Genomic DNA, 72,089 nt, shown 5'->3' with positions numbered 1-72,089 from the left:
GGGTAGGGGTTGAATTGGAGCTGTAGGCACTGGCCTACACCACAGCCACAACAATGCCAAATCCAAGCCGTGTCTGTGACCTACACCACAGCTTACCTAGCAGCAATGCCAGATCCTTAACCCACTGAGCAAGGCAGGGGATCGAACCTGCGTTCTCATGGATCCTAGTCAGATTCATTTCTGTTGAGCCACAACGGAACTCCAAGACCAAGTATTAATTTTTTTATTGATGATTTTTTTTTCCATTATAGCTGGTTTACAGAGTTCTGTTAATTATCTACTATTCAGCAAGGTGACCCAGTCACACATACATATGTACATTCTTTTTCTCACAAGACCATGTATTTTAACTATCTAATATACAGTCAGTTCATGGTATTTCTGAAGGATTGGTTCCAGGAACCCTTCATTCCCCCATATCAAAATCCATGGATGCTCAAATCTCTTATGTGAAATGGCATAGTGCTGGTGTATAAACTACATAGAGCCTCATATACACCCTAAATCTAGATTACTTATAATACCAAATATAATAAAAATAGTATGTAAATAGTTGCTGATGCATAGCAAATTCAAGTTTCACATTTTTGGAACTTCCTAGAATGCTTTTTTTTGGGAGGGGGGAATTTAGGATGTGAAATCTGTGGATACAGAGATCTGATAGTACTTTATCCTCTGTTGTGTCACATGTTATGAGACAGAAAAAAAAGTTCTGAAGATAACTTTAGACTTTTTTTTGGCTTAAAGGATGATGCCTCTACCTTTTATTTATTTATTTATTTCATCTTCAAGGGTTTTACTAGCAATAATCCATGATTTCAGGAGGAAAACAAAATGTAAGGGCAGCAGCATTCCTTTGCAAAGCACAGTTGTCTTTTTTTTCGGTAATTGGACAGTGCCAACCAGCCATCTATTCAGAAGTAACCATGTTCTAAAACACTGGCATCTTGTGGTAGCCTGAAGCTATGGCATTCCTAAAATCTAGGAAATCACTTATTTTTATTTATTTTATTTGTGTTTTTCTTTTTTAAATTTTATTTTTACTTGTGATTTTGTCTCATCTAGCTAAATTGCATTGGAAACAGAAGGGCTGTTTAGTTTCTTTGTGTCAAGACTAAAGGTGCTGAACTGTTCATGGCTTATTATTGAGTTCTAAATTATATTTAGCTGAGGAAGGGGAAGGTAGCAAAGAAAATGCCCACTCCCCTTTTGGCTAATTTTCGCTGCAACATCAGGCATGAGGCAAACAATTTTAATCAAGTTCTTTATCACTTGCATACCAGTAATTCTTCTTTATAGGTAACAGAAATGGTGTGCTTTCAGAATCAGGTAGCTGTTCTTTCTGTCACAGACAAGCAATCTATACTATCTTATTGATTTTCCCAACCAATTAATCCATTGATTTTTTTTCCCATCTATAAAAACAACAGGAACAAAAAAAGTATGCATCTCCAATGGAAAAATATGACTGAAATTAAAAGTCAGCTATGAGTAAAAGTAATTAATAAAAAAATGATATCTACTGATATTTGCATTTGCTCAGAAAGTTTTTTCCCCATGTCTTTCCAACTGAACTGCTCACTGTGTTGCTGAAGCATAACAAAATCCATGAAAATGATATAAGAAACTTCTTAGTAAGGGATGAAACTACAGAAGAAATAAGAGAGTTTTTATTTGTGTCATCCAGCTTCTAGTTCAAAAGTTTATGGTTTTCTTTTCATATTCAGTTGACACACTACTATATCCTAGGTTGAAAGATCTGAACTACCACCACTCAAATTGTGAAGGCCAAGACATTTGGAACTTTTGCTGAATTTATGACCCAGAAAAGCAAAAATAGAGCAGGACAAAGAAATGAATGGAACTATAAAGATATTTGAATCTATCTTATAGAGAAAAGGAATGAACTAAAAAGTTAGAAGACTCTAGAAGTTAAAATTTTATACATAGCAACAGTGCCTGACCAAGTTGGTTAGGTGAGTGAATGCATTGATTCATTTTTGACTCACTAGCTGTTCTGTATATCTTACAGCTTTGCTTAAGGAAGATAAAACACCAAGAATTTCGAAAGGTCCTATTTAAATTTCAGTCTGACTCACACATATAAATTATAAGGCAAATATCACATTATAAGAGAAAAATATATCTCTAATTCTGGAAGCTGTTCCTTCATAATGATCCTTAACTACTAAATATCACACGAAGCAGTCTAAAGTTTTTAAGCTGAAATAACCCTGGAGACATACGTGTCAATTTTGTAGTGATTAATGTAGGAAACCCTGCATTATATGAAACACCAAAAACTAAAAAGAATTTTAATTGTCCAATCACAGAGACCTTCTGCTGAGTTATTGCGTCAAAATTATAAGATATTAGAAAATAACTAGCTCTAATAGAATGAAATGCCCAGAGATTATAAAGGCTAGTGTAAAACGGTTCATGGCTGATCTAAAGCTGTACCAAAAGAATGGACAGGCAAATCCAATAATAGAAATTAGGACTGGTGGCATCTTTGGATATCTGTGATTAAATGGACGTGTGGGAAGGAATGTGAACTAGGGAGGAATGTAGAATGACTCCCATAATAACAATTTAGATAACCTGGTAGATGACAATAAGATTTTCTGAATTAGATCATATCAATAGAAACAAACTGGGGATGGAACATAGCCATTCATTGTGGAACCTGTGTGACAAAAGAGTCTGGAGATGTGAGATGGGAAGCTATGTGTATTAGGCATGAGCTTATAAGGAAGTCTGAACTTAAGACACAGAGTTGAAATCATTAGCATTGATTGAATGCAGACTTGGTAAAATTGATCAGGGAGAACATATAGACTAAGAAAAAAAAAAAAAACGGAGTAAGGATACAACATCAACAGATACCTGGAGAATAGCAACTTTTAAAAATGGAACGTTAAGGAGTTCTCATTGCAGCTCAGCTGGTTAAGAACCCAAAGAATATCTATGAGGATGCAGGTTTGATACCTGGCCTTGCTCAGTGGGTTAAGGATATGGCATTGCCACAAGCTGTGGCATAGATCATAGATGCAGCTCAGAACTGGTATTTCTGTGGCTGTGACATGGATCTGCAGATGTAGCTCCAATTTGACCCCTGGCCGGGAAAATTTCATATGTCACAGGTACGGTCCCCCTACCCCAAAAAAAAGTTAACATAAGAAAAACAAGCCAAAGAAGAAAAAGGATAGTGAGGAGGGGGAAAGAAGAATAATTTCTAACCTAAAGAGAGGAAAAATCTGTAAAATAATTTAGTAATTGTCTTAATCTTTTAGAACTGCTGCAACAAAACATCACAGACTTAAACAACAGATATTTCTTTTCTCATAAATCTGGAGGCCCAATATAGGGTATTGACACATTTGGTTTCTCTGGAGGCCTCCCTTCTGGCTTTCAGATGACCGCCTTCTCATCACATGCTCACATGGTATTTTCCCTGTGCACAAACATCCTGATGTCTCCTTTTCTTATTAGAAACACAAGTTACAGCAGATTAAGGCTCCACCCTCTTTTTCAAAATTAATTTTTTATTAAAGTATAGTTGATTTGCAATGTTGTGCCAATTTCTGCTGTACAGCAAAGTGATTCATTCATCTATACATGTTCTTTCTTATACTCTTTTCCATCATGGTCTATCTTAGAAGAATGGATATAGTTCCCTATGCTATACAGTAGGATCTTATTTTTTTAATCCATTCTAAATGTAATAGTTTGCATCTACTAACCTAAAACTCCCAGTAAAATGTTGCAACCACTATGGAGAATAATATGGAGGTTCCTCAGAAAACTAAACATAAAATTACCATATGATCCAGCAATCCCATTCCTGGGCATATATCCAGACAAAACTGTAATTCTTTTTTTTTTTTTTTTTTTTTTGTCTTTTTAGGGCTGCACCTGTGGCATGTGGAGGTTCCCAGGCTAGGGAACTAATTGGAGCTACAGCTGCCAGCCTACACCACAGCCACAGCAACACCAGATCTGAGCTGTGTCTGCAAACTACACCACAGCTCATGGCAATGCCAGATCCTTAACCCACTGAGTGAGGCCAGGTATCAAACCCACAACCCCATGGTTCCTAGTCGCAATCATTTCCAGTGCGCCACAATGGGAACTCCCAAAGCTGTAATTCAAAAAGATATATGCACCCTTATGTTCATAGCAGCACTATTCACAATAGCCAAGACATGGAAGCAACCTATGATAGAGGAATGGATAAAGAAGATGTGCTACATATATACAGTGGAATGTTACTCAGCCATAAAAAAGAATGCAATAGAAGTTTCCATGGTGGCTCAATGGGTTAAGGACCCAGCATCTCTGTGAAGATACACGTTCGCTCCACTGGCCTTGCTCAGTGTGTTAAGGATCTGGCATTGCTGAAAACTGTGGCATGAGTCACAGATATGATTCAGATCTGGTGTTGCTGTGGCTATAGCATAGGCTGTAGCTGCAGCTCTGACTTGACCCCTGGCCCAGGAGCTTCTATGTGCTTCAGGTGAGGCTATAAAAAGAAAGAAAGAAAAAAAGAATGCAATAGTGCCATTTGCAGCAACATGGATACAACTAGAGATTCTCATGCCAAGTGAAGTAAGTCAGAGAAAAACCTCATTCTTATGACCTCAGTTAATTTTAATTACCTCTTAATTACCCATAGAGGCCCTAACTCCAAATGCAGACATATTGGAGGTTAGGGCTTCAACATATGAATTGAGGAGAGCAATATTCAGTCTGTAACAGTAGTCAAACATTTATTGAATGCTATTGAATGAATGTTTGTGTCCCATCAAAATTCATAAATTTTTTGGAGTTCCTGTCATGGCTCAGTGTTTAACAACTCCAACTAGGAACCATGAGGTTGCGGGTTCGAACCCTGGCCTTGCTCAGTGGGTTAAGGATCCGGCATTGCCATAAACTGTGGTGTAGTTTGCAGATGTGGCTCTGATCTGGCATTGCTGAGGCTGTGGCATAGGCTGGCAGCTGTAGCTCCGATTAGACCCCTAGCCTGGGAACCTCCATATGCTGTGGGTGTGGTCCTAGAAATTCATAAATTTTTTGAAACCTAATCCCAAATATGATAGTATTTGGAGGTGGGGTGGGGGGAGGTGATTAGGTCATGAGTCAGAGTCCTTATGAATGTTATTAGAGCCCTTATAAAAAAAGGCCCCAGAGATCCCCCTCCATCCCTTCCACCATGTGAGTTTATAAAAGCACCTTGAACCAGGAAGCAGGCTTTTTCCAGATATCTAAGCACCTTGATCTCAGACTTCCCAGCCTCCTGAATTGTGAGAAATAAATTTTTATTGTTTATAGGCCACCTAGACCACGGTACTTTGTTATAGCAGCCCAAATGTATTAGGATATTCACTAGACACTATTTACAAAGTAAAATCCAAATTCCCTAGAGTGGCATAAAGATCCTTTACAAAACGGCCCTAGTCAACCTTCCAGTCCCATCCTCCATTGCTTTTCCTACTTTATATCCCAGACCTCAATTCCACTGGAGAAGTATGCCTGCTCCTGATTATGCCTTATGTTTTTATGGCTCTGAACTCTTTAGGATCATCTTGATTCTCTACATAGGAAAATCCTACTTCCCTTTGAATATCTCCCTCAATGTCACTATGTCGCTTTTTTTTTTTTTTTAATTTTTTGGGCTACACCTGCAGGCATATGGAAGTTCCCAGGTTAGGGGTAGAATCAGAGCTACAGCTGCTGGCCTAGACCACAGCCACAGCAACGTGGGATCCAAGTCATGTCTGCTACCTATACCCCACCTCACAGCAATGCTGGACTCCTGACCCACTGAGAGAGTCCAGGGACGAAACCCACATCCTCATAGATATTAGTTGGATTCATTTCCACTGCACCACCATGGGAACTCCCTCAATGTCATTTTTTTTTAAAGACTTTTCTTATCCTTTCCAGCAAGAAATACTTCCATCATCTACACAACTTCAGCATTTTGCTCCTATGTCACAAGGCACTTCTTTAATTCTATTATAATTACCCCTACTAGAAGGTCAGCTCATGTAGTAAAAACTATATCTTACTCTTCTTTTGAGAGGTGGTCACACCTGGGGTAGGCAGAAGTTCCTGGGCCAGGGATTTACACTCACCAGAGCAGTGACCCAAGCTGCTGCAGTGACAACACTGAATCCTTAACCGACTGTGTCACAAGGAAACTCCCTATATTACTCTTCTTTTATAAATGTATCCTCTGGTATGGATCCAGATACATACCAGATTCTTATTAAGTATAAAACAGTAAATAAATAAATGAATGAATTAAAGAATAGGTAAATTAATGCAGTGCTACAATTTCCATAATGAGCCATATTTCTAATATTGACGTTATTAAACAGAAAAAAATACGCCCTCTGAATTTTCATAGAAAACAAGATTAGTGTTCAATTGCTCTTGCTAGTCACAATTTATTAAAAACACACAATGAAAAAACAAAACAAAAATAAATCAGTAAAGCAGAAAACACTGCGGTAGGGGTGGTAGAAAAATTCAGAGACTGAAAAACAAACCAAAATAAAACATGATATGAACCTTACTAGATTTATACAATAAAAGAGAAGTAGGCCAAATTGCATGCTGGAAAAATATCACAGGACCCAATTATATTCTTTTTGAACCTACTTTGTACATGCTTAGCTTATCCTGTTCTGTTATCCTGACAGCGTGCATTGAATTTGTTGAATTTGAGGTGCGGAGGATCTGCCTGGGTGAGCGATATATCACAGTTCTCCCTAAGTTCTTCAGAACAGGAGCCCAATAGCAGATCATCTTCACCCAGTTTAGAAGAAAACTTTCATTTCCATACTTTAAAGCAGTTATAAAGTTTCAACTATCTCTACAGTACTCTATTAATTAGCAGTGGGGGGAGTTCCTGTTGTGGCTTAGTGGGTCAAGAACCCAACTGGTAGCCATGAGGATGCAGGTTTGATTCAAGGCCCCACTCAGTGGGTTAAGGATCCTGCATGGCCTTAGGCTGCCACATATATCAAAGTGGTGGTTCAAATCCAATGTTGCTGTAGCTGTGGAATAGGCCAGCAGCTGCAGTTTGGATTTGACCCTAGTCCAGGAACTGCAGGCGTGACTGTTAAAAAAAAAAAAAAAAAAAAAAAAAGCAGTGGGGTTACTTATCCTTCTAAGAATGGACAACAACATTCATGTTTACATTCTGCTAAGGCAATAACTGAAATATTTAGCAGTGAAGGAGCTGTCCAAGGTAAAGGTCCAAAAAGCTTATCTCACTGGGTTAAAAACTGGGATTCAGAGGGCTCCTCATTTCTAGTTCCCAAGTCACCACCCCTCAGCATATATTTTTGGAGCTGTATTCATTCTCTCCAGACACAAGAGCACATTGCTTTGCATAACCAGCTGATTTCTAGTCTGGGCTATTAGCTCTTCTACTGTTACCTCAGAACAACTGAGATGAGACTAAAATCTTTAGTCATTTTCTCCAATAATCCTCTCTGCCTCTCTGATTATTGTAATGACAGAGCACTGAGGCTCAACCCATGGAATGGAATGCGTTTAGAAAAATCCCACAGAGGAAGAGCGAGACTTCTCCACTGTTATTTTAACACGGTATCTGCTAAAGTCACTCTGAACTCCAAGTAAAATGCTACATTCTGGTGTCTCGTTTTTCCAAAGTGGAACAAATTTGTCAATAGTGATTTTCTTCACAGCTGCCAGAGTCATCATTAACTCTCCTGTTCAGAACACTCCCACCATGTTCCATCTACCTCCATGTGGCCTGGAAGGCATCACAAGCTCTATTTCCCACCTGCTATTCCTACCACAGTTGTTTTGCCTCCCAGTCTCTGGTCCAGGTCCTTTGGAGCAGCTCCTCTAAGATTCTGTGCTAATTCTTTTTTTAAAATTTTATTTTATTTTTATTAAAGTATAGTTGATTTGCAGTATAGTGTCAATTTTTGCTATACAGCATAGCAATCCAATCATACATATATATATTTTTTTCTCATATTATCTTCATCATGGTCTGTCCCAAGAGATTGGGTATAGTTCCTTGTGCTGTACAGTAGGACTTCATTGCCTATCCATTCTAAATGTAATAGTTTGCATCTACCAACCCCAAACTCCCTGTTTATTCCACTCCCTCCCCCTCCCCCTTGGCAACCACACATCTGTTCTCTATGTCCATGAGTCTGTTTCTGTTTTGTAGATAGGTTCATTTGTGCTATATTTGAGATTCCACATATAAGTGATATAATAAGGTCTTTCTCTTTTTGGCTTAGTTCACATAGTATGGAATATCTAGTTGCATTCTTAGGGCTTTTTGCATTTGCTATTCCCACTGTGTAGAACCTTCTAGCCTTCAAGCTTTACAATGATCATTCCTTCACTTCAACTAAGTCTTTGTTTAAACCTCACTTTCCCAAATACCCTTTCTAAACAACCTTTCTGATGCATACACATACACACACATACACAGTCATGTCAATCCCAGTCATATAATCTGCTTTTATTTTCTTAAATACTAATCCTTTAGCGCAATCATATTACATATTTATTTGCTTAGGGTTTTATGTATTTAAAATTTTTTTGAAGTATAATTGATTTACAATGTTATATTAGTTTCTGGTGTATAACAAAAGGATTAAGTGTGTGTGTGTGTGTATGTGTGTTTAATAATTTACAACACAACAATTATATTCATATTCTTGTTTTTTAAATTCTGTCTCCTGTTCTAAAAAGTAGGGTCTCAGGAGGGTACAACTGAGAACATTGCCAAATACATAGTAAATACCCAGTATTTTTAAAATAATTAAAATGAAATAATAAAAGAATGATTTATGCTTCAAGACAAAGAACTTTGCCTAGAGGCCATGCTCCTTCAAAATAAATATCAGAAATATGTACACTGTTCTATGAAATTTGACATTTTCCAAAGTAAAAGATGGAGAACAAGGCAAAACTCACCTCCTCTGTGAGGTGGCTGTGAGCAGCCAGCATTCCCAGGGCTTCAGCAATGATTCCCCCTGGAGTCATCAAAATTATGGTCTTAATCAGAGTTTTTGAACTTCATTCTATGCTACATCCATGTAAATGTATGAAACTGCCACTTGGTCCTATAAATCAGCTTTAGGCAGCAAAAGAAAGGCAGCAGTGACCAACATCTTTCTATGAAAGAGTTATTTTCTGCTCAGTTCAGAGAATTAGACTTGTAAGGCTCCCTGAGGACCCTATTCATTATCCCCTGAGTGGTCTGAAATCCTGAATTCACCAGATAATGATTTAACTCTGATACTAGACTGGGGTTGTCACTTCAGCAGGAAAGAGCAGAAGAGCAGCATCTATAGTTTCTCAAAAGGAAAATACATTGAATTTTCCTTTGAAAACATATTAACCTGATAACTATCTAGAGCTTTCATTTTTAGTCTTCTATTTTCTTCTAGACTCATAACAGTCTGATCAGTGTTGGCCATTTAGCTAAGGCAGACATATCCGAGGCAGCAGATGGTTGCTATTCCCTTCTGCCTTCCAACATCACCAAAACAATACCCAAGTCTAGATGTTATCTCAGAACAATCCTACCACATAACTCATCATAACACTGGATTTTGAGGAAAGTACATGGGCCATGGCAACCTAAGCACCCACTTTAAGAAACAAGAGACAAAGAGGTGAAACAATCAGAAGAAAAGAAATGATATAAAATTAAAACAAACAAAAAAAATGAATGGAATTGAAAACTGCCAAACAACAGAAAAAAAAAATCAATAAATCCAAAAGCTGTTTTTTTTTTTTTTTTGAAAAGATCAATAAAATTGATGAACCTCTATATGGGCTAAATGAAAAAAAGAGAAAGAAAACATATGTTTCCAGTACCAACAACTAAAGGGGGTGCGGTATCACTACAGATTCCACACACATCCGAAGGTTAACAAGGAAATACTATCAATAACTCTATGCCCTGCAAGTGTGAGAATTTACATAAGGTGAATCAAAATTAAAAACTACTAAGATACACTCAAGAAAAGATAAATAAATATCCCCTTAAAGAAACTGAATTATTTTTTTAAATTCTCACAGAAAGAAATCACCAAGGCCAGATGGCTCAATTAACTCTACCACACATTTTATGAAAAAAAAAATACCAATTATCCACAATCTCTTCCAGGAAGTAAAAGAAGAAGAACCTCCTCACTCATGTTATGAGCCCCACATTACCCTAAGATCAAAACCAAGGTACTGCAAAGGACCAATAACCCTCATAAGCAGAGACAAAAAATCCTTAATGCAACATTGGCAAATAAAATCTAGCAATACATAAAAAAGGTCATACATCATTGCCAAGAATTCAAGACTGATTGGCATTGGTAACTCAACTCAACATCACATTACATACTGAATAAGAAAAATATACATGGTCATATCAATAATTATAGAAAACAATTTGTAAGAATTAATTAATTATAATAAAAACTTAAAAACTAAGGGTATCACCACTAAATAAAGGTTTATACATAGAATTTATAGCTACTATCATATTTTGTGTGGAGAGATCAACATTTCCACATAAGATTAGGAATAAAACAAGGATATCTTCTTGCCCCACTCCTATCCAACATTGAACTGGAAGTCCAGCTAAGATGACTTCGGAAGAGAAAAGAAAGACAAGGAAAAAAAGAAAAGAAAGAAAAAAAGAAAAGGAAGAGAAAAATAAAGATATATATAATTTAAAGGAAGGAATAAAACAGTCTTTACTCAAAGATGACATGATTGTCTGTGTAGATAACCCAAAAAATAACCAACAAAATGTGTAGGCACCAAAAACTCCTGGAACAATTAGTGAGTATAGCATGGTAGCTGGATATAAGGTCAATATTTTAAAGAAATTGGTTTATTTCCTATACATATGCAAAGAATTATTGGAGCATTATATTTTAAATTATGATTTACAATATACCAAAAAGAAAAAACACCAAAATACTGGTTAAAAAAATTAAAGAAAATGTAAGCAAATGGAGAGAGTTTTTGAATACACGGATTGGAGAATTCAATGAAGATGTTGTTGTTGTGTTTTTTTTTCCAAGTTGATATATTTAATACAACCCCATAAAAATATCAGCAAACTTTTTGGTAATAACAACAAAGCAATTCCAGCATTTGTATGCTAGAAAAGCAAACACAATACTGAAGAAGAAAAGCAAAATTAAGAGGACTCACTCATACTACCCAATTTCAAGCTTTACTATAATGCTGCAGTAATAAAGAGATTATGGTGTTGGTGGAAAAATAGACACCACACACTTTGATGGAGTAAAACAGAGAGCTTAGAGATAGTCCCACACAGATTAAGTACACTGATTTTTGACAAAAGCAAAAAGGCAATATAATAGATATAATATTAGATAGAGTTTTCCATGAATGGTGCAGTCCATATTTTCTAAGACAAAGAAAGAAACAAATAAACAAACAAACTAGAGACAGGCATTTTACACAAATGTTATCTCAAAATATGCCATTGACCTAAATACAAAATGAAAAGTTATAAAAAAGTTCTAGAAGACATAGGATAAAATCCACCTGGCTTGTGATTTGGTGATGAGGTTTTATATACCATACAACACCCAAAGCACAACCCATGAAAGAAAAATTTGTAAGCTGAACTTTTATTCAAAGTTCTTAAAAAATTACTCTGAAAAGAATCCTGTCAAGAGAATGAAAAGAGAAACTACAGACTAAAAAATATTTGCAAATCACTCATGAGATAAATGACTTGTATATACAAAGTATACAAAGTTACATAATAATAAAACTTTTAGGGAGTTCCCAGCATTGTGCAGTGGAAATGAATCTGACTAGGAACTGTGAGGTTGCCCGTTCAACACCTGGCCTTGATCAGTGGGTTAAGGATCCCATGTTGCTCTGAGCTGTGGTGTAGGTTGAAGACGTGGCTCAGACCTGGCATTACTGTGGTGTAGGCTAGCAGTTGTGGCTCCAATTAGATCCCTAGCCTGGGAACCTCCATATGCCACAGATGCAGCCCTAAAAAAAAACTTTTAGTCCTCAATAATTAAAAATGTATATATAATAGGCAAAAATAGTGAACAAACAAATCACCAAAGAAAATATACAGATGGCAAATAAGTATATGGAAGCATCCTCAACATCATTTGCCATTAAGGAAATGTAAATTCAACAATGACGTACCACTACACACCTACTGGAATGGCCAAAATCCACAACCTAACATTGACACTCCACTAATGAAAATGTGGAGTGATGGGAACTTCTATCCATTGCTAGTGGGGATGCAAAATGTTACAACCACTTTGAAAGAGATTTTGGCAGTTTCTTATAAAGCTAAACATAATTTTACTGGGAATCAACTCCCGTAAACTGATTTGAAACTTAATATCCATACAGAAACCTGCACATGAATGAATTATGAATCAACTTTATTCATCATCATCAAAAACTGGAAGCAACCAAGATTTATTTTAATAGGTGAATAAATGTGCAAGATATATATATATATATATATGGAATATTCATATAATGGAATTCTACTCAGTGATACAAATGTATAAACTATTAACCCATGAAATAACATAGATGAATTTTATTTTTCTTTTTAATTTTTTTTTTATTTTCCCACTGCACAGCAAGGGGGTCAAGTTATCCTTACATGTATACATTACAATTACATTTTTCCCCCAGCCTTTCTTCTGTTGCAACATGAGTATCTAGACAAAGTTCTCAATGCTACTCAGCAGGATCTCCTTGTAAATCTATTCTAAATTGTGTCTGATAAGCCCAAGCTCCCGATCCCTCCCACTCCCTCCCCCTCCCATCAGGCAGCCACAAGTCTCTTCTCCAAGTCCATCATTTTCTTTTCTGAGGAGATGTTCATTTGTGCTGGATATTAGATTCCAGTTATAAGTGATATCATATGGCATTTGTCTTTGTCTTTCTGGCTAGATGAATTTTAAATATACATTACTAAATGAAAGAAACTAGTCTGAAAAGGCAGCACACTTTGTGATTCCATTCATATCACATTGTGAAAAAGACAAAACTATAGAGAAGGAAAACAGGTCAGTGATTTTCATGGGCTTGGGGTGAGGGAAATGTCGACTGGGTGAAGCACAAGGGAATTTTAAGTACTGTAACTATTTTGTTGCTATAGGGTTAGACCCACTCCGCATTTGTCAACACCCACAGAATTTTTCACCACAAAAAGTAAACCTTAAGCAAAAAATCAAGATCAGGAATCCTAAGACAGAATACAAACTGAAACAAAAGAATCTCACTCTATTTTAATATAACTTCATTGAGGAGAGTGGCAGGGGAGAGTGTTCTGATGTGTGTGCCTCTGGAAATGAATGGAGGCTGTAAGATGGTAGGAAAAACAGAAGCTATGCAAGCACTGTACTTCAGTAGGTAGGAGAGTTTCTTACAGGGATATAGGTTAGCAACCCTCAAACCCCAGATATAGGTTAGGATTGAAAAATGCATAAATGGATGGCAGATGGTAAAACCAGGAGGCTCACTGTTGGAGTGGGAGTTTATAGAAAAGCAAGGGGGCAAGACTAGAAGGGCTCATGCGATCAGGGACTGGAGTTGGTGCCATCAGCATGAACTTATGTTTCATTTAATATAAACACAGATGGAGAGATACAGCAATACTTAGAGCAAACTCTGGCCAGGGAGGGCTTAGATGCAATGAGCACACACAACACAAAACCAGGGTTCCTTGAGGAAATGGCTGATTCTGAGCCTGGGGAATGGACAGTACAATATAAACCTGGGACACCATTAATCCAAATATTAAGGAAATGTTGGATTTTATGTACGCGCACGCGCGCGCGCACACACACACACACACACACACACACACACACACATGTTGGGGGCAGGTAAAAGGGGAACAGGAGCCAACTGAAAAAGCTCCAAATGGCCAAAGCTGAAGGAATTCTAGCAAATAAGCAAAAAAAAAAAAAAAAAAAAAAAAAAAAACAAAAAACCCTGTATTGGATTATAACAGAAAGCATCAAATAAATACCATGATTCCCTATTCATCTAAATAAATAATGATTAAATAACTAAATAATTGGGTGAGAATAGACAGATGCCCAGTATAGAAGAATTCTAAATAATACACTGTCCCTCAGGGTGATGGAGCATCACTCTTCAGCCTTAAGTGTGGATTGTGTATAGTGACTTACTCTGCATAGTGACAGAGTGGTATGAAAAGGGGGCAAAAAGAGTAACTGTGGTGGAAAAATCTGACAAACACTACCTGAGCCAAGTGATCAAAAGTGGCAATCAATATTGATAAATCATGTTGAGAATATACATATCCTTGGTGTGATTTGATGAAAATGCCATTTATTTCTGTGTCTTTTCTCCCCAGACACATGTCCCAAGTCTTTTCATAGGAAACAGAAGAAGAAAGACAAACACAAAACTGAAAATAAAAAACTCATGACAAATAATCCTCAAAATTGTCAAGGTCACTGACAATAAGGAAAGTTAAGAAAGTACCTCAGCCAAAAGTATTCCATAGAAACATAACTACTAAGTATTAACATGGTGGCTTGGATTGGATCCTAAGATAGCAAAAGTAAAAAAAAATTAAAGAAATTTTAAAAGTATGGTCTTAGGTTAATTAAAATGCATCAATTTTTTCACCAATTATGACAAATGTTCCACACCAAGGTAAGATTTAAATATTAAGTGAAATAAGAAACAGAATGTAAGAGAACTTTCTATACTGTCTTTTCAACTCTTCAATAAATCTAAAAATGTCCTAAAATAAAAAAGGGATTAAAAAATCCACTATCCCATTGATAGTCTTAAAATTTAGGTGCAAACTCAAACTCAACAGAAAATATCTTCAATTTTCTTGGAACTGATTATTCTTATTCCCAAGTGAATTATTAAACACAATGATTTGAACAGGAGTTTAAAGACCTTTACCCTAGATTTTTCCTTAGTTTTAATCAGGTAACTCAAATATGTATAGAGTGATATAGATTATACACTCTTTTAAAATTATTATAACAGATGTGTCTAAGTAGAAAAAGTAAGAGGTCAAAATCTTATCATTTACCATGAAGAAATGTCCTAATTTGATGAGTTCCCTCAGAGATATTTTTATATAATGTACTGGGTTATATATTTTCCCCCCACCAAAACTAATATCCACTGGTAACCTCAAAATGTGAATTTATTTGGAAATAGAGTCTTTGAAGAAGTAGTATATCGAATTAAGATTAGGTCATCCTGGAGTAGGGTGGGCCCTGGCTGGTGGCTTATAGGAAGAGAAAACAGACAGTGAAAAGAGATGGGACAGACAGACAGAGAGATGGAGGGGGAGAGATGAAGAGAGAGAGAAAGAGAAAGAGGAAGAGAGACCAAGAAAGAGAGAGAAAGATGGAGAGAGGCAGAGAGAGAGAGACAGAAAAAGAAAGGGACAGAGAGATGAGGAGAGAGATGGAAAGAGGCAGAGGGAGAGAGAGAGAGGGGGAGAGATTGGAGACCAAGTGACAGAGGAGGCAGAGACAGAAATGTGCCACCTAAAAGCCAAGAAAAGGCAACTGGTAACCACCAGAAGGAAAAATCTTTTCCTAGAGACTTTAGAGATTACCATTGTTCTTCCAACCTCTCAATTTCAGAATTCTAGCCTCCAAAACTTAAGAGAATGAATTCCTGCTATTTTAAGCCATCTAGCTTATGGTAATTTGCTGCAGCAGCCCTAGGAAATGGGCACATAGAAATGTACAGGGTGGGTTCCCTACCAGGATGAAAATGGTGCTTATGTCTTTCTCAGAGCTAATTCCTTGCCTTGTATTTCTTTTTCTCCAACAGTTCCAGACTCTGAAGAGTATAGAAGCATTAAAGGGAGCTTGATTCTTGATCTCAGAACACATTATATTATCATTATCTTCTTTTACCAGGCCTATCTCTGTTTCTCATCTCTGATGAGCAAATTGCATTATTTGGATGAAGGCACTTCCATGTAATTAGCAATTCTCTTCATAAATGAATTATTTTTTCCCTAAGCCCCAAAGCCTAATTTTAGCTTCTTAACCTCATTATGTCCATGAGATCACTTTGGTGGAATTCTAAACCTTCTCTCATTTATTTTCTTGACAAAAAGTAAATATACACACCAGAAAATCACACTAAAGTTTCTTGTCTAATTAAATCATTTATCTTTGAGAAGAGGAAACTTTTTACTTCTCCTTGAGTATAGAAAGGGTCTTTGGTCCCAGCCTTCCTGACAGATCTTTTATTTCTCAAACCCATAACATGCTCTAAATGTTCCATGAGAATCTGCTGGGAAAAAGTCAAACCTAATTTTTCAGTCCTCAGAAAAGAAGGCCTTGAGAATAACCATATCTTTCCTCTTACCCATTCCTATTCCCTAGCCTAAGGAACTCTAAGATATGTTAAGATAAATAAGAAAGAAATGAGTTTTTAACTGAGAGTCTTTTCAGTGAGGTATTTGAGTTCATACAGTAGAAAAGTGATTTCACAGCCTTGGTGAGGCAGAATCACTAGAAAGTTAAAAAAAAATCCTCTTTTTATTCAAGGTGGGGAGGGGTGGAGAAGAGCATACTAAAATAAATGTCTGCTAAGTCCAGAGCAGGCTTTAATTGCCTATGAACCAGAAACTATCAAAGGTAAATAACAAGGTGACATTAAGATTCCCAGTAACGCAGGTCATTATTTTCACAGATAACTAATTGCAATATCCTGCTTAGCATTTTCCTCCCAACTGTGTTGAGAAAAGAGATTGACACTAGCAAAATAAGACCTGACAGATGAGTGATAAAATCAACAACTCCAAACTCCCTAGATAATGACCCAACTTTTGCTTTCCAAATCTTTTCTGAATTGCTTATATTCATGACACCCATAAAATAATTCACTTCTCATATGCTCCATGGTTCAGCGCTTGCTTGGTGTTTGTCTACAGTAGAGTTCAAAGTAAGCTTCAAATATTCAATATTAGAATCCAGGTAGAACATACATCAGTAAACACGAATGTAGGATAAGTGTAAAGTACAGAACTCATCTCTGTGTGGGCCTGGAATCAATAAATACAAGTAAAAATCACTGCCTGCCAAGCTTATGTTGAATCTGACAACTGCCATTATTTCTGCTTTTGTCCATAGTATACTTTATGGTTGTTGCTATTTTTCTTGGGGTTTCCAGAAAACAGAATTTTAAAAGGAAATATGCTTACAGGAGGTTTACCAGGTATTGTTCTTATGAGGAGAATAATAAGAAACTTATATTAAAGACATGAGGCAGGTAGGATTAGGCAAAAGGAGACACTGAGCTCTGATTCAAACTCAAAAGTGGCCCCAGCCAACCTCACAGAGCACTCTGAAGCTGGCTGGCCTTTCAAAGATGCCACCCTGCCCCATGAAGTAAAAGGTCAGGCCCTTTGTAACCCTATATCAACAAGTCATGGGAAATGGCTACTCCTAGTACATGGCTTAACACCTGGTCAGATGGCTCTCTTTCAGAGGCAATTGACAGATCTGGACTCACCAATGGGCTCTTGCCCAGCAGCACCCCAGCTAGAGTGAGGGTGAAGCCCTGATGAGAGATGGGGTGGGGCACCTCTACATAGCTTCCCATTTGCTCCCAGTTTTGTGTCTTTCTTTCTGTTTTACTCAACACCACTACCATATCCTGCTCAACTGCCCTGTTCTCTCAAATTTTATCACCCTTTTACAAGTCTTGGTCATGATGGCTTACTGCCTAAGCAAGTCCCTACCAACTATTCCAGTGCTTGCTCAGGAATCTCCTTTTAGCCTAGCTTGAGTGTAGCCAGTAAGGACCTGGAGCATTCCTAGAGTTGGGGAAAGAGAGATGCTGTTCAGGTAGTGGATGCCACTGGTCTCCCACCCACAACCCTGCACCCCCTCTATTTTACTGAATTCCAGCTGCCATCACTGGATTCTGTTGCCTTATGACTTTCTCTGTTTTCTGAGAGAGCTCATTTTGTGCACAGGTATGCAAACTAGGAGGCCTGGGAGAATCTATACCAACGACTGATGAGCACTGAAATATAAAAGACCTCAGATTTCATGCTCTTCTTCTGGACTTGTGCTGATGTGTGTGCTCTACCCTGGAGGTCAGATTTCCCCAGTGGGATCAGACTCCAACGACCCACAGCAGTGACTTGATTATGCACTCTTGCTTGGAGACATTCCATCCTCCTCTTGCAAGTCTGTACTCCTCATGAAGGTTTCTAGGATCACTTCCCAAATACACTGCTTAGAAGTAAATCCTGACATACTAGCTTGGCACTTGGCTAGCTCAACCTAAGACAGTTATATTAGTCCATATGCTCCCAAAGGAACACATTTTAGGTGGTGACCAAATAGAGGAGTAAGAGGAAAAATAAGCAAAAGATGAATATATAAATGAAGATATGCTAGAACTCCCCTATTGGTGCAGTGGATTAAGGATCTGGTATTGTCACTGAAGTGGCTTGGGTTGCTGCTGTGGCCTGGGTTGGATCACTGACCCTGGAATGTCCACAGGCCAGGGACACAACTAAAGATAGATAGATAGATAGATACATACATACATACATACATACATACATACATACATAAAGGAAGGAAATATGCTAAAGTAAGATGAAAACAATTAAGAAAAAATATAAATATGGAGTTCCCTGGTGGCTCAGCAGGTTAAGGATCCAGCGTTGTTATTGCCGTGGCTCTGATCTGGTTAGTGCTGTGGCCCCAGATTGATCCCTGGCCCCAGAAATTCCCCATGCCAGGGGTGGGGCCAAAAAATAAAATAACATAAATTAAAAAATGTGTATATCAAAAGAGAAAATACCAATATTTCAGAGGGTTGATGATGTGTTTTTTAATTTCCCTACTATATATTTTGGCTCCTCCTCAAGTAAACATTATAGTGAGATTTTTTTTTTCATTTTTTTATTACGCAAATGAATTTATCACATCTGTATGATCATCACAATCTGATTTCACAGGATTTCCATCCCATAGCCCAAGCACATACCCCCACCCCCCAAACTGTCTCCTCCAGAGACCATAAGTTTTTCAATGTCTGTGAGTCAACATCTGTTCTACAAGGAAGTTCTGTCTGTGCTTTTTTCAGATTCCACATGTCAGTGAAAGCATTTGATGTTGGTGTCTCATTGTATGGCTGACTTCACTTAGCATAATAGTTTCTAGGTCCATCCGTGTTGCTAAAAATGCTGGTGTTTCGTTCTTTTGAATGGCTGAGTAATATTCCATTGTATATATGGACCACATCTTCTGGCTCCACTCCTCCGTCGATGGACATTTAGGTTGTTTCCATGTGTTGGCTATTGTAAATAGTGCTGCAATGAACATTGGAGTACATGTGTCTTTGTGAATCGTGGTTTTCTCTGGATAGATACCCAGGAGTGGGATTGCTGGGTCAAATGGTAGTTCTATGTTTAGTTTCCTGAGGCATCTCCATACTGTTTTCCATAGTGGTTGCACCAATTTACAATCCCACCAACAGTGTAGGGTTCCTTTTTCTCCACACCCTCTCCAGCACTTACTGTTTGTAGACTTTTGGATGATGGCCATTCTGGCTGGTGTAAGGTGGTACCTCAGAGTGGTTTTGATTTGCATTTCTCTGATAATGAGTGATGCTGAACATCTTTTCATGTGTTTCTCAGCCATCTGTATGTCTTCTTTGTAGAATTGTCTGTTTAGATCTTCTGCCCATTTTTTGATGGGGTTGTTTATTTTTTGGTATGGAGCTGCAGAAGTTGTTTATAAATTTTGGAGATGAATCCCTTGTCAGTGGATTCATTTGCAAAGATTTTTTCCCATTCTGTGGGTTGTCTTTTTGTGTTGTTTAGGGTTTCCTTTGCTGTGCAGAAACTTTTAAGTTTGAGTAGGTCCCATTTGTTTATTTTTGTTTTTACCGTCATGACTCTAAGAGGTGGATCTGAGAAGATGTTGCTGTCGTTTATGTCAGAGAGTGTTTGGCCTATGCTTTCCTCTAGGAGTTTGATAGTGTCTGGTCTTATATCTAGGTCTTTAATCCATTTGGAGTTTATTTTTGTGTATGGTGTTAGGGAGTGTTCTCATTTCATTCTTTTCCATGTGGCTGTCCAGTTTTCCCAGCACCACTTATTGAACAAGCTGTCCTTTCTCCATTGTATAGTCTTGCTTCCTTTGTCATAGATGAGTTGGCTGTAAGTGCATGGGTTTAATTCTGGGCTTTCTATCCTGTTCCACTGATCTATATGTCTGTCTTTGTGCTAGTACCATGCAGTTTTGACGACTGTTGCTTTGTAGTATAGTCTGAAGTCTGGGAGCCTGATTCCTCCAGCTCCATTTTTCTTTTTCAGGATGTCTTTGGCTATTCTGGGTCTTTTGTGCTTCCAAACAAACTTTAAAATATTTTGTTCAAGTTCTGTGAAAAATGTCCTTGGTAATTTGATAGGGATTGCATTGAATCTGTAGATTGCCTTGGGTAGTATAGTCATTTTGAGAATATTAACTCTTCCAGTCCATGAGCATGGTATATCTTTCCATCTATTGGTGTCATCTTTGATTTCTTTCATCAGTGGCTTGTAGTTTTCAGAGTACAGGTCTTTTGTTTCTTTAGGTAGGTTTACTCCTAGGTATTTTATTTTTTTGGATGTGATGGTAAACGGGATTGCTTCTCTAATTTCCTTTTCTGCTTTTGCATTGTTAGTATATAGAAATGCTATCGATTTCTGTGTATTGATTTTGTATCCTGCAACTTTGCCAAATTCATGGATGAACTCTAACAGTTTTCTGGTGAGTCTTTAGGATTCTCTAGGTATAGCATCATGTCATCTGCAGATAGTGATAGTTTTACTTCTTCCTTTCCAATTTGGATTCCTTTTATCTCTTTTTCTTCTCTGATTGCTGTGGCTAGGACTTCCAGAACTATGTTGAAGAGTACTGGCAATAGCAGACATCCTTGTCTTGTTCCTGATCTCAGCAGGAATTCTTTCAGCTCTTCACCATTGAGAATGATGTTTGCTGTGGGTTTGTCATATATGGCCATTTCATGTTGAGGTAGGTTCCCGTTATGCCCAATTTCTGAAGGGTTTTTATCAGAAATGGGTGTTGGATTTTGTCAAAGGCTTTTTCCGCATCTATTGAGAGGATCATATGGTTTTTATTCTTCAGTTTGTTACTGTGGTGTATCACACTGATGGATTTGCGGATATTGAAGAACCCTTGCATCCCTGGGATAAATCCCACTTCATCATGATGTACAATCCTTTTAATGTATTGTTGGATGTGGTTTGCTAGTATTTTGTTAAGGATTTTTGCATCGATTTCATCAGTGAAATTGGCCTGTAGTTTTCTTTTTTTGTGAAGTCTCTGTCTGGTTTTGGTACCAGAGTGACAGTGGCCTCATAGAATGAGTTTGGGAGTATCCCTTCTTCTTCAATTTTTTGAAATAGTTTCAGAAGGAGAGGTGTTAGCTCTTCTCTAAATGTTTGATAGAATTTGCCTGTGAAGCCATCTGGTCCTGGACTTTTGTTTGTTGGAAGTTTTTTAATCACAGTTTCAGTTTCAGTTCTTGTGATGGGTCCATTCATCTTTTCTATTTCCTCGTGGTTTAGTCTTATAAGATTGTACTTTTCTAAGAATTTGTCCATTTCTTCTAGGTTTTCCATTTTATTGGCATACAGTTGCATATAGTACTCTCTTATGATCCTTGTATTTCTGTGGTGTCCATTGTTACTTCTCCTACGTCATTTCTAATTTTATTGATTAGAGTCCTCCCTCTTTTTTGCTTGATAAGTCTGGCTAAGGGTTTATCAATTTTGATCTTTTCAAAGAACCAGCTTTTCATTTCATTGTTCTTTTCTATGGTTTCTTTCCTTTCTATTTCAAGGACTTCTGCTCTGATCATTATGGTTTCTTTCCTTCTACTAACTTTAGGTCTTCTCTGTTCTCTATCAAGCTGCTTTAGATGCAATGTTAGCTTGTTTATTTGGGCTTCTTCTTGTTTCCTGAGGTGGGCTTGTATTGCTATAAACTTTCCTTTTAGAACAGCTTTTGCTGCATCCCATAGGATTTGGAGTGTCGTATCTTCATTGTCATTTGCTGCTAGGTATTTTTTAATTTCCTCTTTGATTTCTTTAGTGATCCATTGGTTGTTTAGTAGCATGTTGTTGAGTCTCCACGTGTTTGTGTTTTTTGCAGTTTTTTTCTTGTTGTTGATTTCCAGTTGTACAGCATTGTGGTCGGAAAAGATGCTTGATATGATTTCAATTTTCTTAACGTTACTGAGGTTGGATTTGTAGCCCAGGATATGGTCAATCTTAGAGAATGTTCCATGTGCACTTGAGAAGAATGTGTATTCTGTTGCTTTTGGATGAAATGTCCTATAAATATCTATTAAGTCCATTTTGTTTAATGCTTCATTCAGGGCCTGTGTTTCCTTATTGATTTTCTGTCTGGTTGATCTGTCCATTGCTGTAAGTGGGGTCTTAAAGTCCCCCACTCTTATTGTGTTATTGTCAATTTCTCCTTTTAAGGTTGTTAGCAGTTGCCTTATATATTGTGGTGAACCTGCGTTGGGTGCGTAGATATTTAAAATTGTTATAACATCTTCTAGGATTGATCCTTTGATCATTATGTAATGTCCTTCTTTGTCCCTGAAGATATTCTTCATTTTAAAGTCTATTTTGTCTGATATGAGTATTGCTACTCCAGCTTTCTTTTGATCCCCGTTTGCAAGAAATATTTTCTTCCATCCTCTCACTTTCAATTTGTATGTGTCCCTAGAAGTGAAGTGGGTCTCTTGAAGACAGCGTATATATGGGTCTGGTTTTTGTATCCATACAGCCAGCCTATGTCTTTTGGTTGGGGCGTTTCGTCCATTCACATTTAAGGTAATTATTGATATGTATGTTCTTACTGCCATTTTATTAATTACTTTGGATTTGTTTTTGCTGCTCTTTTTTCTTTCCTTCTTCTCTTGTTCTTTTCTGCCTCTAGAAGTTCCTTTAGTATTTGTTGTAAGGCTGGTTTAGTGTTGCTGAATTATCTCAGCTTTTGCTTATCTGAGAAGGTTTTGATTTCTCCTTCACATCTGAACGAGAGCCTTACTGGGTAAAGTAATCTTGGTTGGAGGTTTTTTCCTTTCATCACATCAAGTATATCATGCCACTCCCTTCTGGCCTGCAGAGTTTCTGCTGAAAAATCTGCCGATAGCCTTATCGGGGTTCCTTTGTATGTTATTTGTTTCTTTTCCTTAGCTGCTTTCAAGATTTTCTCTTTGTCTTTAATTTTGGTCAGTTTGATTAGTATGTGTCTCAGGGCATTGCTCCTTGGGTTTATTTTATATGGTTCTCGTTGTGCTTCCTGGATTTGAGTGAGTGATTCCTTCCCCATGTTAGGGAAGTTCTCAACTATTATCTCTTGGAATATTTTTTCTGTCTCCTTCTCTCTCTCTTCTCCTTCTGGAACCCTATAATACGGATGTTGGTGCATTTCACGTTGTCCCAGAGTTCTCTGAGACTCTCTTCATTTGTTTTCAATCTTTTTTCTCTTTTCTGTTCCACATCCGTAATTTCCACTAATCTGTCCCCCACCTCGCTTATTCGTTCTTATGCCTCCTGTATTCTGCTGTTAGCTGCTTCTAGTGAATTTTTTATTTCAGTTATTGTATTTTGCATCTCTTCTTGTTTCAGTTTTATCTCTTGTACCTCTTTCCTCAGTGTTTCCTGTAAGTTATCCATCTTTGCCTCCAGTTTATTTCCAATGTCTTGCATCTTCTTCAGCATCAACAGTCTAAAGTCTTTTTCTTGGAGGCTAAGAATCTCCTCATGGCTTAGCTGTTTTTCTGGGGTTCTTTCTTTCTCCCTCATCTGAGTTATAGTTCTCTGTCTTTTCATTTTTATGGGTTTTTGGTGTGGTGACCTTCTTACAGATAATAGAGTTGTAGCCTCTCTTACTTCTGATGTCTGCCCCCCTGTGGTTGACGTCAGTATGGGGGCTTGCTGTAGGCTTCCTGATGGGAGGAGATGATGCCTGCCCCCTGGTAGGAGGAGCCGATTCTAATCCCTCTGGTGGGTGGGGCTTAGTCTCTGGATGAGATTAGAGGCAGCTGTGTGCCTGAGGGGTCTTTAGGTAGCCTGTTTACTGAGGGCTGGTGCTGTGATCCCACCTGGATTGTTGTTTGCCCTGGGGCTTCTCAGCTGCTGGCTGACGGGTAGGGCCAGATTTTCCCAAAATGGCCACCTCCAGAGAAAGACACTGCTGCTGAATATCCCAGAGAGCTTTGCTGTCATGTCCTTCCCTCACAACAAGGCACATTCACCCCTGTTTTCCCAGGATGTCCTCCAAGAACTGCAGTCAGGCCTGACCCAGATTCCCTTGGAGACTTTGCTTTGCCCTGGGACTCAGTGCATGTGAAAGTCTGTGTGCACCTTTTAAGAATGGGGTCTCTGTTTCCCCCAGTCCCGTGAAGCTCTTGCACACAAGCCCCACTGGCCTTCAATGCCAGATGCTCCGGGGCTCTTTCTCCCTGTGCCAGATCCCCACACGTGAGAGTTTGATGTGTGGCTCAGAGCTCTCACTCCTGTAGGTGAGTCTCTGTGAACCAATTAGTTTTCAGTCTGTGGAGCTTCCCACCCAGGAGGTATGGGGTTGTTTATATCGCAAAATCGCCCCTCCTACCTCTTGATGTGGCCTTCTCTTTTTCTTCTGGAGTACGGTATCTTTTTTAAGGTTTCTGGTCCATTTTGGTGAAGTGTGGTCAGTCTTTAGTTGTGAATTTTGTTGTTTTTAGGAGAGAAGTTGAGCTCCAGTCCTTCTATTCCGCCATCTTAATCCCGTCTCTATAGTGAGATTTACAGACAAAATTAGCCATTGCCTCATTACCAATAAAAATAAATAAATACATAAATAAACAATAAACAAATTTTAATACATATGTCAGTGGCATGTATTCCAGGGATAAGAAATGAAGAGATAAATCTGTGTCATAAACCAAAGTAGTTTATTAATTGTCCCACCTCAAACCGTCCCCCACTATTTCTCTTTTGGGCACTGTCACTTATCACCTTGTGGAGGTGGCATCCACGTCTCACTACCTACAGAAGCTGAAGCAGGAGCTTTCCCGCCTGGATCTGGTGTAGTCACCAAACAGGTTCATCAGAAGCTCCCTTCCTGGAATCTGAACCTTGAGTCCTTACATGATGTCTTGAAGCTGGAGGTTGTATTTATCACAGCGTCATCATTTGGAGCAAAGTTTTTCTGTAGGATGACCACACCTGTGGATCTTGCAATGAGGCCTCCCAAGCTTCCAAGCTCCTGCCTATTTTTCCAATGTAGTTTTCAGCCTCCAACAATTTACATGAATCCCTACTATCCATTCAATAAATGCTATTCTTGCTAAAAGAGGTAGATTAAGGCAGATATACTGTAGCCATGTAGCAGCAAGAGTCCCTCAAGGAAACATGGGAAATTTGAGATTGGTTACCTGGCCATGATGGAGTAGTCCATGGAACCACTCTAAATATTTCTGTGAGACATTTTATAGCTCCCTGGTGCTTGTCACTGCCAAGCCTTGATCTCTCTATCTTCCCAATACATTCCTTTAGGGGGATCATTGTATTGTTCTCAATCAAAGAAATATAATATATATTTAAAGTTATGAATTTATATGTTTTATAATTGATCTACATCTAAGTTCATAAGACATTTTTTAATAATTCTAAAATCAGTTGCTTGTATAAACCTGACCTAAATCCAAATGTATTATTTTCTAATTTCAGATTTTCTTAATCTGACCAATGTCACGCATTAAAAAAATATATTTTTCCCATTAGTTGTTTATTTTCATTTACATTTAGAGCCGATGCAGAAGAAATTCTAAACTCACTGATAAAACACTGTGAGAAAGTTAATTTGAACTGCATATATAAAGATCAAACTAAGCCATCGGGTTAAGGATCCAATATTTATCACTGCTTTGGCTCTGCTTACAGCTCTGGCATGGGTCCGATTCCTGGGCTGGTAACTTCCGCATGCTATGAGTGTAGCAAAATATTAAAAAAAAAATTAAGTTGAAAGCATGATCCCCCGGTAAAACATGATTTTCAGATATATTCTCATTTAAAAAGTCAAATTTTATATTGTCTATTTTTAAAATTTAAAATGTGAGACTTCTTTTTAAAATTAGTTAAGAGAAAAATGCCAAAAGTGAAAAAGCCAAAGAGGAACATCATATATTCAGTATGTAAGTGTATTTCCACTGTATTACTGTATTAATTGATCCAAGACATCTTTCATTGTTTTATTATCTCCATGGCTTATCAGGAAATGGAGTGGAAAGCAAATGTTACTTGTGTGATTATATTTACCTTGATTTTTAAACTAATTTCTTTCTTTCTTTTTTTTTTTCTTTTTAGGGCCACACCCATGGCATATGGAAGTTCCTAAGCTAGGGGTTGAGCTATAGCTGCCAGCCTAAGCCACAGCCACAGCAACTGGGGATCCAAGCCACATCTCTGACTTATACCACAGCTCACAGCAATGCTGGATCCTTAAAACACTGAGTAAGGCTAGGGATCGAACCAGCATCCTCATGGATACTAGTCAGGTTCCTTAACCACTGAGCCATGATGGGAACTCCCTAGTTTCACTTAAGTGAAAGAAAACTCTTGGTACTTCTTTAAAGACCTTGATTAATTAAAATCCAGACACAAAGTGTTTCCTGGAGAAGGGGCAGTGAGTGTCTAGGATCCAGCTGTAAAATGATTGAAGAGAAGGCTAGGTATTTAGGAAAGAACTGACTGATGTTCATGGAAACAAAATTAATATCATTATTTATTTGTTGATAGATAAGACCATTAATTCTTTTTGTATATTAACGTCATAGTACCGAGGGAAGAGTATATTTCATGATTATACATCACTAAGAAAATGGTCTCTATTGACAAAAATAATGATCTACCAAAATGTGATGGAGCTTTAAAGATTTTCCATATCACTTTCAAAACTACATACTTTATTTTCATTAATTTTAATTTTATATTGGAGTGTAGTTGATTTATAATGTGTTAGTTTCAGATGCATAGCAGTTTATATATACATATGTGTAAATATATATATATATATATATATACACACACACATATATCTATTCTTTATTAGATTCTTTCCCCATATAGGTTATTATAGAATATTGAGTAGTGTTCCCATGTGCTATACAGAGGTCCTTGCTGGTTACCTATTGTATAGGTAGTAATGGATATTTATTAATCCCAATCTCCTAATTTATCTCCCCCCCAACCTTTCCCCTTTGGTAAACACAGTTTGCTAAGTCTTTTGAGTTTGTTTCTGCCAAACTACATACTTTAAAAAACCTATTTTGAAAAACCAGATGAAAATTAGAATTTTTCAACTCTATTTCCCCATAATCTACCAAAAAAAAAAAAAAAAACCTCTTTAACATGCCACACAGGGTATTTCATCTGGATGCTCTAAGCATATTACTTAACTACATCCACATAAACAATTAACTCCTGCAATACTGCACTTTTTGAAGTGTCTTGAATTTGTCATGCCTCTTTATGTGCTCCCACTTAAAGTGCTCTTTCTCCATTCTCTCATTTAATGCTTAACTCAGATATCATCTCCTATGGCAAGCTTTTCCTAACTCCCCAAACCCTTGCCTCTCCTCTACTGCTGCATGGCTACTTTTTCATAATCCTATGGGTACCCTAACGGTCTGTTTAAAAAAAAAAAAAAAAAAAAAAAAAAGAATTACAAGAATCCTCAAGGTGCTATGAGAGTCTGGGTTGCAGATGCCATGGCTTACTCTCCATATGTCAGAAAACTGGCTCATTAGCTGACATATGCTGAATCTTGATAAGTTTTTATTTTACAATGACTGAATAAATGTCACATTCCTCTGTAAGACTGATGCCTTGAAATATACCATTCAATTATTGGAAGAATTGCAGGGACAAAAGATTGAGAAAGTATCTTTGGCATACAAAACACAGATACTTAAAATTAGGGCTGGGCAAGATGGCAGAAGAGTAGGGGGACACGCTCGCCCTCTCCCACAAACAACCAAAAAAAACCACATCGGGAGTTCCTGTCGTGGTGCAGTGGTTAACGAATCTGACTAGGTACCATGAGGTTGCAGGTTCCATCCCTGCCCTTGCTCAGTGGGTTAACTATCCGGCGTTGCCTTGAGCTGTGGTGTAGGTCACAGACACAGCTTGGATCCTGCGTTGCTGTCGCCCTGGTGTAGACTGGCAGCTACAGCTCTGATTCGACCCCTAGCCTGGGAACCTTCATATGCTGTGGGAGCGGCCCAAGAAATAGCAAAAAGACAAAAAAAAAAAAAAAAAAAAAAAAAAAAAAAAAAAACCACATCTACAGGATAAATGATTCACACAGAACAGCAACCGAACGCTGGCAGAAGAACCTAAGCTCCAATAATGGCAAGAATTTCGTGACATTACTAGGTAAAACAAGAGAAAAGAGGAGAGTGAGAGAAGGGGAATCCGAGCTGGACAGACACTCCTGAAAGGGAACCGCGGAGGAGGAAAGGATCCTGCACCCTGGAAAGTCACCTACTCAATGGAAAGATCAACCAAACTGGAGGAATCTCCAGATGCAGAGAAGACTGTAGCAGTAAGTCGGAGTTCTGAAAAGCAGATCGAAAACCAAACAGATCATCTGAACTATGGGCACAGTCACCAAAAATTGAGACACCTGGGTGGGGGCTGGGCACCGAGACCTTGGCTCTGGAGCTTAGTCCCCGGGAAAGGGCTGGGGGGGGTCGGGGTGGAGCAGAGACTGCTTGGGAGGTCTAGAAACTGGTCTGTCAAGTTTGGCGGGGCAGAGACTGCCTGGGAGACTAGAAAGCAGAGCATCGCAGGGGGAGGGAGCAATACACTAAGGGTGGGGAAGTGGAAAACCATATCAGAGGGAAGCTGGGAGAAGAGCTGGGTCTGTGCCAGTGTTGGGGAGGGGAGAGAAGAAGGGGTGGGCCCTCATAGAATACTCCCCATGCCACAGCGAGCTTACCAGCCCACTAGCTATCAGAAAGCTGTGCTTCCCAGTGCATCCCTTCCCGCCGCCCCCACCACCCCTACACACTTGCCAGACCTGGGGCTGCCTGCCATCCGGGAGGGCTGGTCTCAACTATTGCTGGAAGCCTACCAACACAGGGGCTGTCCCTGCCCTGGACTGCTTGCCCTTTGGAGGGGCTACACCCCTGCAGAGCAACACCAAATACCGCCAGCACCCAGGAAAAGTCCTGCAGCCCAGAAAAGCTAGAATAAGATTGGCCGGGCCATGAAAAGATCTGCCTAATTCTCCAACAGTCCTTCCGAGTTGGGCTGCCCTGGGGAAGTGCCTCTTGGGTTTGCAGCAGCCCAGCTAGCTGCTCCATCCCTTGGGGGGTGCTGAACTCCCATGGAACAGCTCCCAGGACCCCCAGCTCCCTGCAGGAGTCCGCACAGCCCAGAAAAGCTAGAACAAGCTTGGCTGGGTTGCAAAAAGATCTGTCTCATTCTCAGACAGTCCCTCCGAGTTGGGCTGCCCTGGGGAAGAGCATCTTGGGTTCGCAGTGGCCCAGCTATCCCTCAGGGGGTGCCGCACTCCTGCAGAACAGCTCTCCAGGATCCCCAGAACCCTGCAGGAAGCCCTGCACCCCAGAAAAGCTAGAACAAGCTTGGCCAGGTCACAAAAAGATCTGCCTAATGCCAGGACAGTCCCTTCGAGTCAGCTGCTCTGGGGAAGAGCCTCGGGTTCGCAGCAGCCCTCAGCCCTTAGGGGGTGTCACACCCCCGTGGAATAGCTGCTCAGCACCCCCAGTCCACTGGAGGAGCCCCTGCAGCCCAGAAAAAGCTAGAACAAGCTTGGCCAGGCTGTGCAAATATCTGCCTACATTTTCAGACAGTCTTTCTGAATCAGGCTGCCCTGAGGAAGAGCTTCTTGGGTTCTCAGAGACCCAGATAGCTGCTCCAACCCTGGGGGAGGGGCGCTGCACTCCTGTGGAACAGCTCCCCAGGACCACCAGCACCCTGCAAGAACCCCACAGCCCAAAATCACCAGAGCAAGCTCTGCCCTGCTGAGCGAAATCTGCTCCTTTTGTGGTGTGGATCTCCCAGTCTTGTCTGCCCTCAGAAAGTCCTCCTTTGCTTCAGAGGGACCCTGTTATTCCCACCAACACTACAGAAAAGCCATACTGCCTCAAAAAAAGACTGACTAACAATGCCAGCCCTCAGGAAACATTCCCTGGCAGTGACTAGGCAAACACTGCCTGGACATGGAGAGTACAACTCCACCAGGAAAAAGAAAACAACAAGCAAGATGAAGAAGCTGAGAAACCACCCCAAGTTAAACCAACAGGAGAACTCACCTAAAGCTGTCAACAATGAAACAGATCTCTGCAGTCTGACAGACCTGGAGTTCAAATGAGAAATAGTGAAAATACTGAAGGAATTAAGAGAAAATATGAACAGTAATGCAGACACTCTCAGAAAGGAACTAGAAAATATAAGGAGGAGCCAAGAAAAACTAGAACATTCATTTGCAGAGATACAAACTGAACTAAGGGCAGTAAAAACCAGAATGAATAATACAGAGGAATGAATCTGTGATGTGGAAGATAGAATAATGGAGATCACCCAATCAGGTCAGCAGACAGAAAACCAAATGAAAAAACATGAAAGCAATATAAGAGACCTATGGGATAATATAAAGCAGGCCAATCTATGCATAATAGGAATTCCAAAAGGAGCAGAAAAAGATAAGGGAATGGAAAATATATTTGAAGAAATTATTGCTGGAAACTTCCCAAATCTAAAGGATGCTGAGTTCAGGATAAAGGAAGCACAGAGGGCCCCAAACAAGTTGAACCCAAATAGACCCACACCAAGACATGTTATAACAAAAATGGCAAAAGTTAGTGATAAAGAGAGGATCCTAAAGGCAGCAAGAGAAAAGCAGAATGTTACCTACAAGGGAACCCCCATAAGATTATCAGCTGATTTCTCTTCAGAAACTCTACAGGCCAGGAGGGAATGGCAAGAGATATTTAAAATGCTAAAAGGAACAAATATGCAACCTAGAATACTCTATCCAGCAAGAATATCATTTAAAATAGAAGGAGAAATAAAAATTTTTTCCAACAAACAAAAGCTAAAAGAATACAGCAATACAAAATCCAGGCTAAAAGAAATATGAAAGGGCTTCTCTAAACCAAAAAGAAAGGAAGGAAAGAAAGGGAGGAAAAAGGGAAAAAAAAAAAGAAGAAGAACTAGGATTGAGGAAACCGCAATCAGAGAGCAATCACTCAAATAAGCCAGCATAGAGATTTAATCATGAACATATTTCAAACAAAATAAAATTAACAAAAAAAAAGAAGAGTCATCAAAATCATATAATTTGGGCAAGGGATGTTAGGAAATAAATAACCCTTTTTTTGTTTGTTTGTTTGTATGTTTCTCTTCTTAATTTTAATATAGTAGTGAAGTGTTTGAACCTACAGGACCATCAGGCTCAAACACACAATTATAGGAAGGGGTTAGCATACTTAAAAAACAGGGCAACCACAAGCCAAAACCAAACATTGCATTCGCAAAAAATGAAAAAAAAAAAAAAAACACTCAAACAGATAATAACCAGAGACCATCCAACCAAAAAAAGAAAGGAAGAATGGAAAACCATAGAATCAACTGGAACACGAGGTTCAAAATGGCAATAAATAATCATCTATCAATTATCACTTTAAATGTCAATGGACTGAATGCTCCAATCAAAAGACACAGAGTGGCTGAGTGGATAAAAAGGCAAAAACCTTCAATCTGCTGCCTACAAGAAACTGACCTCAGGACAAAGGATACATATAGATTGAAAGTGAAGTGGTGGGAAAAATATTTCATGACAATAGGCATGACAGGAAAGCAGGAGTTGCAATACTCATATCAGAAAAAAAATAGACTTTAAAACAAAAGACATAAAGAAAGACAAAGAAGGACACTATTTAATGATTAAGGGATACATCCAAGAAGAGGACATTACGATCATCAACATATATGCCCCCAATACAGGAACACCCAGATACATACAACAAATATTAACAGACATAAAGGGAGAAATTGATGGGAATACAATCATAGTAGGAGACTTTAATACCCCACTCACACCAATGGACAGATCCTCTAGACAGAAAACCAATAAAGCAAGAGAGATCTTGAAGGAAACAATAGAAAAGTCAGACTTATTTGATACCTTCAGGACTCTACATCCAAAAAAATCAGAATACACATTCTTCTCAAATGCACATGAAACATTTTCAAGAATCGACCACATATTGGGACACAAAGCTAACCTCAACAAATTTAGGAGCATAGAAATTATCTCAAGTATCTTCTCTGACCACAATGCCATGAAATTAGAAATCAACCATGGGAAAAGAAATGAGAAAAAACCTACTACATGGGGACTAAACAACATGCTACTAAAAACCAATGGGTCAATGAGGAAATCAAGAAGAAAATTAAAAAATACCTTGAAAAAAACAATAATGAAGACACAACCTCTCCAAATCTATGGGATGCTGCGAAAGCAGTGCTCAGAGGGAAATTTACAGTGTTACAGGCCTTTCTCAAAAAAGAAAAAAGATCCCAAATTGACAACTTAACCCTCCACCTAAACGAATTAGAAAAAGAACAAAAAAGGCCTAAAGTCAGCAGAAGGAAGGAAATTATAAAGATCAAAGAAGAAATCAATAAAATAGAGATTCAAAAAACGATAGAGAAAATTAATAAAACCAAGAGCTGGTTCTTTGAAAAGGTAAATAAAATTGACAAACCCCTGGCCAGACTCATTAAAAAGAGAAGAGAAAGAACTCAAATAACCAAAATTATAAATGAAAAAGGAAAAATCACAACAGATACTGCAGAAATACAAAAAACCATAAGAGAATACTATGAACAACTATATGCCAACAAATTTGACAATCTGGAAGAAATGGGCAATTTTCTAGAATCTTATAGCCTGCCAAAACTGAATCAAGAAGAAACAGACCAACTGAACAAACCAATCACTAGGAATGAAATTGAAGAAGTAATAAAAACACTCCCTACAAATAAAAGTCCAGGACCAGACGGCTTCACAGATGAATTCTACCAAACATAGAAAGAGGAACTGGTGCCCATCCTCCTTAAACTCTTTCAAAAGGTTGAAGAAGAAGGAATACTCCCAAAGACATCCTATGATGCCACATCACCCTAATTCCAAAACCAGACAGAGATACCACCAAAAAAGAAAACTATCACCCAATATCATTGATGAATATAGATGCAAAAATTCTCAACAAAATCTTAGCCAACCAAATCCAACAATATATCAAAAACTCATACACCATGACCAGGTAGGGTTCATCCCAGGTTCACAAGGATGGTTCAACATACACAAGTCAATCAACGTCACACACCACATTAACAAAAGAAAAGTCAAAAATCATATGATCATCTCAATAGTCACAGAAAAAGCATTTGACAAAGTCCAACATCCATTCATGATCAAGACCCTTGCCAAAGTGGGTATAGAGGGAACATTCCTGAATATAATCAAAGCCATTTATGATAAACCCACAGCAAATATAATACTTAATGGGGAAAAACTGAAAGCCTTCTCACTCAAATCTGGAACAAGACAGGGATGCCCACTCTCACCACTGCTCTTCAACATAGTTTTGGAAGTCCTAGCCACAGCAATTAGACAAACAAAAGAAATAAAAGGCATCCATATAGGAAGAGAAGAGATCAAACTGTCACTGTATGCAGATGACATGATACTATACCTAGAAAACCCTAAGGACTCAACCCCAAAACTACTGGAACTGATTAATAAATTCAGAAAAGTAGCAGGATATAAGATTAACATTCGGAAGTCAGTTGCATTTCTGTATACCAGCAATGAAGCATTAGAAAAGGAATACAAAAATACATTTTAAAATCGCACCTCACAAAATCAAATACCTCAGAATACACATGACCAAGGAGGTAAAGGATTTATATGCTGAGAAATACAAAACTTTAATCAAAGAAATCAAAGAAGATATAAAGAAATGGAAAGATATTCCATGTTTGCGGATTGGAAAAATCAATATTGTAAAAATGGCCATACTACTTAAAGCAATCTACAGATTCAGTGCAATCCCTATCAAATTACCCATGACATTTTTCACAGAACTAGAACAAACAATCCAAACATTTATATGGAACAACAAAAGACCCAGAATCGCCAAAGCAATCCTGAGAAACAAAAACCAAGCAGGAGGCATAACTCTCCCAGACTTCAAGAAATACTACAAAGCCACAGTCATCAAAACAGTGTGGTACTGGTATCAAAACAGACAGACAGACCAATGGAACAGAATAGAGAACCCAGAAATAAACCCTGACACCTATGGTCAATTAATCTTTGACAAAGGAGGCAAGAACATAAAATGGGAAAAAGAAAGTCTATTCAGCAAGCACTGCTGGGAAACCTGGACAACTGCATGCAAAGCAATGAAACTAGAACACACCCTCACACCATGCACAAAAATAAACTCCAAATGGCTGAAAGACTTAAATATACGGCAGGACACCATCAAACTCCTAGAAGAAAACATAGGCAAAACACTCTCTGACATCAACATCATGAATATTTTCTCAGGTCAGTCTCCCAAAGCAAGAGAAATTAGAGCAAAAATAAACCCATGGGACCTCATCAAACTGAAAAGCTTTTGCACAGCAAAGGAAACCCAAAAGAAAACAAAAAGACAACTTACAGAATGGGAGAAAATAGTTTCAAATGATGCAACTGACAAGGGCTTAATATCTAGAATATATAAACAAACTTATACAACCCAACAGCAAAAAAGCCAATGGAAAAATGGGCAAAAGACCTGAATAGACATTTCTCCAAGGAAGATATACAGATGGCCAGCAAACACATGAAAAAATGCTCAATATCGCTGATTATAAGAGAAATGCAAATCAAAACTACCAGGAGATACCATCTCACACCAGTCAGAATGCCCATCATTAATAAGTCCACCAATAACAAGTGCTGGAGGGGTTGTGGAGAAAAGGGAACCCTCCTGCACTGTTGGTGGGAATGTAAACTGGTACAGCCACTATGGAGAACAGTTTGGAGATACCTTAGAAATCTATACATAGAACTTCCCTATGACCCCACAATCCCACTCGTGGGCATATATCGGGACAAAACTCTACTTAAAAGAGACACGTGCACCCGCATGTTCATTGCAGCACTATTCACAATAGCCAGGACATGGAAACAACCCAAATGTCCATCGACAGATGATTGGATTCAGAAGATGTTATATATATACACCATGGAGTACTACTCAGCCATAAAAAAGAATGACATAATACCATTTGCAGCAACATGGATGGAACTAGAGACTCTCATACTGAGTGAAATGAGCCAGAAAGACAAAGACAAATACCATATGATATCACTTATAACTGGAATCTAATATCCAGCACAAATGAACATCTCCTCAGAAAAGAAAATCATGGACTTAGAAAATAGACTTGTGGCTGCCTGATGGGAGAGGGAGGGAGTGGGAGGGATTGGGAGCTTGAACTTATCAGACACAACTTAGAATAGATTTACAAGGAGATCCTACTGAGTACCATTGAGGTCTATGTCTAGAAACTCATATTGCAACAGAACAAAGGGTGGGGGAAAAAAATTATATGTAAGGATAACTTGATCCCCTTGCTGTACAGTGGGAAAAAAAGTAAATTAATAATAAGCTAAAAAAAATTAGAAATATTTTTCTCATTAAATTATTTCCATTAATAAAAGATGCCTTTTTTTCATTTTTCTAAAATATAGTATCCATACTTTGGAATTTGTTTCTGGAAGTTGAAATTGAAGGTTTACTCACTTCTCGTTTAAATCTACTTGCAGATGTGCAATTTAATGACTCTTGATAGCATGCAATAAATTAAAACATAGACCACAAAAAATGCAGAGAAAGAGATACTATACTATAAAAACAGTAGGAGGGATCTAGAAGCTCATTATTTCATTTTGTTCTTAATATCAGGTGAAAAGACTATTTAACTGAACTCTCTACAGAATACTGTTTTAGTTGTTTTATCTGCATTTACACTTTCTAATTATTTTATTTTCCATGACTTGTTTCTCTTTAACCACTTCTTCCTTTCATCATTAACCTTTCAACTCGGAGGGTGTTTTTCCTTTTTTTATCTACCCCAGGATTTGACAATTTTATAAGCCCAGGAAATGCTGTTAGCAATTGTAATTAGAGAGTAAAAAAAAAAAAATCACTAAAATGCACAAAGGCTTATCACTGGAGGAATGGGGTGATATTTACAGGCTGTCCTGATTTCCTCTTATTCATCAAGAGATGTATTTTTATATAACAGGACAAAGCCAGGTAAAAGCAAGGAAAAGGTTATAAAGGGCATATTTTTTTCTTGGACCTTAATAAAATCTTTGTCTCCACTGCAGTGTCTTCATTATCATCAACAAAAAATTGTTGGATGTCTCTGTAAGTTAGACAGCCTTTTGAAACTTCATGTCTCTTATAGCAAAAACAGGGCTCAGGACTAAAAATGTAAGTGACTTATTTTGCTTAAATAATGTTAAATTAACACCAGAATAGTCAAAAAGGCAGGTCCACAGATGGTAATAATATGAGGTTAGGATCAGAAAAGAACCTAAAGGATTTGCTGCCATACTGGGAGAATGTATTAAAGAATACTTAACTTAAATGACTGAAAAAAAGTAAGAATTTCCAAAACTTGGGAAAAAATAGACTAGAAGCCTCAGGTTGTGCATAAAGAATTGGTGACTGTGAAAGTGCCTGCTAAACATGTGCTGTCCAGTCAGTAACCAGTTAGCCAAGTGTGGCTACTTAAATTTTCTAAAGAACTTTAATTTTTAGAGTAGTTTTCTGTTGACAGCAAAGTTAAGAGGAAAATACAATAATTTTCCCCACATACCTGCCCTCACATGTACACAAGCCTCACCATCATCAAGGTATTTCATCAGAGTTGTATATTTGTTGTAATTGATGAACCTACACTGATATACCATAACCTCCATAATTTACATTAGGGTTCACTCTTGATGTTTTACAGTCTGTGGATTTGGACAAACATGTAATGAAGGTCATGTGTCCATAATTATGATATCATAAAGAATATTTTCAATTCCCTAAAAATCCTTTGTCCTCTGCCTGTCATCTCCACCTCTGCCAATGCCTGGCAACTACAGGACTTTTAAGTATTTCGATAGCTTTACCTTTTCCAAAATGCGGTGTTGTTAGAATCATATATTATATATAGTCTTCTCAGATTGACTTCTTTCACTTAGTGATGTGTATTTAAGTCTCCTCCACGTTTTTTCCTGGCTCAATAGTTTATTTCTTTTTTAGTACTGACTAATATTTCATTGTCAGGATATGCTACAGTTTATTTACCTATTCACATACTGAAAGACATTTTGACAATTATGAATAAAGTTACTATAAATATCTCTGTGTAGGTTTTGTATAGACATAGGTTTAAAATCCTTTGAATAAATATCAAGGAGCAAAATTGCTAGATTTTATCAAAAAGGTATGTTTAGTTTTGAAAGAAATCATCGAAATATCTTCAGAAGTACATCATTTTGCATTCCCACCAGCAGTGTAAGAAAGTTGCTGTTGCTTTTGTATCCTCACCAGCATTGGTTGTCAGCATCCCAGATTTTGGTCTTTTAAATATGTGTGTAGTGGTATCTATTGTTGTTTGAATTTGCATGTCCCTGATGACATGCAGAGTATCATTTTCATATGCTTATTTGCTATTTGTACATCTTCTTTTATGAAGTGTCTGTTAAGATTTTTGACCATTCAGGTTGTTTGTTTTCTTATTGTGGAGATTTGAGTTCTTTCCATATTCTACATGTAGATGTCCAGTTGTTCCAGCAGCATTTGTTGAAAAAACTATCTTTGCTCCCTTGAATTGCCCATGTTCCTTTGTCAAAGATATCAGTCATCTATAGTAATGTGGGTCTACTTATGGGCTCTCTATTCTGTTCTATTAATCTATTTGTCTGTTCTTTCATCAATACCACATTGTATTGATTACAATAGCTTTATAGTACATTTTGAAGCCAAGTAGCATCAGTCCTCCAAGTTTTTCTTTCTTCTTCAATATTATGTTGGATATTATAAGCATTTTGTCTGTCCATATAAACTTTAGAATCAGTTTCTTGTTATTCACAAAACAAATCTCTGGTATTTTTATTAGGACTGCATTAAATCTACAGATCAAATTGGGAAGAACTAACAACTTTACAACATTGTGTCTTCCTATGCATGAACATAGAGTAATTCGGTTAATTCTTCTCTAATTTCGTTCATCAGAGTTTTGCAGTTTTTCTCATGTAGATTTCATAATGTAAATGCGATTTTCATTTCAAATTGCACTTGTTCATTAGTGATATATAGCAAAGCAATTGATTTTTGTATCCTGTAACTTGCAACCTTAGTATAATGGCTTACTAGTTCTAGGAAATTTTTATTAATTCTTTTGGATTTTCTACATGGATGATCATGTCACAAAGAAGCAAAGACAGTTTTAGTTCTTCCTTCTCAGCCTATATACCTGTATTTCTTTGTATTGTCTTCTTTCATTATCAAGGACTTCCAGTACGAATTTGAAAAAGAGTGGTAAGAGAGGACATCCTTCCTTGTACCTGATCTTAGTGAAAAAGCTTCAAGTTGTAAAATTAGCAGTAATTTCTTTGCTTTTTTTTTTTTTTTTTAGGGCCACAGATGTGGCATATGGAAGTTCCCAGGCAAAGGGGTGAATCATAGCTGCAGCAGCTATGGCCTACACCATAGCCACAACAGCATCAGATCCAAGCCACATGTATGAGATACATGGAAGCTTGCGGCCATGCCAGATCCTTTAACCCACTGAACAAGGGACAGGATTGAATTTAAATCCTTGTGGATGTTAGTCGGATTCTTAACCTACTGAGCCATAATGGAAACTCTAACAATGATTGTTTTATAGATAACTTTATCAAGTTAAGAAAATTTCATCTTATTCCTAGGACTAGGAGGTTTTTGTTTTTGTTTGCTTTTTAGGGATGCACCCATGGCATATCCCAGGCTAGGGATCAAATTGGAGCTAGAGCTGCCAGCCTATGCCACAGCCACAGCAACACAAGATCTGAGCCATGTCTGCAGCCTATACCACAGCTCATGGCAATGCCAGATCCATATCCCACTGATCAAGGCCAGGGATTGAACCAGCATCCTCATGGATACTAGTTGGATTCATTCCCACCAGAGCACAACAGGAACTCCCTACTGGAAGTTTTTATGATGAATGTGTGGTGGGTATTTTCAAATGCTTTTTCTATGTACATCAATATGATTGTATGATTTTTCTTTTTAAGTTTGTTGATTTGATGGATTTCATTAATTGATTTTCAAATATTTAACCAGCCTTGTATAAAGTGGTATAAATCCCACTCAGGTGTGATGTGTAATTCTTTTTATACATTGTTGGATATTATTTGCTAATATTTTGTTGAGGATTTTCATATCTGCATTCATGAGCAATATCAGTCTGTCATTTTCATTTTTCATAGTATCTTTTCTGTTTTTGGCTGGGGTAATGTTGGGCCTTTAAGAGTTTAGAAAGTAATCTCTAGGCTTCTGTCCTCTGAAAGAGATTGTAGAGAATTGGTATGTGCCAAGAATTGGTGCTTTCTGTTTTAGAAAGTTATTAATCTTATGTAATTTACTTAATAAATATAAGATTATTAGATTGTATATTTCTTCTTGTGTGAATCTTGGCAAATTGTGTCTTTTAAGGAATTGGTCGATTTTACTAGATTATCACATTTAAGGACCTAGAACTGATTACTGTATTCCTTTACTATCCTTTTAATTTCCATGGAATCTGTGGTAATGCACCCCCTTTCACTTCTGATATTAGTAATTCGTGTTCTCTTGTTTCTTAGTTAGCTTTGCTATAAGCTTATTGATTTTACAAATATTTCAAAAGAAACCATCTTTGGTTTTGATTATTTTTTCTTTTGATTTCCAGTTTTTAACTTCATTTACTTATGTTTTAATTTTTATTTCTTTTATTTTGCTTATTTCAGATTTAATTTGCTCTTCCTTTTCTAGTTTCCTAAAGTGGAAATTTAGATTATTACTTTTAGGTATTTTTTTCCTAAAATATGTATTCAATGCTATAAGTTTTCCTCTAAAAACTGCTTTTGCTGAATCTCATAAATATTAATAATTTGCATTTTCACTTTAATTTAGTTGAAAATATTTTAAAATTTCTCTTGAGATTTTTTTTCTTTGACTCATATGTTATTTAGAAGTGCATTGTTTAACCTCCAAGTGGTTTGGGATTTTCCAGTTGTTTTCAGTTGTTGATTTCTACTTTAATTCCATTATGGTCTGAAAGTAGATACTGTATGACTTGTATTCTTTTAAGTTTGTTAAGGTGTATTTTATGACCCAGAATGTCATCTATCTTGGTGAAGATTTGATGTGAGCTTGAGAAGAATGTGTATTCTGCTGTTGTTGGATGAAATAGTCTATAGATGTCAATTATAAGCAGTTAATTGATGGTATTGTTGAGTTCAACTATATCCTTACTGATTTTCAAACTGCTGAGTCTATTTCTGATTGAGGGATCTTGAAGTCTCCAACTATGATAGTAGAATCATCTATTTCTCTTTACAGTTCTATTAGTTTTTGCTTCATATAATTTAATTCTCTGTTCTTAGACATTAATGATTGTTATATTTTCTTGGAGAATTGTCCCCTTTATCACTATGTAATACTTTTCTTTATTCCAGATAATTCTCTTTATTTTGAAGTCTGCTGTGTCTGAAATCAATATAGCTACTCCTGTTTTCTTTTGATTAGTTTTAGTATGGTATATTCTAATCTATCTATTTAATTTTAATCTGTGTTTATCTTTATATTTCAAGTTAATTTCTTGGAGACAATGTATGGCTGGGTCTTATTTTCTGATACACTCTGACAATCTCTGGATTTCTTTTTTTAATGGTCACACGGTGGCATGTGGACATTCCCAGGCCAGGGGTTGAATCTGAGCCACAGCTGTGACCTATACCACAGCTGCAGCAATGCCAGATACTTTACCCTGCTGTGCCAATCCATGGATTGAATCTATACCTCTGCAGGGAACCTAGCCACTCTAGTAAGATTCTTAACCCATTGAGCCATAGTGGGAACTCTTTCTGTCTTTTAATTGGTATATTTAAACCACTGGTGTTCAAAATAATTGTTGATATAGGTGGATTAATACCTACCTTATTTGTTACTTTTTCTATTTATTGCCCTTGTTCTTTGTTCCTATTTTTGTCTTCTACTTTTTTTGTGTGCCTTTTGTAGTTTCTTTCTTTCTTTCTTTTTTTAGAGCCATATCCATGGAATATGGAGGTTCCCAGGCTAGGGGTCAAATCAGAGCTTCAGCTGCCAGCCTACATCACAGTCACAGCAATGAAGGATCCCAGCTGTATCTGCAACCTACACTACAGCTCATGGCAACTCCAGATCTTTAACCCACTGAGCAAGGCCAGGTATGGAATCTGCATCTTCATGGATACTAATCTGGTGTGTTACCACTAAGCCACAATGGAAACTCCTTGTGTTTTGTATTTTTAATTAAGCATATATTATGATTCCATTTTCTCTCCTTTTGTAGCATATTGGTTTTATTTACTTTTACTTTTTCTATTTTTTATTTTTATCTTTATTTTTGTCTTTTGATTTAGTCTTTTGAGGGCTGCACCCTCAGCATATGAAAGTTGCCAGGCTAGGGGTCTAATTGGATCTGTAGCTAGCCACTGCTCTACATCGCAGCCAAAGCAATGCAGGATCTGAGCTGCAACTTTGACCTACACGACAGCTCATGGCAACGCTGGATCCTTAAACCACTGAGTGAGGCCAGGGATCAAACCTGAGTCCTCATGGATACTAGTCTGATTTGTGGATACTGAGCCATGAAGGGAACTCCTATTTTTACTTTTTCTAATCATTGCCCTAGAGTTTGCAATATACAATTACAGATAATCTAAGTCCACTTCCAAATAGTACTGTATAATTCCATGGGTAGTATGAGTACCTTGTAATAACAAAATAATTCTAATTTATCTCTCCTGGCCTTGTATCATTGCTTCATTCATTTCACTAATATACAAGCATCTATAAGCATGAATATGTACATAAGATGTGTAAACATATATAATTGAATATGCTGTTGCTGTTATTTTGAACAAATTACCTGTTAGATCAATTAAGAAGAAGAAAAATAAAAGCTACTCTATCCTCTTTTTATTCTTTCTTTGGAGCTTTTTCCTTATGTATGATACATATTTCTGATTTGCATTATTTTTCCTCTTTCTATAAAAACAATACCAGCTTATTCATGGCACAGTACCATTTGGGGACAGTATATAACTCTTACAGTCATTTATTATTCCCTTTTTCATTTCTGATGAGAATGAAGAATCCAAAATTCATAATTATATAAAAGATACTTTGAGTTCCCATTGTGGATAAGTGGTTAGTGAACCTGACTAGCATCCATGAGGACACACGTTTGATCCCTGGCCTCACTCAGTGGGTTAAGGATCTGGCGTTGCCATGATCTGTGGTGTAAGTCACAGATGGGGCTTGGATCTGGCATTGCTGTGGCTGTGATGTGGGCCAGCAGCTACAGCTCCGATTGAACCCCTAGCCTGGGAACCTCCATATGCTGTGGGTGCAGCCCTATAAAGACAAAAAGACCAAAAAAAGAAAAAAGAAAAAAAGATACTGTTAATTTCTTCTTAAAAATTCATAAAACCTTATTTTATTTGTAGTATTTGAAAAAGAGACTCTGCAAACTGTCTTTCTCTGCATTGAAAAAAATTATCAGAAATAGTACTTTTAGAAGTTCTTTTGTGGCACAGAGGGCTAAAGATTCAGCCTTGTCACTGAAGCAGCTTGGGTCGCTGCTGTGGCACAGTTTCAATCCCTGGCCTGAGAATTTCCACATACTGTGGGTGCAGCCAAAAAAAAAAAAAAAAAAGAATTAAATAGTATTTTTATTCAAGAGAAAGTCCATTGGCCTTGAAAACAAAAGATACAAGATTTATTCCTTATTCTTTGTATGACAAAGTCACTTCCTCTATATGCTTCAGTTTTGTGAAGTGTAAAATCTTGCTTTGAACTAAATGAACAACCTCTGAGGCTGAACTGACACTTTTCATGTAATTATCTACCCCCTGGCAAACATGACCAACCTAGTACAGCACCTTTTCCTATGAAACCAAGATACAACCTCAGACTTATTCTCAGCATCCCCCTTCAGAAGCCACAACCAGCTAATTGCCATTTTATTGCCAATTTAAACTCTTCTCAATTGCTTACAGCTATAATAGTTTTTGAACTAGTGCAAGATATATTTTCTTCTTCTAGAGAGGAAAGATTCATAAAGAAAAACTCTAGGGAGTTCCCATTGCAGAACAGCAGAAACGAATCTGACTAGTATCCATGAGGATGCAGATTCGATCCCTGGCTTCAATCAGTGGGTCAGGGATCTAGCGTTGCCATGAACTGTGGTGTAGGTCACAGACATGGCTTGAATCATGAGTTGCTGTGGCTATGGTGTAGACTGGCAGCTGCAGCTCCAACTCGACCCCTAGCCTGGAAATTTCCATATACCTCATGTTCGGCCCTAAAAAGCAAAGAATGAGAAAGAGCCCTAGATTTATTCTTGAAGAGGTATGTCAACAGTATTTAATTGCATGGACCTAAATGTATTTCATCCCACCGAGTTAATCTTTTGTGGATTGTCTGTGATATCAGCAAAGCTCTTACCTAGTTCTGACTTGAGCAAAGTGTGTGCACAAAAATTGGTGGGTGACATAAATATTTCTTTAACATACTTAGTATTTCAGAATTAGGGGTGGTTATCATGAAATGACCCCTCCCTTCCACCTTGAGTTTGGATCTCCTCTTCTGTGCCCTTATGGTTCACTTTGATTACTTTCCATGAGGCTTCTTTTATGGTATTGCAATTGTCCATACATGTCTCTGTTTTCCAATGAGATGATAACTCTTTTAAGCTCAGGAATTGCATTTTTGTATCCCAAGTCCAGCACTTAAAACTTATTAGACATTTGCTGATTTAATTAATGGAGTTTCAAACAAATCGAGTCTCTCATCATTCTAGTCAGAGGGGAGTCAAAAACATTTATATCTAATAGCACAATACAATTCTAAGAGCACTATGATCATCTCAAAAGATGTTTCTTGAAGTTCCTGCTATGGCTTAGTGTGTTAAGGACCCGACATAGGGTCAATGAGGATGTGAGTTTGATCCCTGGCCTTGCTCAGTGGGTTAAGTATCTGGCATTGCTCTAAGCTGAGGCATAGGTCACAGATGTAGCTCAGATCCAGTGTTGCTGTGGCTATGATGTAGGCCTGCAACACAGCTCTAATTCAACCCTTAGCTCAAAGAGTTTCCATATGCTGCAGGTGTGGCCCTAAAAAGAAAAAAAAAAAAAAAAAAAAAAAGGATGTTTCCTAGAGGAATTGATATCCAGGCTGAACTTTGAAAGGAGCAGTATCTACCCAAGTGAAGAAGAGCTTCAAGAAAAAGGATTGAGTAGAGAAATTGAGACTCCTTGCTGTGCTTAAAGAATAGGAAGTGTCTCCTATAGATGGAGAATAGTTTGCAAGCTGGAGCCCATTTGAAAATTATTCCAAGAAAGTAAGGCTGTGGCTCATTGGTGAACGATTATAATATGGGACACTGTGACATCGAAACTCTTCAGTGGGATAGTGAGGTTTCCAAAGCTGTTAATCAAAGATCATTCTAACAGAAATCTAGAAGTTATGTTGTGGTCCAGGCAAGAAAGGCAATTATACCATAGGCAGCAACAGCCCAGGTCAAAAAGTGACCCATCCATGCACTAGAGCTGAAGAGTCAAAAAGAAGAAACACAAAGATTATTCAAAGGCAGATACAAATTTTAATCATTGATTAGCCATGAAAAGTGAACAAATGTTGTGACGGGATCAAAGATTTACCACGAAGCATAGTTTTATCCACTACCATTCAGCACCATGAAGGTGAGCTTTCTTTTTCCTTTTTTCATTTTAATCTCCCAATATGATTAAATTTGATCATATTACACCTACTGGTATACTGAAAAAAATCAACTCTTTATTGATTTCATTAACTCATTAGTAACTATTAATCTAAGAATTAGCTCAGTCTTTTTTCTATTTATTTATTTATTTATTTATTTATTTTTTGTCTTTTTAGGGCTGCACCCACAGCATATGGAGATTCCCAGGCTAGGGATCTAATTTAAGCTACGGCTGTTGGCCTATGCCAGAGCTACAGCAATGCTAGACCCTTTACCCACTGAGCGAGGCCATGGATCAAACCTGAAACCTTATGGTTCCTAGTCAGATTCATTTCCGCTGTGCCAGGATGGGAACTCTAAGCTCAGTCATTTTTAAAATGAGATAATGAGATGTAGAGATGATGCACGTAATTAAGAATAACAACTGCAGGTTTTATCCTGGGAAACGTGGTCTCCTTTCTTTTTTTTTTTTTTTTCTTTTCAGGACAGCACTTGCGGCATAGGGAGTTCTGAGGCTAGGGGTTGAATTGGAACTATAGCTGCCAGCCTATGCCACAGCTACAGCAATGCCAGATCTGAGCCACATCTGTGACCTACACCACAGCTCATGGCAACTCGGGATCCCTGACCCACTGAGTGAGGCAAGGGATCAAAACTCCATCCTCTTGGCTACTAGTGGGAACTCTGAAACGTGGTCTCCTTACCAATCATCATTTAGGCAAAATTCATATGATTAATGTTAATTAATCATTAATTAACACACAGTGCTATTGTTGTCTTACTTCAAAATTAATGGTTGGGAGGAATCTCTCAGAAAAATGGCCCTATGTGATTGATTTATCAAAAGATAAAGTGGTGCATGAGCTAAGCTTAAGAAATTCTTTGAGCCCCACAATTCTATAGTTGGATAATCAGTATCAGCAAGGACAAGCTATTAATCAGATCAAATATATGTGCCTTCCTCCCCACTCAAGCCTCAGCTGACTGCACTTTCTAGGCATTTTACCCTGGGCTATACTCCCTAACTGCAGAAACCTCAGAAGACAGTTGTCCTCTTACAGACTTTTACCTCCTTCTCTCCACCTCCTGTTCTCCAGAAAACATGGATCCAAATCTCAGATGTACCTTCATTAATTTTATGATTTTTCTAGGTCCCTTAACATTTTAAAATCTCTTACATAAAGTTAGAAATAATATTTGTATGCCTCATGGGCTTATTTAAATAAATTTGCAAGTGTTTCATAGTTTGTATAATGCCAGATATCTCATAGCTTTTCAAAAAATAATAGCTATTAGTATAATTATTACTAACCCCACTCCATTAGAAGAATATTGTCCTCTGGAAAATAAAAGGTGCTGTAATCTGAAAATTAATTCATAATGAGATGTTCTTGAGTGTTAATGCTGTAAACTTGATTAGTGTTAAGTGGTAACCACCAGGTGAATATTTTGCAACTGAAGAGTTCCCTTCTGCAGCCAATGCTTAACCAGTGTTCCTTTTATTTGTGTTCTTGATTGACTGATTAATTTTTGGCTGCCCCATGGCATATGAACATTCCTGGGCCAGGGATGTCTTCTTGACTTTAATAGGTATTATTCCTTGAAAAAGTAAGTTTCCATGGCCGCATTTGGGAAATGCTGGGTTAAACAAATTTGAAAGGGATTCTTGTCATATTAATTCTCCCAGTTAACATACTCATGTACACTGTATTTGAAAGGGAATCTTAAGAACTCAATTAGCCCTTTGGAACAGTTTCCAGACCTTGACTTTCAAGATTCATACCAGGGAAACCCTGATACCCAGAGGAACCTTATGCTAGAATGTGATGCAATCAGCAGCAGGCTCTAGACTTTCTGGTAGATAAACTTTCATACTTATATGCAGGGAGCCAAGAAGATACAAGGAGCCAAGCAGGGGAGCTTGCCAGAACAGTACAATTCCGAGGGCTAGCTCCTGATCAAGGCCTGTCTGAACGGTGCAATTCCAAGGGCAGATCCCTCAACAAGGAAATGCCTGCCTGTAAGGCACAATTCTGAGGACAGGCCCTAGAAGACAATAAGGCTTACCTGCTGACCTAACAACAACAAAACGAAGGGGCTGCTTAGTAGCACAATAGTGGAAACTATTTCTTGGATAATTCAGTCTCTCCTGTTATTTGCTTTTTATTTTACTTTCCTGTATTTATTTGTGACTCAATGAACTGAAGTAACAATGGAATAATAAGAGTTTCACCCTGATAGAATTCCCCCCCATTGAAATCTAATTTAGTTAAAGTAAGAAATTATATTCATTGGTTTGTTACAAGTCACAATAGGTCTTAGAGTTAGATATTTTGGAGTACACAATAGGTTGAAAATAGGTATGCATTATTCATGTTAAAAAACACAATAAGTATAAATCTTGTTTTTAATTTCCTGTGAAGCTTTTAAGTTTTAATAAACTGGTTGATTTAGAAATAAAAATGATTTCTTATTCTGTCCCCTTGCCATAATACTTTGACGTTTTTACCCTTGGTTTTAATCTAAAAATGAACTTTGTTAATGTCAGATTCTTATGCCTGTGACCTTTCTGGCTGTTAATGATTAGCTTAACATAACAATAGGCAGTAACCACAAGATGCTTTGTACCAAAACTTCTTATTTTTATCTAATGTTTTTTCCACATGATGTTTTGTACCCATTATAGTTTTACATGATGTATTGCATCTGTTGGTTTTAATTAAAATCCTTAGTATACAATGTATATCTACTGTACCATGTTATCTAAAAGTTTAACTTTTAAAAATATGATCTAAGCACTGTGACCTAAGTTACAATTAAGCTGTCTATATAAACTGCTACTTGTGCTAATAAAATTTGAGCAGTCCAGCGCCCTGAAAGAAGGGACAAAGAGGCTGTCTCCGTGTGCATCACCGATACTGTCCATCCCCGTAGGGACACCCTGGCTGCTGGAGCTGGCACTTATAGGCCACTACCCAAATTAGTTATACAATTTACAGCCTGCAACTACAAGTACCTACATCAAGATTTTTTTAAACTATCCAGTCAAATCATTGGTCATAAAATTAACATTTCCAAAAAGAGCACTGAGCCCTCCCAGTCTCCTTTGTTTTTCACTGCAAATTACTTAAAATTTAGGATGTGCTTAGAGAGTGTTTATACTTGATCCTGTCTCTCTTCATTTCTTCACAAGGTACTTCACTCTCCACCTAATATAAAGTACCAATTCTTATGTTATTTCCTCTGCCATAAGCTTCTAATTATATGTAGATAATCAAGACGAGAATTGTATATAAAGAATAATCCAGAATTGCATTTAAAGAATTCAAATAACTGACGTGCTTGCATTGGAATTTATGTGTTTTGACCTTAAATACTTTTCCAAAATAATAGTGGTAGCTAGTAGCAACCTCAGTGCCAATTAATGTACATGATGCTCTCCAGCTGAGTACAAAAATGTGATTACTTACAATGAACAAAAATGGAAGAAGAGTGGGTGGCTTTGCAATTACAAACAATCATCACACTGCATTTGCTGCTATGCAATATGGGAGCTTTGCAGCCAATGATAATAATGTGGCAATAAAGTGCTTCCCCCAGAAAGCCTGGAGTTAGGTGGGGAAAAACTCCACACAAAGCCACTGGAGCTGGACTGAAGTAAAGACAGTGACAAAAAAATGAGAGAATGGAGTTATAATTTAATAAAGCACTTCCTTATTACCTTAATTAATGTATTATCACCCATTATTAGATGAATTTAAAATAATCAAAGCTTCCAAGAAACATTTCTTAGTAACTATTTTAGTAATGAATATGGTTCTTTCATTTTAGCTATAACCTGGGAGTGCGAATAATTCATATTGAAGTAGGAATAATTTTACTAAGTAATGAGTAGCCCATATTACAAAAGGTAATATTTTAGGGTATAAGTACTTACGTGCATCATCTCATTTATAGAAAGGCGATTTCTATCATTTATAGACTGAGACATAGACAGAATAGTATTTTTCCCAAGACCACAAAGAAAAGCAAATGTCCAAAGCCAGGATTCAAACCCAGATCTCTGTTATTTCAGGGCCGAGGTTCCTAATTGGCTAAACCATTATGCCATTGTCCTTTCTTGTGTGAATCATGAGCAAATAGACTCCACAATCTGCCACGTGTGCCAACAGACATTCTCCAACCATGCTTGTCTTCCAATGTGAGAGCTCAGGAACATGTTCCTGGAAAATGAATTTCCAAATTTCCGAAAGAGAACTATATATATTTGGAAGCCCACTGTCATCCTTTCTAGGCAATAGCTGCCCCACCTTTGACCCATACCATGTCTTTTGCTGTCAGCCCATTTCTGGTATTTAGTGGATCTGAACTAAAGCTTTGAAAGATGCTGTTCAGTGACCTAGCAGTCTGAAGGTGGCCTGACCTGGGTTGTGGAATGGTCAAAATCTATAACAGAACTTTGCCTTCATTAAGCTTATCTGTTAGAGATTATTTTTAAAGCAAAATGTATGAGACAGAGAAATAAGTTGGTCCACTTTTCATTTTTTATAGGAAGGTCTTCACAAGTAGGGCATCTCCCTCCCAATTCTTGAATCTATACCAAAGAACATTAGGAACTGAAACTACTTTATGAACCATCTGGTCAAACCTTTTATTTTATAGGTAAAAAATGCAAGGTCCAGAGGAGATTAGTCTCCTGGGATAATCTTCTCCATTGAAATGCAACTTTATGTGTTTATGCCCTCATTCAGAATTATGTTGGAGCAATTAGATATTCTTTATTTGTACATACAGAGTTTTAGCATGCATGAGCCCTCAAGAACATTCCCTAATCAACAAAGAAGGCCTCAGTAAGATTTCTCAAGCAAGAAATCTGAAAATGCCTTTATTTCTCCCTTTAGTCTCAGACACTCTTTCCTTATGATAGGCAAATTTTCATTCCTTTTACTTTATTTGCAATCCTTGAACACATCCTTGAATACCAGATTAGGTGTATCTTAGTTTACCCTTCTACCATTGAATAAATGTGTTTCTCAGTCCCCACAGAAGTTGTTTCTGTTTTGCCTCTTCCTCCTGAAATTTTGTAAAGCCCATTTGGTAAAGGGAGCAATTATGATTCATTCCAGGAGTGTAATTGAGCAAACTACAGCTCTGTTACATGAATTTTTCCTGTTGAAAACCATAAACATAATTTCAAAATCCACATTCATTTCCAATATGAAACAGTAAAGAATGATTGGAGGAAAAGAATAAAAAGGATGGGCTGAGAGGCTGAAAACCAAGACATCATTCTTAATCTTATATAATTCTAAACAAATCACATAATCTTTTCAAGTTTGGCATGTTTATCTATAACCTAGAGTTAATAATACTTGTCCTGATTATCTCACATGGTTGATTTGAGATTAAATATGATAGTGAGTATAAGACTGCATAGTTATCTGATAGTCACCACCAATTAAGCTCTTCATTTATTCAAACATTCATTTATCCAATATTTTTGAGCTCCTGCACCATGTCGGTCCCTCTGCTAAGTACTAGGGACAGAATCATAACCCCCCCAAAATATGGAGCTTGCCTCTGTGGGGCTTAGGGTTTAATGGAGGAAAGAGACATTAACCAAAAAAGCATAGAAATAAGTATATAATCAAATTGTGATAAATTGAAGTGAAAGACCAGGAAACTGTGTTCAAGAGTAAGAGTGGAGACCTACTTAAGCTTCAGGGAATGTCTCTCTAAGTTAATAGCATTTAAACAAGGATGCACTGGATGTAGACAAGAAATTGGAGGTGAAAAGCCAAAGACAGGATACAATAAATATGTATTGTATGCATATGTGTATATGTGTATAGATAGGCAGATAGACAGATAGATGCCCTAAAAGAGAAATAATTTTGAGTTCTCCAGAAATAACAAACAGGTAGAAGAGAATGGTGTCATATAATGTTGGAGACATAGGCATGGGACAGATTGCCCAGAAAATTCTACTTCTTATGAAGAATTTTGATTTATGGTCTAAGTGCCATGGAAAACCATTAAAGTATAATAAGAAATGTATTGACATAATATGAACAAAGTTCATAAAGAAATACTTTAGTGTCCATGGGCAGTGTATTCGAGAACTGCTTTTGTAATTGGAAAAAAAAAAAAAAGAAAGAAAAGAATGGATGGTGAATTTAAAATTGGATTGGAGTGAGGTAGAAGAAATGTCCACAGGAATAATGTCTGATTTCCTCTTTTTTTTTTCCTTTTTCTTCTTTTTTTTTAATGGCTGCACTTGCAGTATATTGAAGTTCTCAGCCCCGATATTGAATCTGAGCTGCAATTGAGGCCTACACCTCAGGCAGGGCAATGCTAGATCCAAGCCACATCTGCCTATGGCAACACTGGATCCTTAACCCATTAAGTGAGGCCTAGGATTGAATCTGCATCCTCAGAAAGATGACACTTGCTTCTTAACCCACTGAACCACCAGAGGACCTCCATCTGTGATTTCTTGATTGAGGAGTAGCTGGATGAAGGTGAAGTGTCCAACAGTGGGAACACTGAATATCAGCAGACTTGATGGAGTTTAAGGACTCAAAAGTTTATTTGGCAACTTGCCAAGATTTAAGGTTTATGTTCTCAAAATGCACATAGGTATACAGGGTGTACAGGGGCCCCAAATTCTGAAATATGTAATCTGATAGTCCATGATGTCACTAAATATCCCCTTTTTGTGTGAGTTTGTTGCAAATGTTTTAGAACTTGGGCACAAGTGAAAACTTTCGATCAATATTCACTTCAGGACAGCTAGGTGAAGATTATAAGATTCACAATCTTTTATGTGATATTCCAAAATCTAAAAATTATAAAATCTAAATGTGTTTTTATAACTCATTCATGAGCAGAAGTTGACATAATCTAACCAAATTTTGCAGCAAAACCCATGCTGAACCAATGGGAAGCTTTTTAATCTTTATTTCATACCACTTAGCTTTACTCTTGGCATGTTTCACAGAAGTGTAAACAGAAACATAAATGTATCTGATCATGAGGCATTGCCACAGACTCTGAAAGTAATGTTATGTAATATGTAATATGTAATGCATGTACTTTATTGTTTTTCTAAAATCTTAAAAATTCACCATGCTACCCAAACAATCTACAGATTTAATATGATCTCAACAAATTACCCACACCATTTTCCACAGAACGAGAACAATCCAAAAATGTATATGGAACCATAAAAGATGCAGGTGCGGCCCTAAAAAGACAAAAGAGAAAAAGAAAATCGTGAGGATAAAAACCAAAGCAAGAGATGTAACTCTCCTAGACTTCAGGCAATATTACAAAGCTATAGTAATCAAGATAGTATGGTATTGGTACCAAAACAGACATACAGACTAATGGAAGAGAATAGAGAGCCCAGAAATAAACTCAGACACCTCTGGTCAATTAATCTTTGACAAAGGAGGCAAGAATATAAAATGGGAAAAAGACAGTATCTTCAGCAAGTGTACTAGGAACACTGGACAGCCTCATGTAAATCAATGAAACTAGAATACACTCTCACAAAAGACTTAAACATAAGACATGATGTCATAAAATGCCTAGAAGAGAATATAGACAAAACATTTTCTGACAAAAATCAAACAAATATTTAATGGGTCAGTCTCCAAAGGCAGTAGAAATAAAAATAAACAAATAGGATCTAATCAAACTGCAAGCTTTTGCATACCAAAGGAAACCATAAAATGAACCAAAAAGACAACCTATGGAATGAGCAAAAATAGTTGCAAAAGATGCAACCACCAAGGACTTAATCTCCAAAATATACAAACAATAGATAAAACTCAACAACAACAAAAAAACAAACCACCCAATCAAAAAATGGGCAGAAGACCTAAATAGACATTTCTACAAAGACTTACGGGTGGTCAATAGGCACATGAAAAAAAAAAATGTTCAACATCACTAATTACTATAGAAATGAAAATCAATACTACAATGAGGTACCATTTCACAACAGTCAGAATGGCTATCACTAATAAGTCTACAAATAACAAATGCTAGAGAGGATGTGGAGAAAAGGGAACCCTCCTGCATTGTTGGTGGGAATGTAAATTGCTACGATCACTATGGAAAACAGTAATGGAGGTCCCTCAGAAAACTAAATATAGAACTACCATGTGATCCAGCAGTCCCACTCCTGGGCATATATCCAGACAAAATTCCAATTCAAAAAGATATGTGCACCCCTATGTTCATAGCAGCACTATTCACAATAGCCAGGACATGCAAACAACCTAAATGTCCATCAGCGGATGAATAGATAAGGAAGATATGGCATTTATGCAAAACAGAATACTACTCATCCATAAAAAAGAATGAAATAATGCCATTTGCAGCAATATGGATGCAACTAGAGATTCTCATACTAAGTGAAGTAAGTTAGAAAGAGAAAGACAAATACCATATGATATCACATATATCTGGAATCTAATATATGGCACAAATAATCCTCTCTACAAAACAGAAACAGATTCACAGATATAGAGAACATACTTGTCAGTGCCAAGCAATAGGGGGAAGGGAGTGGGATGGACTGGGGGCTTGGGGTTAGTAGATGCATTTAGAATGGATAAGCAATGAGGTCCTACTGTACAGCACAGGAGGTGGGGGAACTATGTCCAATTTTTGGGATAGACTATGATGGAAGATATTATGAGAAAAAGAATGTATATTTAGTATGAATGGGTCACTTTGCTGTACCAAAGGGCTTAACACAACATTATAAATTATAATTAATTATAATTGCAAAAATGTAAATTAAAAAATAAAATCTTAGAAATTCAGAATCCAGATACATATTTGGCCGCAAGGATTTCAGATATAGGAATGTGGGCCTGTAACAATATACACCTTTTTGGGAATCATTGAATATCTGTCAACAAATTAGTTGATCAGCAAACATTAAGCAAATTGTTGTTTCTATTTTTATTGAGAAAATGGTGGTAAAGGTATATTTAGGAGCAGGCTACCATAATAAATAGTTAAGTCACCTAACTTCATCTCAAAGAAAAATAATGGGGGAGGGGATTTGGACTGATTCCAAAGGTTTGGGTTTTTTTTATCATGTTTGTTTGCTTGTTTTAGATTAAAAGGGTCCAATATACTAGCCAAGTGAAGAGAAAAGATAAAGCTTCATTACTGGCCCTTCCTCAAACTTTCACTTAGTTTTGATTCAGGTTTAGTTAAGAGGAGTGAGAAAACTCAAAGGAACTGTAGCTTGAGTGCAGCCCCACAGCCTTTGTCTCCTCAGTGACCAAGTACCTAGTGGCCAGAGAGAGGGGAACTTAACAACTATGACCTTTCTCTGCTTGGAAAGACACAACAGCTGCTGCTGTATTCCTGGAGGAAAAAGTTCTAACCACATTCTTGGAGTGGGGTATCAATGTCTCCTACCTGTTTGATTTTTAAAAGAAACTTAATTTTATTGAAGTATCTTTAATTTACAATTCTGTGTTAATTTCTGCTGTACAGCCAAGTGATTCACTTACACATATACACACATCCATTCTTTTTCAGATTATTTTCCCATGTAAGATAGGACAGAATATTGAGTAGAGTTACCTGTGCTAGACAGTGGGTCTCTGTGGACCATCCATTCCATATACAAGAGTGTGCCTTTGCCATTCCCAAACCATCAGTCCATCCCTTAGGTCTCTGTGCCTAGCAGGGAGTATTTCTAGATCCTTTGCCAAAAGTTAGAGAGGGAATCTATCATGAGAACTCCACCATCATGCCCAAGCACACAGAGTCCAGAAGACAGAAAAGGAAGGGGCCACCTTCCGAGAGCACAGTGAGATGCTTTATCCACTCACATGGGTCCATGTCCATTTACAATAATTTATTTGGGGCCAGAAATGGTAAACAATCTCTCCCCCAACCCTATCTCCCAAATCAAGACCTAGAACTGATGTGGGGTGGGGTGGAAGGAATGGGGCTTTAACTAGAGATATTTGGAAGAATCCTCTTAACTTTCACATTCCTTTTATTTTTTTTCTTTCTATACCTGTACTTGCAGCATATGGAAGTTCCAAGGCCAGGATCAAGTCAAAGCAGCAGCTGCCGGCCTATGCCCCAGCCACAGCAACATCAGATCTGAGCCACATCTATGACCTATGCCACAGCTTTCAGCAATACCAGATCCTTAACCCACTGAGTGAGGCCAGGAATTGAACCCGCATTCTCATGGATACCAGTCTTGTTCATAACTCACTGAGCCACAGCATGAACTCCAAGCCTTTGCATTCTCTATTGCTATAGTTTGGCCAAGAATGTCCTCTACCTTAAGGAAATTTTCATCTCAGAAATGTAGAGAGGTGAAGGTGAAGCACAGAGGAGAGGAAGCCAAGAGCAGAGGGTGCCCCCTTTGCTGACTCAAAGACAGAAGAAACCTCTGCAGTTCCTTTCAGAGTCTTGGGCACAAATCAATTCACTGATATACCAAGAAGGACAAGACACTAAGGCAAAGGCTCTCCACAAAATGAAATCATGAAGTTGCATGCACCGCCCTTTTTACCCAGAACACACACATCTCACTTGCCCAGCTCATAGCAACTCATCTTCAAGACTCAACAGACAATATATCTTTCTGGGAAATGTTCTCTTATCTCTCTCTGTCTTGGTTAAATATCCTTCCCAAGTATCTCTATTGTATCCTATTTAAGTATCAATCTTCTTTGCTTTCAATTTTTTAAGTTGAAGTATAGTAAATATGCAATGTTGTGTTAGTTCAAGGTGTATTGTAAAATGATTCAGTTATATATATTTCAGTTATATATATATATATATGTATATATTCTTCTCCAAATTATTTTCCATTGTAGTTATTACAAGATATTGTATATTGAATACTGTTCCCTGTGCTATACAGTAGGACCTTGTTTTTTAATCTATTTTATATATGGTAGTGTGCATATTTTAATCCCAAACTCTTTAATTTATCTTTCCCCCCATGGGTTCATCTTTGGCAACCATAAGTTTGTTTTACACATCTGTGAGTCTACTTCTGTTTTGTAAAAAGTTTAGTCATATCATTTTTTTAGCTTTTACAAATGTTATATCATATATCTTTTTTTTTTTTTTTTTTTGGTCTTTTTTCTATTTCTTTGGGCCGCTCCCACAGCATATGGAGGTTCCCAGGCTAGGGGTCGAATCGGAGCTGTAGCTGCTGGCCTACACCAGAGCCACAGCAACGCGGGATCCGGGCCGCGTCTGTGACCTACACCACAGCTCACGGCAATGCCCGATCGTTAACCCACTGAGCAAGGGCAGGGACAGAACCCGCAACCTCATGGTTCCTAGTCGGATTCAACAACCACTGCGCCATGACGGGAACTCCTATCTTTTTTTTTTTTTACTTACTTTGTTTAGTATGATAATCTCTAAGTTCAGCCTTGTCCCTGCAAATGGCATTATTTCATTCTTTTTTATTGCTGAGTAATAGTCCATTGTTTATATGTGCCACACCTCTCTATATATTCCTCTGCTGATGGACATTTATGTTGCTTCCATGTCTCGCAAATAGTGCTGCAATGAATATTGAAATTCACGTATCTTTTCAAATTATGGTTTTCCCCATATATCCCAAGAGTGGAATTGCTAGATCACATGGTAATTCTATTTTTAGTTTTCCAAAGAACCTCCATACTGTTCTCCATAGTGGTTGCACCAATTTACATTCCTACCAACAGTGTAGGAGGGTTCCCTTTTCTCCACACCCTTTCCAATCTTCTTTTAAACATAGGTATTTTATTTATTTTTTTTTTTTATTTTTTTTTTTAATTAAATTTTATTTTCCCACTGTACAGCAAGGGGGTCAGGTTATCCTTACATGTATAAATTACAATTACAGTTTTTCCCCCACCATTTCTTCTGTTGCAACATGAGTATCTAGACATAGTTCTCAATGCTATTCAGCGGGATCTCCTTGTAAATCTATTCTACGTTGTGACTGATAAGCCCAAGCTCCCGATCCCTCCCACTCCCTCCCCCTCCCATTAGGCAACCACAAGTCTCTTCTCCAAGTCCATGATTGATTTTCTTTTCTGAGGAGATGTTCATTTGTGCTGGATATTAGATTCCAGTTATAAGTGATGTCATATGGTATTTGTCTTTGTCTTTCTGGCTCATTTCACTCAGGATGAGATTCTCTAGTTCCATCCATGTTGCTGCAAATGGCATGATGTCATCCTTTTTTATGGCTGAGTAGTATTCCATCGTGTATATATACCACATCTTCCGAATCCAATCCTCTGTCGATGGACATTTGGATTGTTTCCATGTCCTGGCTATTGTGAATAGTGCTGCAATGAACATGCGGGTGCATATGTCTCTTTTAAGTAGAGCTTTGTCCGGATAGATGCCCAAGAGTGGGATTGCAGGGTCATATGGAAGTTCTATGTATAGATTTCTAAGGTATCTCCAAACTGTTCTCCATAGTGGCTGTACCAGTTTACATTCCCACCAACAGTGCAGGAGGGTTCCCTTTTCTCCACAGCCCCTCCAGCACTTGTTATTTGTGGATTTATTAATGATGGCCATTCTGACTGGTGTGAGGTGGTATCTCATGGTAGTTTTGATTTGCATTTCTCTTATAATCAGCGATGTTGAGCATTTTTTCATGTGTTTGTTGGCCATCTGTATATCTTCCTTGGAGAAATGTCTATTCAGGTCTTTTGCCCATTTTTCCATTGATTGATTGGTTTTTTTGCTGTTGAGTTGTATAAGTTGCTTGTATATTCTAGAGATTAAGCCCTTGTCAGTTGCATCATTTGAAACTATTTTCTCCCATTCTGTAAGTTGTCTTTTTGTTTTCTTTTGGGTTTCCTTTGCTGTGCAAAAGCTTTTCAGTTTGATGAGGTCCCATGGGTTTATTTTTGCTCTAGTTTCTATTGCTTTGGGAGACTGACCTGAGAAAATATTCATGATGTTGATGTCAGAGAGTGTTTTGCCTATGTTTTCTTCTAGGAGTTTGATGGTGTCCTGTCGTATATTTAAGTCTTTCAGCCATTTGGAGTTTATTTTTGTGCATGGTGTGAGGGTGTGTTCTAGTTTCATTGCTTTGCATACAGCTGTCCAGGTTTCCCAGCAATGCTTGCTGAATAGACTTTCCTTTTCCCATTTGATGTTCTTGCCTCCCTTGTCAAAGATTAATTGACCATAGGTGTCAGGGTTAATTTCCAGATTCTCTATTCTGTTCCACTGGTCTGTCTGTCTGTTTTGATACCAGTACCACACTGTTTTGATGACTGTGGCTTTGTAGTATTTCTTGAAGTCTGGGAGAGTTATGCCTCCTGCTTGGTTTTTGTTTCTCAGGATTGCTTTGGCGATTCTGGGTCTTTTGTTGTTCCATATAAATGTTTGGATTGTTTGTTCTAGTTCTGTGAAAAATGTCCTGGGTAATTTGATAGGGATTGCATTGAATCTGTAGATTGCTTTGGGTAGGATGGCCATTTTCACAATATTGATTTTTCCAATCCAGGAACATGGAATATCTTTCCATTTTTTTACATCTTCTTTGATTTCTTTGATTAAGGTTTTATAGTTCTCGGCATATAGGTCCTTTACCTCTTTGGTTAGGTGTATTCCGAGGTATTTGATTTTGTGAGGTACAATTTTAAAAGGTATCGTATTTTTGTATTCCTTTTCTAATGCTTCATTGCTGGTATACAGAAATGCAACTGACTTCTGAATGTTAATCTTATATCCTGCCACTTTGCTGAATTTATTAATCAGTTCAAGGAGTTTTGGGGTTGAGTCCTTAGGGTTTTCTAGGTATAGAATCGTAAACATAGGTATTTTAGACTTAACTCCTTCAGGACAGGAACTACATCACATAGTTGGCTTCTCTAAGATCTAATATAATCATGAATGATGTTTTTATAATACAACTTTATTTTTATTTCTCCTTTAAACATCCTCAGTTATGGGGAGAAAAAACATCTTTCTCTAAATGAAAACCCTGGTAGAACTTATGGCTTTTTGGCTTGTTCTTAGACTAAATTTAAGAGAGAATGATTTCAGTTTATTAATTAAAATGTAGTGTCCAGGAAGTTCCCATTGTTAGTCAGTGGTAATGAATCTGACTAGTACCCATGAGGATGCAGTTTTGATCCCTGGCCTTTCTCAGTGTGTTAAAGATCCAGCGCTGCCATGAGCTGAGGTGTAAACCTCAGATGCGACTCAAATCTAGCATTTCTGTAGCTATTGTGTAGGCTGGTAATTGCAGCTCCCCAATTCACCTCTAGCCTGGGAATTTCCATATGCCCTAAAAAGACAATAAATAAGTTAAAAAAGTAAAGTGTCCAGTGCAATAATAAAAACTCTTAACATGACTTGCAGTCAAACCTTCTCTCTTCTATCAGCTAGGACTGGATTTAGGCAGGCACCTGTCCTCTGGTGGGATATAAGCAGTTCTTTTCTCTCTTTTTCTGCACATCCTAATCCAACTCACTGTCCACAACTTCTGTATCCTCTATGATTTGAGTGCAAGAGATGAAAGGGAACTATTATTTCCAGAAAGTTTAGCTTGACTGGCTTTCTATTCTCTGAGTGTAGTGTTGTTTGAAGTTGACTTTTTCTCTAATAGGTGATTTCATGGGTTCTTGGACCACCTTCTGCTAGGGGCCCTCAATGGCCTCTTCCCAACTGGCTGACTCCCCACCCCCAGATATCATCTTCTTTATCTTCTTTTTCTTTGGTCACTGCAAAGAGTACCTCTTTGGGGGGATCTCGTTGCCTTTTGGTAGAAAGTTCTGAGAGGAGAACACCTTTTACGTTGATCTGGGGCTGATATTTCTAGCACAGGGTTCCTATTGGAAGAGAGTGGAGTTATTCTAAGGGCAGCCCCAACTCCCTCCCTCTGTCCCTCCCACTCCACCAGGCTTTACACCCACCCATTCCTCTCCCATAACACCTGGAAACACATAGTGAACTCTCCTTCAGAACACACATTTAGAAATACATGACCAGCCTCCCACCACTACTCCAGAAAATATCTCAAGTTTCAAAAACTCCTCCCTTTAATATCCACTCTTGATAATTTTATGACCTGAAAGTAGATCAGACATTTCAAGTATTACTTACTTGAATCTTGATATTACCTTGAAAATTCTCTTTTGCATCTGGATCCTTACTTTGGAATTTAAATATTGTATCATGGTGCCTCAGTCCAATGTCCAATTGATCCTGCCCATTGGTAAGGTAAAGGGCACCTAGTAGACACTCCTCATTTTTTAATGAAAAGTTGCTGATTTTATAGCACTCTTTGGAGCATATAAATTGTCTCTTCTATATTTTCCCCAGAGGGCTTTCTAGATTTAGTACTTTTTACTGAGTTAATTAACAAGATCCATATCCTATTATAATAAACTTCTTGGCAAAGGCATCTAACAGTCACTATCTTATTTTAATAACTGCAATCTTTTCTCACAGCTTATCTTCCAGCAGAGCCAATGCTACAAATTTTGCTTCCCTTTCTAAGTGCTGACTGAGCAACTTCTTTACATAGACCTTGCTCCTCACTAAATCAGGGAAAATCAGGGACAAGAGATTGAATGCATATAGGATATGCAGAGGAGAAATTGAGGTTGAGAAGATTGAGCAGACGACAACTTTTGAATTTAAATGTTGCCAACCGAAGCTGGCTATACTGTGCACTGAAGGCAGATTCTTGAACTTTATAAACCAATGTTATCTGCTAACCCAGCATAATTCATATACAGTGAACTGAATTCATAGGCGCATGAAATACTTCTTAAGATATCTTATTTTTTCATATTTTTTCTCTTGAATGACTTAACATCTGGACCAAATTTTCCCCTGTTCCTTCTTATTATGTGTTCAATGTGAAATCCTAGTATAAGGAGGCTATATTTAGACAACCCTGAATGTAATTATCTCTTTTCCTTTATGGTTATCTTTATGAGTATCTGAGCTTTACCTATTCAGCCAGAGGCATCCATTGGCCTATGGGATAAGATTAGAACTTTTTAAAGAAAAAACATAAAGGGGAAAAAAAAGAGTGTAAAGAGTAGAAAGGGAGTCCTTGGTAATATTTTGCCTGTTAAGCAAAATAGAATTTTTCAGGAAGAATATTCCTTATAACCTGAGTTGTTGGGTTGTTTTTTGGAGAAAGGATTTTTCAGATACACTTATTCCCTCCCCTGGATTTAAAACATTCTTTTCTCCCATTTTTCTTTTATCTTCTCCAATTTATTTCTGATTTTTTAATGATTACAAAGCATTTTAATGAGTATAATTGAACTGGATGATCAATTATGTTTATAAGTAGTTAAACCATGACCTATTAAATCAAAAGACTGTAGTCAATTCATGTATTTGAAGACCATCAACCCTCTTATCACTACACAAGTATTTTATAATTACCATTCACATGTTCTTGGCAGGGAAATATATAAGAGAAAAAAAAACTGTATTCACTCACACAAGAAAAAACTCTAAAGAGTAAACAAGCAAACAAAAATCATTAGGGTCAATTACTATTGTTTTAACAGGGCTCTTAACACTCTCTTATCCTATAACTGGGATTTAAGAGGTGAACTCAAGTTCTTTTAACTAAGATTTACTCACACTTGATATAAAAGGACACTGTGTGTGGTGCTCTCCATGTATCTTCTGCCACATACTTATTCAAGAAATACTCTTTCAATACCAGCTATGTACCAGGGACTACTGTTTACTAGGTGGATAGTGGTGTCCTAGACTAGATAGTAGCTAGTCAGATGATTTTTCTGTCTTTATTTGGCTTTCCCTCTTATGGAGAATACAAACAAAAAGGAAAGCAAACTGATAAATAATAAAAAATAATAACACATGAGAGACAACAAGAATCCCATTGGAGGGTCTTTTTATTTATTTATTTATTTATTTATTGGTCTTTTCTAAGGCCGCACCCACGGCATATGGAAGTTCCCAGGCTAGGGATCTAATCGGAGCTGTAGCTGCCAGCCTATGCCACAGCCATAGCAACGCAGGATCTGAGCCATGCCTGTGATCTACACCACAGCTCACGGCAACACCGTATCCTTAACCCAATGAGCGAGGCCAGGAATCAAACCTGCAACCTCATGGTTCCTAGTGGGATTCATCAACCACTGAGCCACACGGAACTCCCTCGAGGGTCTTTTTTAATTAGGATGGTCAGGAAAGTCCTCCAAGGAAGACATCTTTAAACTGAGGACTAACATGAGAAAACTACATGCAGAGTTGGGGTGAAGAGTATGGCAAGGAATGGGGGAAAACGTGCACAAAAAGGGCACAGCTTATGCCAAATGGTCAGACTGGAAAGAGCATGGAGTGGTCACAGAACTGAAGGAAACAAATTTTAGCTCACGTGTGGCAAGGCTGAAGGGGTGTAAAACAACATAGTTTTGACAAGACATGCCCCAGAGAGTCATGTGAGCCATAACAAAAAATATGTATTTTGCATTAAATTCAGTGGAAAGCTCAATAGTATGCAAACCAGAAAGTGAACCAATTTAGGTGCTAAGGACATCACAGCTGCAACAATGTAGACTGGTTAGGAGGGAGGCAAGTATAGAAAAAGACAGACTTGATTGTAGAGGCTGGGAGCAATCTAGGCATAAGATGACTGTGGTATAACTAAAGAGGGGGCATTGTAGGTAGAAGGATAGAATAAAGTTTTATTTTGTAAATAGAAGCAGTCTATTAATGGTTCAGTGTTGGGGTGTGAGGGGAGGGAAGCTACTGAACCGACTTGAGTCTGGTCTGCTTACCCACCAAGCAGCAAAGCCAATCTACTGACACTTGGTTGTGGTGAAAGAAATTAGTGTTTGTTGCAGGACACCAAGCAAGGAAAATGGGCAGCTGGTGTTCAAAAGACCTAAACTTCCCAATGGCTTTCAGAGGAGGATTTTTTAAGGCAATATTTGGAGTGAGGGCTGCAAGGTGCATGATTTTCCTTTGGTGGGTGGTGAGGACAGAGTGGCGTTTGGGGAATCTTAGTTATCAACTTTCTGATTCCAACCAGTCTGGGGTCTACATGTTTGTGGTCAGGATGTAGTCACCATCCTCCTTCTGGGTGGGGGACTTATCTCTGCAGAACAGCTCAAAGATATGTGTCAGATTGTTATGCTTTTCCCTGAGGAGAAACTAGGACTCTTATCATTTAACTCTTTTCTTGTTGTTTCTCTGTCCCCCCACTTCCCTAATTAGTAACAGCTTAAGTCTGTTCTTTGGAAACTAGGGAAGTCTACCAGATTAAAGTCTTTTTCTGCAAACAAGACAGAGAGGACACTGAGAAGCTTTTTTAGCCACAAAGGCCCACAGTGTCCTTAGTTTCAGTCCTCCCTTTTTTTGTTATCCCTCAATCCTGAGGGAAACAGGGGCAGGACAAGGAAATGGGTAAAGTTTTGGATAGAGAGGTTAATCATAAACTCAGCAGGAGAACTAAGTTTCAGGGAAACTCAGTTTCAGGAAGAATCAAAAATAATTTCTTTGGATGGAAAACAAAGAGAAAGTTGAGGTATGGTAAATTTTAGTTATCTGTAAGACACCCAAATGGAAATAAATAAGTTAAAAATATAGAAATGCAAATCTAAAAGCAGAAAAGAGAGGTATATTTTGGAGACAGCATCATTATCTTGAGGATGAAACTAAAATCCCTGAGAACTGATGAGATCCTCAAGGGAGAGTAAATATTTAAAAAAAAAGAAAAAAAAAAAAGAGTTCCAGTTGCAGCTCAGTGAGTTTTATTTAGGACCCTGCATTGCCTCTGTGAGGATGCAGGTTTGATCCCTGGTCTTGCTCAGTCGGTTACAGATCCGGTATTGCTGCAGGCTGAGTTGTAGTTCACAAATGCGGCTCAGATTTGGTGTTGCCACAGCTGTGGCTTAGGTCTGCATTTGCAGCTCTGATTCAGTCCCTAGCCTGGGAACTTCCATATGCCACAGTTGCAGCCATAAAAAGTAAAAAAGAAGAACAATGAAATAAATTTGAAATATTGCTCCAAATACCACCCAATCCTTTGAAGTAGGTATTGTCATATTTTTCCATATTACAAAATGAGGAAACTGAAACTTAGTCAAGGTTATGTAACTTGCCCAAAGTTTGAGCAGCTATTAAGAAACCCAAAGCATACTCAGTCTACAGCCAAAGTTCTGAGTCAAAGTAATTCAGACATAAATGCCAATGGAAAAAGTATCAAACAAACCAAACCAGTCAAACCCCATGCATTGACCTCCTGATTCTACTTTTCTCATATATTTTGATTACAATTTACCCAAAATTTCTTAAACATAACAGATTATATTTAGTATATTTCCTAAAGTTAAATCTATATATAACAGAAGACAGAACCATCTGGTTTCTCACATTCATCTTTGGAGAAACCCTACTTACTAATTTGTTACAAAGTAAAGAAGTTGGTTTCCCACAGAGCCAGCATATGTAACCTTGTGGGCATCAACTTCATGCAGCTGCTGCTGTAAAAGACAGCCATTACTATTTCTTGGTTTTTATTAAAAATTAGCTTATACAGAGTAATTACTGACTTGTATTTTGCATAAAGTTGAATAACTCATCATTAAAATTTCAAATAAATCTAATTTATGTTTAATATATCCCATAGGGTTAACGCATATTTTGTATTCACTTTTCAGATTAAAGTGTACATCAAAAAGATTTGTGGTTTTTTTAATTCACAGATTTAATGAGGATCAGAAAAGTTGTGAAAGGGTTAATTTGATTTTAATTTGAAGATTTCATCCCCATTCCATTCCAAAACCTAAATCTAATTTTGCAGGCAAACCTTTTTGAGTGAGAATTTGAAGAAAGTTCGGCACAAACATTCTTCACCTTTCTAAGGAGACTTGCCACAATCACACTCCTAACAACTTCAAACAACGTAAAAACAGGCCTTTCATGGGTATAGGAAAGTATAAAGATATACTACCTTCTTGAGACTTAGGGGATTGAAGAAAATCACATTTATAGGACTTCTAGAATATATAATGCTGCCTAGAATAGGTTATAAAAATCTGTTTTCCATACCATCAAAAAGTTATAAAGTTGAAATATTCAGAATTGTATATGTATTCTTAAAGCTCCAGAAACTGAAAATCTGGGTTTGGAACCCATAACTTTCATACAGTTCCATGGATGGCAACTGGTACAATAAAATATGAGCATTTTGGCTTCCAAAAAGAAGATAATAATGTATTAGTAACCCCAAATAGATCACAAGGTACATCTAGTAACCTACTGTGCAAAGTTGACATTTTTTTCAAATGCAATCCAATAGACTCATCTCTGGAAAATGCATATGCACAGGGACAAAGTATCACATTTGAAGCACAATATATCATTCACAAACACACTTGAAGTATTTCTTACAGATTTATGGAGTAATTTCTCTGGAAACATATATACATCTCAACATTTCCATTCCATTCCAACTGCCTTAAACATATACCACTCTAACCAATGTACTATAAAAAGTCAACCTAAAAAAAAAATCCCTGAAAACTGCATGATTTAGAGTTTAAAGCATATTTCAAAAAGATGAACTCAAGATTATTTAGGTAGGCAAAGATTTTTAATATAATATATTGAGCAAGATCAATCTTTCTTCTAAAATGAAATTCTTTTGCAAATATTAAACTTAATGCTTATAACTTCCACTATCTCCCAAATAAGAACAATGTATTTCTGTCTAAGGAATTTTATTAGTAAGTTTAAGTAGACCAAAACAATAAAAGAAAAATATTAAGTTCCTCTGACTCAAGGTAATGCAATTGTGTTTAATAGCTGGTGAATTGAGTCTAATTTTGCTTTTGTAGCAGGAAAGATTGCTTCTCAGGGAATTTCAACCTTTAACAAGAATAGTACCTTCAACAAAAAAAATATATTGGTATCTCCTCATATGGGAATGCTGCACATACCACTTGCCTCCCTAGAAGAAACAGTTTTTATTTTATAATTTTAGAATCATTGCACATAGGAATTAAATCCTACAGTTTTTCAAAGCTTTATTTTCTTATCTTGAGAGAATATATCAAGAAATAAAGATGGAGTTCCCACTGTGGCACAGTGGAAACAAATCCAACTAGTATTCATGAGGATGCAGGTTCCATCCCTGGCCTTGCTCAGTGGGTAAAGGATTTGGCGCTGCTGTGGCTGTGGTGCAGGCCAGCAGCTGTAGCTCTGATTTGACCCTGAGCCTGGGAATTTCCATATGCCATGGTTATGGCCCTAAAAAGAAAAAAAAAAAATAGCGAAGAAATAAAGATGACAGATGAAAGGGGTTAAAGATATGTCAAAAGTGTGTACCATACTGAGAGTTGTATATATATTGCTTCTTACAATTCATATTAAATGTAAGGAAAGACTTTTTGATCCTGATTTCTTTGATAGAAAAAGTACCTATAAAAGGAAGTAGTGGATTTCTCACTCTGAAGCCTTCTAAATACAGGATTTTTCTTTGTGACTCTATACAAATGTCCTTGTCATTGGACAGGAAATTACTGGATCACACTCTAGAGTAATGAGAAAATCTCACAAGCCAATTACCACAAAATATGTTATTATTCCATAGTCCCAAGTGAGTCTCAATAATCATTCCTGGTTCTGTTAGAGTTATTATCCCATTGTAAAAACAAAAAAGATCATTCAATTATTAAAGATGTTTCTGTGTTGAAAGCTATCTACTGTACAATGTTGCAACCACAGAGAGTAACAGATACCTGCTTCAAGTTTCTTTGTTTTCTTTTATGTATTAAATTATATATAACTAATATGTATAAGTATATTATATATATATTAATTATATGTAATTAATAAATTATATTAATTTTCTTGATTATATATAATTATAGCAAATTATATATAATTAATAAATTATATTAAACTTTTCAATTATATATTTAGCATGAGATCAAACATAAATGTTTTTCAGGTTTTCTTTGTTTTCCAAAATTATATATAATATATAGTATTTAAATATATTAATATAATATATACTATAAAAATATATGATATTAAATTATTATAATTTAATATATAAATTATTTTAAATTTTGCAATTATATATTTAGCATGAGATCAAACATGAATATTGTTTTTCTTCTTCCTCTCATAAAAATACACAAAAATTAAAATTGATAAAGAGTTTGTTTAACCTGTCCAAAGAGAGGCTAGTCATTCTCTCGGTTAATCATGTGAATGATATTAGGTTAAAAATGAAATGAGTAGAAGAGTTCTTATTGTGGCTCAGTGAATTAAGGACCAACATTGTCTCTGTGAGGACGCAGGTTCAAACCCTGGCCTCGCTCAGTGGGTAAGGATCAAGCATTGCCACAAGCTGTGGCATAGGTCACAGATGTGGTTAGGATTCAGTGTTGCTATGGCTGTGGCATAGGCCCAGTTGCAAGGATTCAACCCCCAGCCTGGGAACTTCCATATGCCACAGGGGTGGCCATAAAAAGGAAAACAAAAGTGAAGTTGGTAGAAAGGCCAGAATTACTCTGATTTGAAACATGAATACCTAAAGCTATGCATGGAGCCTCCATATTGAGCTTTATTATCTCTTTCCTTCAGTGAGAGATTGTTATGTGTAGGAAAAAAACACAAATACATGATAACTTTCATATATTTACCTTTCTGGTCTACCAAACTTGAACAAATAGGGGATCTGAGTCAAGTTTGAATCATATAGAGGATAATATACATTCCATACCATCTTAGGAACAAGGAGGTAGTGAATCCATGGATATAAAGTGGTTAACCTTACTGTAGGGCTAAGGGACATCGAAGCTGAGAGGACATTTAGTCAACATCAATATCAGTGCCAATAATTCCTGATTTAGCCTAAAAATGAGATGTCTCCAGAATAGGATTTTTTACTTGGAGGGAGGTACAGAGTTATCTATTTGAATAAAGGTTGAGTCTGCTACAATGGTATCAAAGAGGAATAGAAGGAAGTGAATGCTTTGGGGCACCTAAAAAAGAAATTTCCAAATTTTGAGTGGAAACTCAAAACTCTAGGGTCAAGCATGTGCTTAGTATTTGTGCTGCAGGCATCACTAAACTGAGAGTCCAGCGTTGTCATTTAAGTAGCATTGGAAAGGTCCCCACCCAAATGATCTCCCAGAAGAATGATTCTAATATTTCAAGTTCTAGCAATGCAAATCCATTCTCTGCTATTCACTGGTTGTGTGACCTTGGGTGAGTGATCTAACATCTTTAACACCAATGATGTTAAGATGAAATGAAAGACAGCATTTGGAGCACTCAAGAGTGCCAGGCATATATTAAGTACCTTAATAAGTGTATTAATAATGAGAGATGTAATTAAAACCTTCTTTCAGCAGAATGACTCTCTGGAAAATTCAATCTTGACAGAGATAGGGTTGGTGGGGGGAGGGAGGGTGTGATCAGAGTGGAGAAAGCCAGAACAGAGTGTAAGAGGAAATTAAGGGGCTAAAGAGAAGACAAAAAAGAGAGAGAGAGAGAAAAGAGAAGAGGAAGAGAATAAAACATGTTAGAAAAGAAAATCTGGGCACATAAAAAGAAAGACAGAAAATATAAACTATGAGATTTAATCAAATAAAACATAAAGTTTTTTTTTTTTTTAGTAGCTGAATCCATGCATATGGATGTTCCCAGGCCAGAGATTGAATCCTAGCTGTAGCTGCAACCTATACTATAGCTGCAACAATGCAGGATCTTTTAACCCACTTCACCACCAAGGGAAAGCCCCTAAAACCTTTTTATTTTCCCCCTAAAATTATGTGGAAAACAAAATTAAAAGATAAATCCAATGTGTTTTGTTTTAAATCAAATCCCAAAAGTGTTACCTTCTTCAATTTAAGGGTTTTTTTTTTTAACACTAAGAAAAAGATGTGCACCTGAGTAGAAAAAAAAATGGTTAGCATAACAAATTCAGAATTCAGAAAGAAAGAAAAAAATGGCCTATATACATATTAAAAATGTTCAGCTTCACTAGTAATCAAAGAATTACTATTTACAGCAACAGTGATAAGTCTTACATTTTTTTTACCTGAAGACCAGAGAACTTATAAAAAATATTCTTAATACTGCAGAGGTAAAACAGGCATTTTTCCAAACTTTTCTTTGGGTGCAAATTGAATGAACTACTTCTTGGGATAATTGGCAAGAAATTTAAATGTGCTTGGAATTGGAACCCTGAGGTAAGGAAAAGGTCACTGTGCAGCAGTTGCACTGCCTTCCCCACCTCCCTAGTAACGTGGTGTGGTCCAACTGTGACTGAGTTCTACCAGTGAAGCATAAGGGGAACTGAGGCCACTTGAGGCCTGATGCATCTAAACCTTCCATGCCCCATTCTGCTTCTCCGCCCTCCCCCACCATCTGTTGGAACTCACCTGCTAGTATGACCACTGAAACCATGAGTTGACTAGGGAAGAGCCTGCAGCCCTCTTCCCAGGACTGAATCATGGCCTTCCTTTTCTGTACCCGCTCCCCCGCCAAAACCACACCTAACCCTCATGACCTTTCTGTGAGCAAAAACATATTCATTAGAGCACTGATATCTTGGGGTTTGTACCAGCAGTAAAGACAACTAAAATAGACTTCTTTTCTTCCTCTTTTTTACAGGAAATTCGCAGGCTAGGGGTCAAATCAGAGCTGCAGCTGCCAGCCTACACTACAGCCAAAGCCACACCACATTTGAGCCTCATCTGTGATCTGCACCACGGCTTACAGCAATGACAGATCCTTAACCCACTGAGGAAGGCCAGGGTTCAAACCCACATCCTCATATCAATTATGCAGGGTTCTAAACACACCGAGCCACTATGGGAACTCCCTAACAATGACCTCTTAATTCTACTTCTAGATATTGACTCATTATGTTTAATAACAAGTGTTTATATTAGAAAAATATATTCTTAAATGTACAGCATCTGTGATATCTGATTACGTTACTATTAATTTTTGAAAAAACCTCTACCAATAATACAAACAGTAAATCCAGTACTACCATTTTTAATAGTAAGAATCTTGATCATATTTTTCTCTGGCAAACTTGCTGCCAAAACCTGAAGGGACTTTATTTAATGTTTAGATGCTGTACATTTCTCTTTATTTAAATCAACTATAGCTGATGGGTTTCATATACACACTCAGACAATTAATAAAACATTTTAAAATAACTATATTTTTAGAAATGTGATAATACATAGGTCAGAAAATGACTAGAAAGTGAGCCAGATTTTTCTTATTTGGCTGTGTTTTAATGAACGTGAGTGAAGCATCTGAAGATAAAATATTTTCTAAAGCTCTGGGACACATATTGAAACTTGGCAGAATATTAGCATATGAATGATACAGAACATGAAAAAAAGTTCATTTAAATGAGTTTCTTATCCTGGCCTACCACTATGTGATATTAAATGAGTTCCAAAGAGTACATTGGTCCCATTGAAATTTACTTCATAAAAATAAAATTGTATACTAAATGCTTTGCCAGAAATAAAAGAAACCCTACCAACATCATCATGCACACCTGCCAGTAATGATTAAACAAGCAAAAAAAAAAAAAAAGCACTGAAATGTAGGTCTTAAAAAGAATTGCAAGACACTCTTTTGCCTCACAAGTTCTGGAAAGAAAAAAAAGAAGTGAATTAGTCTTAGGTTTTCATCATAGTTTTCAGACATTATGTTTAGTATATTTTTAAAGGAAAAAGAGATTAATTTAGATTATCCTCCGAGTTTTTCTTATGGTAAATTAGAAACTGAAATGCATTAAAGAACAAGTTTCTGCCTTAAAATATGCATTTTTTTATACCTCAAAACCAGAAATAAACTAGCATGTGTGGAGATGCTCAATTCTCTCTTAAAGAGAGAATTATGCTAGAAAGGAGCATTACTGGGCCCAGAGAAGTGAAGACTTTTTCTGCCCATTCCCATCCAAACACATCTAATCAGAGCAAGCTGCTCTGTCTACAGAACAACTTAGCCGAGTGGATCCTGCACAGACAGGCTGGGTACCCCTCCTTGGCATGTCCAGCCAATTGCACTCCTGTCTCCTGGCACCCCACACTGTATTTACAGTTGTCTGGTCACTGATCAGTACATTCCAGTGAACTTAACTGCCTTCCATGTGGGAAACATCATTGCCTCTGAGGTCCATAACTTTCCTCAGTCACTAACATTGTGTTGGTACATATTAGGCAGTAAATATGTGTGAATATTCATACAGTGTGCACATAGTTTCTGAACAGGTAGGCCCCAAATACTACCCAGAACACTGGGATAAACCTGTTTTCAGGGAGGACAGAGGTAGTAGTAACAAGCTACATCCTACAGTAGCCTCTCTGGCTCAAGATGAAAAGACTAGGAGACACACAAGAGGGCCCAGGGACTCGTGGTAGAGTCAGGGCTGGAAGATTATGTTTAGAAAATTAAGACGCTACAGTTCAGTGTGAGATTTACAAGCAAATGAAATGTAGGTCTAAACAGTAATATGAAATAATTAGTAAGGACAGAATGGGATGGGAGGGGTGCAAAGGAGGTTCATGTTGTATAAAGTGTGGCCATAAACTGAAGCTGACTGTGCTTTGGAAAGCCTTAGTCACAAAACTACTGGAAAGAAGTATCTCCCATAGAGGAATTAACGTCCTTTTTTTTTTCGCTTAAATACATGTAAGCATTTGGTTGAAGTGATACCTGAGGCAATTTTCTCAGTATTTTAATGGTTTTCATGCTTTAAAAAGCTGCACAAAAATTCAATTGAGGAATATCCATTTTCAAAAGGAAAATG

The sequence above is a fragment of the Sus scrofa genome, chromosome 8 (assembly GCF_054392235.1).
Source record: "Sus scrofa isolate SSC_HxYL_T2T_F1_AM1 chromosome 8, Sscrofa_HxYL_maternal_Yorkshire_Landrace_v2.0, whole genome shotgun sequence".
Classification (NCBI taxonomy): Eukaryota; Metazoa; Chordata; class Mammalia; order Artiodactyla; family Suidae; genus Sus; species Sus scrofa.
Note: the sequence above shows the minus strand (reverse complement) of the source record.